Source organism: Lonchura striata, chromosome 22 (assembly GCF_046129695.1).
Source record: "Lonchura striata isolate bLonStr1 chromosome 22, bLonStr1.mat, whole genome shotgun sequence".
In the NCBI taxonomy this organism is placed as follows: domain Eukaryota; kingdom Metazoa; phylum Chordata; class Aves; order Passeriformes; family Estrildidae; genus Lonchura; species Lonchura striata.
The window spans coordinates 6,194,342-6,264,926 of NC_134624.1; positions in this window are offsets into that span (position 1 = coordinate 6,194,342).

The window sequence follows — 70,585 nt, forward strand, 5'->3', positions numbered from 1 at the left end:
TTCACTTCGGACAGCTCCGGAGAGCCGTAGTGTGCGTCTGCACTAGACTGCATCATAGCGAAAAGATTTAGCAGTGTGTCTCGCAGGGAGATAGCTTAGGAGCGCAGCGCACTTATGCCTTCCTTGTCCAGAAACACGATTTTACTGCACACTCCAAAAACACTGCTCTTTCCAGGGCAATATATAAACTGCTTTCTGACGGCCGTGATCTTTCGATAACTGCTCTTGCCCAGCTCGTTGTTTTAACGTGCACATGCCGTCCTGGCATTCAGTGCACAGTGAAAGCAATCGCAAAAGTCCAGCAGCTGCTGACTCCCAAACACAAGGCGCTGGCTATGTTCTTGCTTCTCGACTACTCAACGCAGCCCTTCTTTTCTGCAGTTGCCATCGAGGTCTCTGCACTCGGAGACTCAGAGGACGAGCAGGAGTTTCCCAGGAGATGCTGCATCAGGACGAATTCAAAACTCAGGAAAATTGTCCTGGAACACCTTCCCTAAGGATGCTAGAAGGGAATTGAAGGGGCAGGTGATCGGCCACCACGGTCCTCTAGCAGTCCTTAGGGTGCGCGCAGAAGCCCGGTGCTCTGCGGCTTCGTTCTTCGCCCTCGTACAAGCTACCGCTCTGTCCGGCTCGCGGAGCAGGAGAAGCGGCTGCCTCGCGCACACAACAGCCGTACGCTCCGAAGCGCTGCTTCAGCCGAAAGACGCCGGCCACCGGCGCTTGGCTTCGGACAGCTGCGGAGAGCCGGAGTGTGCGTCTGCACTAGACTGCATCATAGCGAAAAGCTTTAGCAGTGTGTCTCGCAGGGAGATAGCTTAGGAGCGCAGCGCACTTATGCCTCCCTAGTCCAGAAACACGATTTTACTGCACACTCCAAAAACACTGCCCTTTCCAGGGCAAGATGCCAGATGCTCTCTGATGCCCGTGCTCCCTTCCTGCTCTTGCCCAGCTCGTTGTTTTAACGTGCACATGCCGTCCTGGCATTCAGTGCACAGTGAAGGCAATTGCAAAAGTCCAGCAGCTGCTGACTCCCAAACACAAGGCGCTGGCTATGTTCTTGCTTCTCGACAACTCAACGCAGCCCTTCATTTCTGCAGTTGCCATCGAGGTCTCTGCATGTCGGAGACTCAGAGGACGAGCACGAGTTTCCCAGGAGGGGCTGCATCAGGACGAATTCAAAACTCAGGAAAATTGTCCTGGAACACCTTCCCTAAGGATGCTAGAAGGGAATTGAAGGGGCAGGTGATCGGCCACCACGGTCCTCTCGCAGTCCTTAGGGTGCGCGCAGAAGCCCGGTGCTCTGCGGCTTCGTTCTTCGCCCTCGTACAAGCTACCGCTCTGTCCGGCTCGCGGAGCAGGAGAAGCGGCTGCCTCGCGCACACAATAGCCGTACGCTCCGAAGCGCTGCTTCAGCCGAAAGACGCCGGCCACCGGCGCTTGGCTTCGGACAGCTCCGGAGAGCCGTAGTGTGCGTCTGCACTAGACTGCATCATAGCGAAAAGCTTTAGCAGTGTGTCTCGCAGGGAGATAGCTTAGGAGCGCAGCGCACTTATGCCTTCCTTGTCCAGAAACACGATTTTACTGCACACTCCAAAAACACTGCTCTTTCCAGGGCAATATATAAACTGCTTTCTGACGGCCGTGCTCCCTTCCTGCTCTTGCCCAGCTCGTTGTTTTAACGTGCACATGCCGTCCTGGCATTCAGTGCACAGTGAAGGCAATCGCAAAAGTCCAACAGCTGCTGACTCCCAAACACAAGGCGCTGGCTATGTTCTTGCTTCTCGACAACTCAACGCAGCCCTTCATTTCTGCAGTTGCCATCGAGGTCTCTGCACTCGGAGACTCAGACGACGAGCACGAGTTTCCCAGGAGATGCTGCATCAGGACGAATTCAAAACTCAGGAAAATTGTCCTGGAACACCTTCCCTAAGGATGCTAGAATGGAATTGAAGGGGCAGGCGAGCGGCCACCAGGGTCCTCTAGCAGTCCTTAGGGTGCGCGCAGAAGCCCGGTGCTCTGCGGCTTCGTTCTTCGCCCTCGTACAAGCTACCGCTCTGTCCGGCTCGCAGAGCAGGAGAAGCGGCTGCTTCGCGCACACAACAGCCGTACGCTCCGAAGCGCTGCTTCAGCCGAAAGACGCCGGCCACCGGCGCTTGGCTTCGGACAGCTCCGGAGAGCCGTAGTGTGCGTCTGCACTAGACTGCATGATAACGAAAAGCTTTGGCAGTGTGTCTCGCAGGGAGATAGCTTAGGAGCGCAGCGCACTCATGCCTCCCTAGTCCAGAAACACGATTTTACTGCACACTCCAAAAACACTGCTCTTTCCAGGGCAATATATAAGCTGCTTTCTGACGGCCGTGATCTTTCGATAACTGCTCTTGCCCAGCTCGTTGATTTAACGTGCACATGCCGTCCTGGCATTCAGTGCACAGTGAAAGCAATCGCAAAAGTCCAGCAGCTGCTGACTCCCAAACACAAGGCGCTGGCTATGTTCTTGCTTCTCGACTACTCAACGCAGCCCTTCTTTTCTGCAGTTGCCATCGAGGTCTCTGCACTCGGAGACTCAGAGGACGAGCAGGAGTTTCCCAGGAGATGCTGCATCAGGACGAATTCAAAACTCAGGAAAATTGTCCTGGAACACCTTCCCTAAGGATGCTAGAATGGAATTGAAGGGGCAGGTGATCGGCCACCACGGTCCTCTAGCAGTCCTTAGGGTGCGCGCAGAAGGCCGGTGCTCTGCGGCTTCGTTCTTCGCCCTCGTACAAGCTACCGCTCTGTCCGGCTCGCGGAGCAGGAGAAGCGGCTGCTTCGCGCACACAACAGCCGTACGCTCCGAAGCGCTGCTTCAGCCGAAAGACGCCGGCCACCGGCGCTTGGCTTCGGACAGCTCCGGAGAGCCGGAGTGTGCGTCTGCACTAGACTGCATGATAACGAAAAGCTTTGGCAGTGTGTCTCGCAGGGAGATAGCTTAGGAGCGCAGCGCACTTATGCCTCCCTAGTCCAGAAACACGATTTTACTGCACACTCCAAAAACACTGCTCTTTCCAGGGCAAGATGCCAGATGCTCTCTGATGCCCGTGCTCCCTTCCTGCTCTTGCCCAGCTCGTTGTTTTAACGTGCACATGCCGTCCTGGCATTCAGTGCACAGTGGAAGCAATCGCAAAAGTCCAGCAGCTGCTGACTCCCAAACACAAGGCGCTGGCTATGTTCTTGCTTCTCGACAACTCAACGCAGCCCTTCTTTTCTGCAGTTGCCATCGAGGTCTCTGCATGTCGGAGCCTCAGAGGACGAGCACGAGTTTCCCAGGAGGGGCTGCATCAGGACGAATTCAAAACTCAGGAAAATTGTCCTGGAACACCTTCCATAAGGATGCTAGAATGGAATTGAAGGGGCAGGTGATCGGCCACCACGGTCCTCTAGCAGTCCTTAGGGTGCGCGCAGAAGCCCGGTGCTCTGCGGCTTCGTTCTTCGCCCTCGTACAAGCTACCGCTCTGTCCGGCTCCCGGAGCAGGAGAAGCGGCTGCTTCGCGCACACAACAGCCGTACGCTCCGAAGCGCTGCTTCAGCCGAAAGACGCCGGCCACCGGCGCTTGGCTTCGGACACCTCCGGAGAGCCGTAGTGTGCGTCTGCACTAGACTGCATCATAGCGAAAAGCTTTAGCAGTGTGTCTTAGCAGGGACATAGCTTAGGAGCGCAGCGCACTCATGCCTTCCTTGTCCAGAAACACGATTTTACTGCACACTCCAAAAACACTGCTCTTTCCAGGGCAATATATAAACTGCTTTCTGACGGCCGTGATCTTTCGATAACTGCTCTTGCCCAGCTCGTTGTTTTAACGTGCACATGCCGTCCTGGCATTCAGTGCACAGTGAAAGCAATCGCAAAAGTCCAGCAGCTGCTGACTCCCAAACACAAGGCGCTGGCTATGTTCTTGCTTCTCGACTACTCAACGCAGCCCTTCTTTTCTGCAGTTGCCATCGAGGTCTCTGCACTCGGAGACTCAGAGGACGAGCAGGAGTTTCCCAGGAGATGCTGCATCAGGACGAATTCAAAACTCAGGAAAATTGTCCTGGAACACCTTCCCTAAGGATGCTAGAATGGAATTGAAGGGGCAGGTGATCGGCCACCACGGTCCTCTAGCAGTCCTTAGGGTGCGCGCAGAAGCCCGGTGCTCTGCGGCTTCGTTCTTCGCCCTCGTACAAGCTACCGCTCTGTCCGGCTCGCGGAGCAGGAGAAGCGGCTGCTTCGCGCACACAACAGCCGTACGCTCCGAAGCGCTGCTTCAGCCGAAAGACGCCGGCCACCGGCGCTTGGCTTCGGACAGCTGCGGAGAGCCGTAGTGTGCGTCTGCACTAGACTGCATCATAGCGAAAAGCTTTAGCAGTGTGTCTCGCAGGGAGATAGCTTAGGAGCGCAGCGCACTTATGCCTCCCTAGTCCAGAAACACGATTTTACTGCACACTCCAAAAACACTGCCCTTTCCAGGGCAAGATGCCAGATGCTCTCTGATGCCCGTGCTCCCTTCCTGCTCTTGCCCAGCTCGTTGTTTTAACGTGCACATGCCGTCCTGGCATTCAGTGCACAGTGAAGGCAATCGCAAAAGTCCAGCAGCTGCTGACTCCCAAACACAAGGCGCTGGCTATGTTCTTGCTTCTCGACAACTCAACGCAGCCCTTCATTTCTGCAGTTGCCATCGAGGTCTCTGCACTCGGAGCCTCAGAGGACGAGCACGAGTTTCCCAGGAGGGGCTGCATCAGGACGAATTCAAAACTCAGGAAAATTGTCCTGGAACACCTTCCCTAAGGATGCTAGAATGGAATTGAAGGGGCAGGTGATCGGCCACCACGGTCCTCTCGCAGTCCTTAGGGTGCGCGCAGAAGCCCGGTGCTCTGCGGCTTCGTTCTTCGCCCTCGTACAAGCTACCGCTCTGTCCGGCTCGCGGAGCAGGAGAAGCGGCTGCCTCGCGCACACAACAGCCGTACGCTCCGAAGCGCTGCTTCAGCCGAAAGACGCCGGCGACCGGCGCTTGGCTTCGGACAGCTCCGGAGAGCCGTAGTGTGCGTCTGCACTAGACTGCATCATAGCGAAAAGCTTTAGCAGTGTGTCTCGCAGGGAGATAGCTTAGGAGCGCAGCGCACTTATGCCTTCCTTGTCCAGAAACACGATTTTACTGCACACTCCAAAAACACTGCTCTTTCCAGGGCAATATATAAACTGCTTTCTGACGGCCGTGCTCCCTTCCTGCTCTTGCCCAGCTCGTTGTTTTAACGTGCACATGCCGTCCTGGCATTCAGTGCACAGTGAAGGCAATCGCAAAAGTCCAGCAGCTGCTGACTCCCAAACACAAGGCGCTGGCTATGTTCTTGCTTCTCGACAACTCAACGCAGCCCTTCATTTCTGCAGTTGCCATCGAGGTCTCTGCACTCGGAGACTCAGACGACGAGCACGAGTTTCCCAGGAGATGCTGCATCAGGACGAATTCAAAACTCAGGAAAATTGTCCTGGAACACCTTCCCTAAGGATGCTAGAATGGAATTGAAGGGGCAGGCGAGCGGCCACCAGGGTCCTCTAGCAGTCCTTAGGGTGCGCGCAGAAGGCCGGTGCTCTGCGGCTTCGTTCTTCGCCCTCGTACAAGCTACCGCTCTGTCCGGCTCCCGGAGCAGGAGAAGCGGCTGCTTCGCGCACACAACAGCCGTACGCTCCGAAGCGCTGCTTTAGCCGAAAGACCCCGGCCACCGGCGCTTGGCTTCGGACAGCTCCGGAGAGCCGGAGTGTGCGTCTGCACTAGACTGCATGATAACGAAAAGCTTTGGCAGTGTGTCTCGCAGGGAGATAGCTTAGGAGCGCAGCGCACTTATGCCTCCCTAGTCCAGAAACACGATTTTACTGCACACTCCAAAAACACTGCTCTTTCCAGGGCAATATATAAACTGCTTTCTGACGGCCGTGATCTTTCGATAACTGCTCTTGCCCAGCTCGTTGTTTTAACGTGCACATGCCGTCCTGGCATTCAGTGCACAGTGAAAGCAATCGCAAAAGTCCAGCAGCTGCTGACTCCTAAACACAAGGCGCTGGCTATGTTCTTGCTTCTCGACTACTCAACGCAGCCCTTCTTTTCTGCAGTTGCCATCGAGGTCTCTGCACTCGGAGACTCAGAGGACGAGCAGGAGTTTCCCAGGAGATGCTGCATCAGGACGAATTCAAAACTCAGGAAAATTGTCCTGGAACACCTTCCCTAAGGATGCTAGAATGGAATTGAAGGGGCAGGTGATCGGCCACCACGGTCCTCTAGCAGTCCTTAGGGTGCGCGCAGAAGCCCGGTGCTCTGCGGCTTCGTTCTTCGCCCTCGTACAAGCTACCGCTCTGTCCGGCTCCCGGAGCAGGAGAAGCGGCTGCTTCGCGCACACAACAGCCGTACGCTCCGAAGCGCTGCTTCAGCCGAAAGACGCCGGCGACCGGCGCTTCGCTTCGGACAGCTCCGGAGAGCCGTAGTGTGCGTCTGCACTAGACTGCATGATAACGAAAAGCTTTGGCAGTGTGTCTCTCAGGGAGATAGCTTAGGAGCGCAGCGCACTTATGCCTTCCTTGTCCAGAAACACGATTTTACTGCACACTCCAAAAACACTGCTCTTTCCAGGGCAATATATAAACTGCTTTCTGACGGCCGTGATCTTTCGATAACTGCTCTTGCCCAGCTCGTTGATTTAACGTGCACATGCCGTCCTGGCATTCAGTGCACAGTGAAAGCAATCGCAAAAGTCCAGGTGCTGCTGACTCCCAAACACAAGGCGCTGGCTATGTTCTTGCTTCTCGACAACTCAACGCAGCCCTTCATTTCTGCAGTTGCCATCGAGGTCTCTGCACTCGGAGACTCAGAGGACGAGCAGTTGTTTCCCAGGAGGGGCTGCATCAGGACGAATTCAAAACTCAGGAAAATTGTCCTGGAACACCTTCCCTAAGGATGCTAGAATGGAATTGAAGGGGCAGGCGAGCGGCCACCACGGTCCTCTCGCAGTCCTTAGGGTGCGCGCAGAAGCCCGGTGCTCTGCGGCTTCGTTCTTCGCCCTCGTACAAGCTACCGCTCTGTCCGGCTCCCGGAGCAGGAGAAGCGGCTGCTTCGCGCACAAAACAGCCGTACGCTCCGAAGCGCTGCTTAAGCCGAAAGACGCCGGCGACCGGCGCTTCGCTTCGGACAGCTCCGGAGAGCCGTAGTGTGCGTCTGCACTAGACTGCATCATAGCGAAAAGCTTTAGCAGTGTGTCTTAGCAGGGACATAGCTTAGGAGCGCAGCGCACTCATGCCTTCCTTGTCCAGAAACACGATTTTACTGCACACTCCAAAAACACTGCTCTTTCCAGGGCAATATATAAGCTGCTTTCTGACGGCCGTGATCTTTCGATAACTGCTCTTGCCCAGCTCGTTGTTTTAACGTGCACATGCCGTCCTGGCATTCAGTGCACAGTGAAAGCAATCGCAAAAGTCCAGGTGCTGCTGACTCCCAAACACAAGGCGCTGGCTATGTTCTTGCTTCTCGACAACTCAACGCAGCCCTTCATTTCTGCAGTTGCCATCGAGGTCTCTGCACTCGGAGACTCAGAGGACGAGCAGTTGTTTCCCAGGAGGGGCTGCATCAGGACGAATTCAAAACTCAGGAAAATTGTCCTGGAACACCTTCCCTAAGGATGCTAGAAGGGAATTGAAGGGGCAGGTGATCGGCCACCACGGTCCTCTCGCAGTCCTTAGGGTGCGCGCAGAAGCCCGGTGCTCTGCGGCTTCGTTCTTCGCCCTCGTACAAGCTACCGCTCTGTCCGGCTCGCGGAGCAGGAGAAGCGGCTGCCTCGCGCACACAACAGCCGTACGCTCCGAAGCGCTGCTTCAGCCGAAAGACGCCGGCGACCGGCGCTTGGCTTCGGACAGCTCCGGAGAGCCGTAGTGTGCGTCTGCACTAGACTGCATCATAGCGAAAAGCTTTGGCAGTGTGTCTTAGCAGGGAGATAGCTTAGGAGCGCAGCGCACTTATGCCTCCCTAGTCCAGAAACACGATTTTACTGCACACTCCAAAAACACTGCTCTTTCCAGGGCAATATATAAACTGCTTTCTGACGGCCGTGATCTTTCGATAACTGCTCTTGCCCAGCTCGTTGTTTTAACGTGCACATGCCGTCCTGGCATTCAGTGCACAGTGAAAGCAATCGCAAAAGTCCAGCAGCTGCTGACTCCCAAACACAAGGCGCTGGCTATGTTCTTGCTTCTCGACTACTCAACGCAGCCCTTCTTTTCTGCAGTTGCCATCGAGGTCTCTGCACTCGGAGACTCAGAGGACGAGCAGGAGTTTCCCAGGAGATGCTGCATCAGGACGAATTCAAAACTCAGGAAAATTGTCCTGGAACACCTTCCCTAAGGATGCTAGAATGGAATTGAAGGGGCAGGTGATCGGCCACCACGGTCCTCTAGCAGTCCTTAGGGTGCGCGCAGAAGGCCGGTGCTCTGCGGCTTCGTTCTTCGCCCTCGTACAAGCTACCGCTCTGTCCGGCTCCCGGAGCAGGAGAAGCGGCTGCTTCGCGCACACAACAGCCGTACGCTCCGAAGCGCTGCTTCAGCCGAAAGACGCCGGCGACCGGCGCTTCGCTTCGGACAGCTGCGGAGAGCCGGAGTGTGCGTCTGCACTAAACTGCATCATAGCGAAAAGCTTTAGCAGTGTGTCTCGCAGGGAGATAGCTTAGGAGCGCAGCGCACTTATGCCTCCCTAGTCCAGAAACACGATTTTACTGCACACTCCAAAAACACTGCCCTTTCCAGGGCAAGATGCCAGATGCTCTCTGATGCCCGTGCTCCCTTCCTGCTCTTGCCCAGCTCGTTGTTTTAACGTGCACATGCCGTCCTGGCATTCAGTGCACAGTGAAGGCAATCGCAAAAGTCCAGCAGCTGCTGACTCCCAAACACAAGGCGCTGGCTATGTTCTTGCTTCTCGACAACTCAACGCAGCCCTTCATTTCTGCAGTTGCCATCGAGGTCTCTGCATGTCGGAGACTCAGAGGACGAGCACGAGTTTCCCAGGAGGGGCTGCATCAGGACGAATTCAAAACTCAGGAAAATTGTCCTGGAACACCTTCCCTAAGGATGCTAGAAGGGAATTGAAGGGGCAGGTGATCGGCCACCACGGTCCTCTCGCAGTCCTTAGGGTGCGCGCAGAAGCCCGGTGCTCTGCGGCTTCGTTCTTCGCCCTCGTACAAGCTACCGCTCTGTCCGGCTCGCGGAGCAGGAGAAGCGGCTGCCTCGCGCACACAACAGCCGTACGCTCCGAAGCGCTGCTTCAGCCGAAAGACGCCGGCCACCGGCGCTTCGCTTCGGACAGCTCCGGAGAGCCGTAGTGTGCGTCTGCACTAGACTGCATCATAGCGAAAAGCTTTAGCAGTGTGTCTCGCAGGGAGATAGCTTAGGAGCGCAGCGCACTTATGCCTTCCTTGTCCAGAAACACGATTTTACTGCACACTCCAAAAACACTGCTCTTTCCAGGGCAATATATAAACTGCTTTCTGACGGCCGTGATCTTTCGATAACTGCTCTTGCCCAGCTCGTTGTTTTAACGTGCACATGCCGTCCTGGCATTCAGTGCACAGTGAAAGCAATCGCAAAAGTCCAGCAGCTGCTGACTCCCAAACACAAGGCGCTGGCTATGTTCTTGCTTCTCGACTACTCAACGCAGCCCTTCTTTTCTGCAGTTGCCATCGAGGTCTCTGCACTCGGAGACTCAGAGGACGAGCAGGAGTTTCCCAGGAGATGCTGCATCAGGACGAATTCAAAACTCAGGAAAATTGTCCTGGAACACCTTCCCTAAGGATGCTAGAATGGAATTGAAGGGGCAGGTGATCGGCCACCACGGTCCTCTCGCAGTCCTTAGGGTGCGCGCAGAAGCCCGGTGCTCTGCGGCTTCGTTCTTCGCCCTCGTACAAGCTACCGCTCTGTCCGGCTCGCGGAGCAGGAGAAGCGGCTGCTTCGCGCACACAACAGCCGTACGCTCCGAAGCGCTGCTTCAGCCGAAAGACGCCGGCCACCGGCGCTTGGCTTCGGACAGCTGCGGAGAGCCGGAGTGTGCGTCTGCACTAGACTGCATGATAGCGAAAAGCTTTAGCAGTGTGTCTCGCAGGGAGATAGCTTAGGAGCGCAGCGCACTTATGCCTCCCTAGTCCAGAAACACGATTTTACTGCACACTCCAAAAACACTGCCCTTTCCAGGGCAAGATGCCAGATGCTCTCTGATGCCCGTGCTCCCTTCCTGCTCTTGCCCAGCTCGTTGTTTTAACGTGCACATGCCGTCCTGGCATTCAGTGCACAGTGAAGGCAATCGCAAAAGTCCAGCAGCTGCTGACTCCCAAACACAAGGCGCTGGCTATGTTCTTGCTTCTCGACAACTCAACGCAGCCCTTCATTTCTGCAGTTGCCATCGAGGTCTCTGCATGTCGGAGACTCAGAGGACGAGCACGAGTTTCCCAGGAGGGGCTGCATCAGGACGAATTCAAAACTCAGGAAAATTGTCCTGGAACACCTTCCCTAAGGATGCTAGAAGGGAATTGAAGGGGCAGGTGATCGGCCACCACGGTCCTCTCGCAGTCCTTAGGGTGCGCGCAGAAGCCCGGTGCTCTGCGGCTTCGTTCTTCGCCCTCGTACAAGCTACCGCTCTGTCCGGCTCGCGGAGCAGGAGAAGCGGCTGCCTCGCGCACACAACAGCCGTACGCTCCGAAGCGCTGCTTCAGCCGAAAGACGCCGGCCACCGGCGCTTGGCTTCGGACAGCTCCGGAGAGCCGTAGTGTGCGTCTGCACTAGATTGCATCATAGCGAAAAGCTTTAGCAGTGTGTCTCGCAGGGAGATAGCTTAGGAGCGCAGTGCACTTATGCCTTCCTTGTCCAGAAACACGATTTTACTGCACACTCCAAAAACACTGCTCTTTCCAGGGCAATATATAAACTGCTTTCTGACGGCCGTGCTCCCTTCCTGCTCTTGCCCAGCTCGTTGTTTTAACGTGCACATGCCGTCCTGGCATTCAGTGCACAGTGAAAGCAATCGCAAAAGTCCAGCAGCTGCTGACTCCCAAACACAAGGCGCTGGCTATGTTCTTGCTTCTCGACTACTCAACGCAGCCCTTCATTTCTGCAGTTGCCATCGAGGTCTCTGCACTCGGAGACTCAGAGGACGAGCAGGAGTTTCCCAGGAGATGCTGCATCAGGACGAATTCAAAACTCAGGAAAATTGTCCTGGAACACCTTCCCTAAGGATGCTAGAATGGAATTGAAGGGGCAGGTGATCGGCCACCACGGTCCTCTAGCAGTCCTTAGGGTGCGCGCAGAAGGCCGGTGCTCTGCGGCTTCGTTCTTCGCCCTCGTACAAGCTACCGCTCTGTCCGGCTCGCGGAGCAGGAGAAGCGGCTGCTTCGCGCACACAACAGCCGTACGCTCCGAAGCGCTGCTTCAGCCGAAAGACGCCGGCCACCGGCGCTTCGCTTCGGACAGCTCCGGAGAGCCGTAGTGTGCGTCTGCACTAGACTGCATCATAGCGAAAAGCTTTGGCAGTGTGTCTTAGCAGGGAGATAGCTTAGGAGCGCAGCGCACTTATGCCTCCCTAGTCCAGAAACACGATTTTACTGCACACTCCAAAAACACTGCTCTTTCCAGGGCAAGATGCCAGATGCTCTCTGATGCCCGTGCTCCCTTCCTGCTCTTGCCCAGCTCGTTGTTTTAACGTGCACATGCCGTCCTGGCATTCAGTGCACAGTGAAAGCAATCGCAAAAGTCCAGCAGCTGCTGACTCCTAAACACAAGGCGCTGGCTATGTTCTTGCTTCTCGACTACTCAACGCAGCCCTTCTTTTCTGCAGTTGCCATCGAGGTCTCTGCACTCGGAGACTCAGAGGACGAGCAGGAGTTTCCCAGGAGATGCTGCATCAGGACGAATTCAAAACTCAGGAAAATTGTCCTGGAACACCTTCCCTAAGGATGCTAGAATGGAATTGAAGGGGCAGGTGATCGGCCACCACGGTCCTCTAGCAGTCCTTAGGGTGCGCGCAGAAGCCCGGTGCTCTGCGGCTTCGTTCTTCGCCCTCGTACAAGCTACCGCTCTGTCCGGCTCCCGGAGCAGGAGAAGCGGCTGCTTCGCGCACACAACAGCCGTACGCTCCGAAGCGCTGCTTCAGCCGAAAGACGCCGGCGACCGGCGCTTCGCTTCGGACAGCTCCGGAGAGCCGTAGTGTGCGTCTGCACTAGACTGCATGATAACGAAAAGCTTTGGCATTGTGTCTCGCAGGGAGATAGCTTAGGAGCGCAGCGCACTTATGCCTCCCTAGTCCAGAAACACGATTTTACTGCACACTCCAAAAACACTGCTCTTTCCAGGGCAATATATAAACTGCTTTCTGACGGCCGTGATCTTTCGATAACTGCTCTTGCCCAGCTCGTTGTTTTAACGTGCACATGCCGTCCTGGCATTCAGTGCACAGTGAAAGCAATCGCAAAAGTCCAGCAGCTGCTGACTCCCAAACACAAGGCCCTGGCTATGTTCTTGCTTCTCGACAACTCAACGCAGCCCTTCTTTTCTGCAGTTGCCATCGAGGTCTCTGCACTCGGAGACGCAGAGGACGAGCACGAGTTTCCCAGGAGGGGCTGCATCAGGACGAATTCAAAACTCAGGAAAATTGTCCTGGAACACCTTCCATAAGGATGCTAGAATGGAATTGAAGGGGCAGGTGATCGGCCACCACGGTCCTCTAGCAGTCCTTAGGGTGCGCGCAGAAGCCCGGTGCTCTGCGGCTTCGTTCTTCGCCCTCGTACAAGCTACCGCTCTGTCCGGCTCGCAGAGCAGGAGAAGCGGCTGCTTCGCGCACACAACAGCCGTACGCTCCGAAGCGCTGCTTCAGCCGAAAGACGCCGGCGACCGGCGCTTCGCTTCGGACAGCTCCGGAGAGCCGTATTGTGCGTCTGCACTAGACTGCATGATAACGAAAAGCTTTGGCAGTGTGTCTCGCAGGGAGATAGCTTAGGAGCGCAGCGCACTTATGCCTCCCTAGTCCAGAAACACGATTTTACTGCACACTCCAAAAACACTGCTCTTTCCAGGGCAATATATAAACTGCTTTCTGACGGCCGTGATCTTTCGATAACTGCTCTTGCCCAGCTCGTTGTTTTAACGTGCACATGCCGTCCTGGCATTCAGTGCACAGTGAAAGCAATCGCAAAAGTCCAGCAGCTGCTGACTCCCAAACACAAGGCGCTGGCTATGTTCTTGCTTCTCGACTACTCAACGCAGCCCTTCTTTTCTGCAGTTGCCATCGAGGTCTCTGCACTCGGAGACTCAGAGGACGAGCAGGAGTTTCCCAGGAGATGCTGCATCAGGACGAATTCAAAACTCAGGAAAATTGTCCTGGAACACCTTCCCTAAGGATGCTAGAATGGAATTGAAGGGGCAGGCGAGCGGCCACCACGGTCCTCTAGCAGTCCTTAGGGTGCGCGCAGAAGGCCGGTGCTCTGCGGCTTCGTTCTTCGCCCTCGTACAAGCTACCGCTCTGTCCGGCTCGCGGAGCAGGAGAAGCGGCTGCTTCGCGCACACAACAGCCGTACGCTCCGAAGCGCTGCTTCAGCCGAAAGACGCCGGCCACCGGCGCTTGGCTTCGGACAGCTGCGGAGAGCCGTAGTGTGCGTCTGCACTAGACTGCATCATAGCGAAAAGCTTTAGCAGTGTGTCTCGCAGGGAGATAGCTTAGGAGCGCAGCGCACTTATGCCTCCCTAGTCCAGAAACACGATTTTACTGCACACTCCAAAAACACTGCTCTTTCCAGGGCAAGATGCCAGATGCTCTCTGATGCCCGTGCTCCCTTCCTGCTCTTGCCCAGCTCATTGTTTTAACGTGCACATGCCGTCCTGGCATTCAGTGCACAGTGAAGGCAATCGCAAAAGTCCAGCAGCTGCTGACTCCCAAACACAAGGCGCTGGCTATGTTCTTGCTTCTCGACAACTCAACGCAGCCCTTCATTTCTGCAGTTGCCATCGAGGTCTCTGCATGTCGGAGCCTCAGAGGACGAGCACGAGTTTCCCAGGAGGGGCTGCATCAGGACGAATTCAAAACTCAGGAAAATTGTCCTGGAACACCTTCCCTAAGGATGCTAGAAGGGAATTGAAGGGGCAGGTGATCGGCCACCACGGTCCTCTCGCAGTCCTTAGGGTGCGCGCAGAAGCCCGGTGCTCTGCGGCTTCGTTCTTCGCCCTCGTACAAGCTACCGCTCTGTCCGGCTCGCGGAGCAGGAGAAGCGGCTGCCTCGCGCACACAACAGCCGTACGCTCCGAAGCGCTGCTTCAGCCGAAAGACGCCGGCCACCGGCGCTTGGCTTCGGACAGCTGCGGAGAGCCGTAGTGTGCGTCTGCACTAGACTGCATCATAGCGAAAAGATTTAGCAGTGTGTCTCGCAGGGAGATAGCTTAGGAGCGCAGCGCACTTATGCCTTCCTTGTCCAGAAACACGATTTTACTGCACACTCCAAAAACACTGCTCTTTCCAGGGCAATATATAAACTGCTTTCTGACGGCCGTGCTCCCTTCCTGCTCTTGCCCAGCTCGTTGTTTTAACGTGCACATGCCGTCCTGGCATTCAGTGCACAGTGAAGGCAATCGCAAAAGTCCAACAGCTGCTGACTCCCAAACACAAGGCGCTGGCTATGTTCTTGCTTCTCGACAACTCAACGCAGCCCTTCATTTCTGCAGTTGCCATCGAGGTCTCTGCACTCGGAGACTCAGACGACGAGCACGAGTTTCCCAGGAGATGCTGCATCAGGACGAATTCAAAACTCAGGAAAATTGTCCTGGAACACCTTCCCTAAGGATGCTAGAATGGAATTGAAGGGGCAGGCGAGCGGCCACCAGGGTCCTCTAGCAGTCCTTAGGGTGCGCGCAGAAGCCCGGTGCTCGGCGGCTTCGTTCTTCGCCCTCGTACAAGCTACCGCTCTGTCCGGCTCCCGGAGCAGGAGAAGCGGCTGCTTCGCGCACACAACAGCCGTACGCTCCGAAGCGCTGCTTCAGCCGAAAGACGCCGGCCACCGGCGCTTGGCTTCGGACAGCTCCGGAGAGCCGTAGTGTGCGTCTGCACTAGACTGCATGATAACGAAAAGCTTTGGCAGTGTGTCTCTCAGGGAGATAGCTTAGGAGCGCAGCGCACTTATGCCTCCCTAGTCCAGAAACACGATTTTACTGCACACTCCAAAAACACTGCTCTTTCCAGGGCAATATATAAACTGCTTTCTGACGGCCGTGATCTTTCGATAACTGCTCTTGCCCAGCTCGTTGTTTTAACGTGCACATGCCGTCCTGGCATTCAGTGCACAGTGAAAGCAATCGCAAAAGTCCAGCAGCTGCTGACTCCCAAACACAAGGCCCTGGCTATGTTCTTGCTTCTCGACTACTCAACGCAGCCCTTCTTTTCTGCAGTTGCCATCGAGGTCTCTGCACTCGGAGACTCAGAGGACGAGCAGGAGTTTCCCAGGAGATGCTGCATCAGGACGAATTCAAAACTCAGGAAAATTGTCCTGGAACACCTTCCCTAAGGATGCTAGAATGGAATTGAAGGGGCAGGTGATCGGCCACCACGGTCCTCTAGCAGTCCTTAGGATGCGCGCAGAAGGCCGGTGCTCTGCGGCTTCGTTCTTCGCCCTCCTACAAGCTACCGCTCTGTCCGGCTCGCGGAGCAGGAGAAGCGGCTGCTTCGCGCACACAACAGCCGTACGCTCCGAAGCGCTGCTTCAGCCGAAAGACGCCGGCCACCGGCGCTTGGCTTCGGACAGCTCCGGAGAGCCGGAGTGTGCGTCTGCACTAGACTGCATGATAACGAAAAGCTTTGGCAGTGTGTCTCGCAGGGAGATAGCTTAGGAGCGCAGCGCACTTATGCCTCCCTAGTCCAGAAACACGATTTTACTGCACACTCCAAAAACACTGCTCTTTCCAGGGCAAGATGCCAGATGCTCTCTGATGCCCGTGCTCCCTTCCTGCTCTTGCCCAGCTCGTTGTTTTAACGTGCACATGCCGTCCTGGCATTCAGTGCACAGTGAAAGCAATCGCAAAAGTCCAGCAGCTGCTGACTCCCAAACACAAGGCGCTGGCTATGTTCTTGCTTCTCGACAACTCAACGCAGCCCTTCTTTTCTGCAGTTGCCATCGAGGTCTCTGCACTCGGAGCCTCAGAGGACGAGCACGAGTTTCCCAGGAGGGGCTGCATCAGGACGAATTCAAAACTCAGGAAAATTGTCCTGGAACACCTTCCATAAGGATGCTAGAATGGAATTGAAGGGGCAGGTGATCGGCCACCACGGTCCTCTAGCAGTCCTTAGGGTGCGCGCAGAAGCCCGGTGCTCTGCGGCTTCGTTCTTCGCCCTCGTACAAGCTACCGCTCTGTCCGGCTCCCGGAGCAGGAGAAGCGGCTGCTTCGCGCACACAACAGCCGTACGCTCCGAAGCGCTGCTTCAGCCGAAAGACGCCGGCCACCGGCGCTTGGCTTCGGACACCTCCGGAGAGCCGTAGTGTGCGTCTGCACTAGACTGCATCATAGCGAAAAGCTTTAGCAGTGTGTCTTAGCAGGGACATAGCTTAGGAGCGCAGCGCACTCATGCCTTCCTTGTCCAGAAACACGATTTTACTGCACACTCCAAAAACACTGCTCTTTCCAGGGCAATATATAAACTGCTTTCTGACGGCCGTGATCTTTCGATAACTGCTCTTGCCCAGCTCGTTGATTTAACGTGCACATGCCGTCCTGGCATTCAGTGCACAGTGAAAGCAATCGCAAAAGTCCAGCAGCTGCTGACTCCCAAACACAAGGCGCTGGCTATGTTCTTGCTTCTCGACTACTCAACGCAGCCCTTCTTTTCTGCAGTTGCCATCGAGGTCTCTGCACTCGGAGACTCAGAGGACGAGCACGAGTTTCCCAGGAGATGCTGCATCAGGACGAATTCAAAACTCAGGAAAATTGTCCTGGAACACCTTCCCTAAGGATGCTAGAATGGAATTGAAGGGGCAGGTGATCGGCCACCACGGTCCTCTAGCAGTCCTTAGGGTGCGCGCAGAAGCCCGGTGCTCTGCGGCTTCGTTCTTCGCCCTCGTACAAGCTACCGCTCTGTCCGGCTCGCGGAGCAGGAGAAGCGGCTGCTTCGCGCACACAACAGCCGTACGCTCCGAAGCGCTGCTTCAGCCGAAAGACGCCGGCCACCGGCGCTTGGCTTCGGACAGCTGCGGAGAGCCGGAGTGTGCGTCTGCACTAGACTGCATCATAGCGAAAAGCTTTAGCAGTGTGTCTCGCAGGGAGATAGCTTAGGAGCGCAGCGCACTTATGCCTCCCTAGTCCAGAAACACGATTTTTCTGCACACTCCAAAAACACTGCCCTTTCCAGGGCAAGATGCCAGATGCTCTCTGATGCCCGTGCTCCCTTCCTGCTCTTGCCCAGCTCGTTGTTTTAACGTGCACATGCCGTCCTGGCATTCAGTGCACAGTGAAGGCAATCGCAAAAGTCCAGCAGCTGCTGACTCCCAAACACAAGGCGCTGGCTATGTTCTTGCTTCTCGACAACTCAACGCAGCCCTTCATTTCTGCAGTTGCCATCGAGGTCTCTGCACTCGGAGCCTCAGAGGACGAGCACGAGTTTCCCAGGAGGGGCTGCATCAGGACGAATTCAAAACTCAGGAAAATTGTCCTGGAACACCTTCCCTAAGGATGCTAGAATGGAATTGAAGGGGCAGGTGATCGGCCACCACGGTCCTCTCGCAGTCCTTAGGGTGCGCGCAGAAGCCCGGTGCTCTGCGGCTTCGTTCTTCGCCCTCGTACAAGCTACCGCTCTGTCCGGCTCGCGGAGCAGGAGAAGCGGCTGCCTCGAGCACACAACAGCCGTACGCTCCGAAGCGCTGCTTCAGCCGAAAGACGCCGGCGACCGGCGCTTGGCTTCGGACAGCTCCGGAGAGCCGTAGTGTGCGTCTGCACTAGACTGCATCATAGCGAAAAGCTTTAGCAGTGTGTCTCGCAGGGAGATAGCTTAGGAGCGCAGCGCACTCATGCCTTCCTTGTCCAGAAACACGATTTTACTGCACACTCCAAAAACACTGCTCTTTCCAGGGCAATATATAAACTGCTTTCTGACGGCCGTGCTCCCTTCCTGCTCTTGCCCAGCTCGTTGTTTTAACGTGCACATGCCGTCCTGGCATTCAGTGCACAGTGAAGGCAATCGCAAAAGTCCAGCAGCTGCTGACTCCCAAACACAAGGCGCTGGCTATGTTCTTGCTTCTCGACTACTCAACGCAGCCCTTCATTTCTGCAGTTGCCATCGAGGTCTCTGCACTCGGAGACTCAGACGACGAGCACGAGTTTCCCAGGAGATGCTGCATCAGGACGAATTCAAAACTCAGGAAAATTGTCCTGGAACACCTTCCCTAAGGATGCTAGAATGGAATTGAAGGGGCAGGCGAGCGGCCACCACGGTCCTCTAGCAGTCCTTAGGGTGCGCGCAGAAGCCCGGTGCTCTGCGGCTTCGTTCTTCGCCCTCGTACAAGCTACCGCTCTGTCCGGCTCCCGGAGCAGGAGAAGCGGCTGCTTCGCGCACACAACAGCCGTACGCTCCGAAGCGCTGCTTCAGCCGAAAGACCCCGGCCACCGGCGCTTCGCTTCGGACAGCTCCGGAGAGCCGGAGTGTGCGTCTGCACTAGACTGCATGATAACGAAAAGCTTTGGCAGTGTGTCTCGCAGGGAGATAGCTTAGGAGCGCAGCGCACTTATGCCTCCCTAGTCCAGAAACACGATTTTACTGCACACTCCAAAAACACTGCTCTTTCCAGGGCAATATATAAACTGCTTTCTGACGGCCGTGATCTTTCGATAACTGCTCTTGCCCAGCTCGTTGTTTTAACGTGCACATGCCGTCCTGGCATTCAGTGCACAGTGAAAGCAATCGCAAAAGTCCAGCAGCTGCTGACTCCCAAACACAAGGCGCTGGCTATGTTCTTGCTTCTCGACTACTCAACGCAGCCCTTCTTTTCTGCAGTTGCCATCGAGGTCTCTGCACTCGGAGACTCAGAGGACGAGCAGGAGTTTCCCAGGAGATGCTGCATCAGGACGAATTCAAAACTCAGGAAAATTGTCCTGGAACACCTTCCCTAAGGATGCTAGAATGGAATTGAAGGGGCAGGTGATCGGCCACCACGGTCCTCTCGCAGTCCTTAGGGTGCGCGCAGAAGCCCGGTGCTCTGCGGCTTCGTTCTTCGCCCTCGTACAAGCTACCGCTCTGTCCGGCTCGCGGAGCAGGAGAAGCGGCTGCTTCGCGCACACAACAGCCGTACGCTCCGAAGCGCTGCTTCAGCCGAAAGACGCCGGCGACCGGCGCTTCGCTTCGGACAGCTCCGGAGAGCCGTAGTGTGCGTCTGCACTAGACTGCATCATAGCGAAAAGCTTTGGCAGTGTGTCTTAGCAGGGAGATAGCTTAGGAGCGCAGCGCACTTATGCCTCCCTAGTCCAGAAACACGATTTTACTGCACACTCCAAAAACACTGCTCTTTCCAGGGCAAGATGCCAGATGCTCTCTGATGCCCGTGCTCCCTTCCTGCTCTTGCCCAGCTCGTTGTTTTAACGTGCACATGCCGTCCTGGCATTCAGTGCACAGTGAAAGCAATCGCAAAAGTCCAGCAGCTGCTGACTCCCAAACACAAGGCGCTGGCTATGTTCTTGCTTCTCGACTACTCAACGCAGCCCTTCTTTTCTGCAGTTGCCATCGAGGTCTCTGCACTCGGAGACTCAGAGGACGAGCAGGAGTTTCCCAGGAGATGCTGCATCAGGACGAATTCAAAACTCAGGAAAATTGTCCTGGAACACCTTCCCTAAGGATGCTAGAATGGAATTGAAGGGGCAGGTGATCGGCCACCACGGTCCTCTAGCAGTCCTTAGGGTGCGCGCAGAAGCCCGGTGCTCTGCGGCTTCGTTCTTCGCCCTCGTACAAGCTACCGCTCTGTCCGGCTCCCGGAGCAGGAGAAGCGGCTGCTTCGCGCACACAACAGCCGTACGCTCCGAAGCGCTGCTTCAGCCGAAAGACGCCGGCGACCGGCGCTTCGCTTCGGACAGCTCCGGAGAGCCGTAGTGTGCGTCTGCACTAGACTGCATCATAGCGAAAAGATTTAGCAGTGTGTCTTAGCAGGGACATAGCTTAGGAGCGCAGCGCACTCATGCCTTCCTTGTCCAGAAACACGATTTTACTGCACACTCCAAAAACACTGCTCTTTCCAGGGCAATATATAAGCTGCTTTCTGACGGCCGTGATCTTACGATAACTGCTCTTGCACAGCTCGTTGTTTTAACGTGCACATGCCGTCCTGGCATTCAGTGCACAGTGAAAGCAATCGCAAAAGTCCAGCAGCTGCTGACTCCCAAACACAAGGCGCTGGCTATGTTCTTGCTTCTCGACTACTCAACGCAGCCCTTCATTTCTGCAGTTGCCATCGAGGTCTCTGCACTCGGAGACTCAGAGGACGAGCAGGAGTTTCCCAGGAGATGCTGCATCAGGACGAATTCAAAACTCAGGAAAATTGTCCTGGAACACCTTCCCTAAGGATGCTAGAAGGGAATTGAAGGGGCAGGTGATCGGCCACCAGGGTCCTCTCGCAGTCCTTAGGGTGCGCGCAGAAGCCCGGTGCTCTGCGGCTTCGTTCTTCGCCCTCGTACAAGCTACCGCTCTGTCCGGCTCGCGGAGCAGGAGAAGCGGCTGCCTCGCGCACACAACAGCCGTACGCTCCGAAGCGCTGCTTCAGCCGAAAGACGCCGGCCACCGGCGCTTGGCTTCGGACAGCTCCGGAGAGCCGGAGTGTGCGTCTGCACTAGACTGCATGATAACGAAAAGCTTTGGCAGTGTGTCTCGCAGGGAGATAGCTTAGGAGCGCAGCGCACTTATGCCTCCCTAGTCCAGAAACACGATTTTACTGCACACTCCAAAAACACTGCTCTTTCCAGGGCAAGATGCCAGATGCTCTCTGATGCCCGTGCTCCCTTCCTGCTCTTGCCCAGCTCGTTGTTTTAACGTGCACATGCCGTCCTGGCATTCAGTGCACAGTGGAAGCAATCGCAAAAGTCCAGGTGCTGCTGACTCCCAAACACAAGGCGCTGGCTATGTTCTTGCTTCTCGACAACTCAACGCAGCCCTTCTTTTCTGCAGTTGCCATCGAGGTCTCTGCACTCGGAGCCTCAGAGGACGAGCACGAGTTTCCCAGGAGGGGCTGCATCAGGACGAATTCAAAACTCAGGAAAATTGTCCTGGAACACCTTCCCTAAGGATGCTAGAATGGAATTGAAGGGGCAGGTGATCGGCCACCACGGTCCTCTAGCAGTCCTTAGGGTGCGCGCAGAAGCCCGGTGCTCTGCGGCTTCGTTCTTCGCCCTCGTACAAGCTACCGCTCTGTCCGGCTCCCGGAGCAGGAGAAGCGGCTGCTTCGCGCACACAACAGCCGTACGCTCCGAAGCGCTGCTTCAGCCGAAAGACGCCGGCCACCGGCGCTTGGCTTCGGACACCTCCGGAGAGCCGTAGTGTGCGTCTGCACTAGACTGCATCATAGCGAAAAGCTTTAGCAGTGTGTCTTAGCAGGGACATAGCTTAGGAGCGCAGCGCACTCATGCCTTCCTTGTCCAGAAACACGATTTTACTGCACACTCCAAAAACACTGCTCTTTCCAGGGCAATATATAAACTGCTTTCTGACGGCCGTGATCTTTCGATAACTGCTCTTGCCCAGCTCGTTGTTTTAACGTGCACATGCCGTCCTGGCATTCAGTGCACAGTGAAAGCAATCGCAAAAGTCCAGCAGCTGCTGACTCCCAAACACAAGGCGCTGGCTATGTTCTTGCTTCTCGACTACTCAACGCAGCCCTTCATTTCTGCAGTTGCCATCGAGGTCTCTGCACTCGGAGACTCAGAGGACGAGCAGGAGTTTCCCAGGAGATGCTGCATCAGGACGAATTCAAAACTCAGGAAAATTGTCCTGGAACACCTTCCCTAAGGATGCTAGAATGGAATTGAAGGGGCAGGTGATCGGCCACCACGGTCCTCTAGCAGTCCTTAGGGTGCGCGCAGAAGCCCGGTGCTCTGCGGCTTCGTTCTTCGCCCTCGTACAAGCTACCGCTCTGTCCGGCTCGCGGAGCAGGAGAAGCGGCTGCTTCGCGCACACAACAGCCGTACGCTCCGAAGCGCTGCTTCAGCCGAAAGACGCCGGCCACCGGCGCTTGGCTTCGGACAGCTGCGGAGAGCCGGAGTGTGCGTCTGCACTAGACTGCATCATAGCGAAAAGCTTTAGCAGTGTGTCTCGCAGGGAGATAGCTTAGGAGCGCAGCGCACTTATGCCTCCCTAGTCCAGAAACACGATTTTACTGCACACTCCAAAAACACTGCCCTTTCCAGGGCAAGATGCCAGATGCTCTCTGATGCCCGTGCTCCCTTCCTGCTCTTGCCCAGCTCGTTGTTTTAACGTGCACATGCCGTCCTGGCATTCAGTGCACAGTGAAGGCAATCGCAAAAGTCCAGGTGCTGCTGACTCCCAAACACAAGGCGCTGGCTATGTTCTTGCTTCTCGACAACTCAACGCAGCCCTTCATTTCTGCAGTTGCCATCGAGGTCTCTGCACTCGGAGCCTCAGAGGACGAGCACGAGTTTCCCAGGAGGGGCTGCATCAGGACGAATTCAAAACTCAGGAAAATTGTCCTGGAACACCTTCCCTAAGGATGCTAGAATGGAATTGAAGGGGCAGGTGATCGGCCACCACGGTCCTCTCGCAGTCCTTAGGGTGCGCGCAGAAGCCCGGTGCTCTGCGGCTTCGTTCTTCGCCCTCGTACAAGCTACCGCTCTGTCCGGCTCCCGGAGCAGGAGAAGCGGCTGCCTCGCGCACACAACAGCCGTACGCTCCGAAGCGCTGCTTCAGCCGAAAGACGCCGGCCACCGGCGCTTGGCTTCGGACAGCTCCGGAGAGCCGTAGTGTGCGTCTGCACTAGACTGCATCATAGCGAAAAGCTTTAGCAGTGTGTCTCGCAGGGAGATAGCTTAGGAGCGCAGCGCACTTATGCCTTCCTTGTCCAGAAACACGATTTTACTGCACACTCCAAAAACACTGCTCTTTCCAGGGCAATATATAAACTGCTTTCTGACGGCCGTGCTCCCTTCCTGCTCTTGCCCAGCTCGTTGTTTTAACGTGCACATGCCGTCCTGGCATTCAGTGCACAGTGAAGGCAATCGCAAAAGTCCAGCAGCTGCTGACTCCCAAACACAAGGCGCTGGCTATGTTCTTGCTTCTCGACAACTCAACGCAGCCCTTCATTTCTGCAGTTGCCATCGAGGTCTCTGCACTCGGAGACTCAGACGACGAGCACGAGTTTCCCAGGAGATGCTGCATCAGGACGAATTCAAAACTCAGGAAAATTGTCCTGGAACACCTTCCCTAAGGATGCTAGAATGGAATTGAAGGGGCAGGTGATCGGCCACCACGGTCCTCTCGCAGTCCTTAGGGTGCGCGCAGAAGCCCGGTGCTCTGCGGCTTCGTTCTTCGCCCTCGTACAAGCTACCGCTCTGTCCGGCTCCCGGAGCAGGAGAAGCGGCTGCCTCGCGCACACAACAGCCGTACGCTCCGAAGCGCTGCTTCAGCCGAAAGACGCCGGCCACCGGCGCTTGGCTTCGGACAGCTCCGGAGAGCCGTAGTGTGCGTCTGCACTAGACTGCATCATAGCGAAAAGCTTTAGCAGTGTGTCTCGCAGGGAGATAGCTTAGGAGCGCAGCGCACTTATGCCTTCCTTGTCCAGAAACACGATTTTACTGCACACTCCAAAAACACTGCTCTTTCCAGGGCAATATATAAACTGCTTTCTGACGGCCGTGCTCCCTTCCTGCTCTTGCCCAGCTCGTTGTTTTAACGTGCACATGCCGTCCTGGCATTCAGTGCACAGTGAAGGCAATCGCAAAAGTCCAGCAGCTGCTGACTCCCAAACACAAGGCGCTGGCTATGTTCTTGCTTCTCGACAACTCAACGCAGCCCTTCATTTCTGCAGTTGCCATCGAGGTCTCTGCACTCGGAGACTCAGACGACGAGCACGAGTTTCCCAGGAGATGCTGCATCAGGACGAATTCAAAACTCAGGAAAATTGTCCTGGAACACCTTCCCTAAGGATGCTAGAATGGAATTGAAGGGGCAGGCGAGCGGCCACCACGGTCCTCTAGCAGTCCTTAGGGTGCGCGCAGAAGCCCGGTGCTCTGCGGCTTCGTTCTTCGCCCTCGTACAAGCTACCGCTCTGTCCGGCTCCCGGAGCAGGAGAAGCGGCTGCTTCGCGCACACAACAGCCGTACGCTCCGAAGCGCTGCTTCAGCCGAAAGACCCCGGCCACCGGCGCTTGGCTTCGGACAGCTCCGGAGAGCCGGAGTGTGCGTCTGCACTAGACTGCATGATAACGAAAAGCTTTGGCAGTGTGTCTCGCAGGGAGATAGCTTAGGAGCGCAGCGCACTTATGCCTCCCTAGTCCAGAAACACGATTTTACTGCACACTCCAAAAACACTGCTCTTTCCAGGGCAATATATAAACTGCTTTCTGACGGCCGTGATCTTTCGATAACTGCTCTTGCCCAGCTCGTTGTTTTAACGTGCACATGCCGTCCTGGCATTCAGTGCACAGTGAAAGCAATCGCAAAAGTCCAGCAGCTGCTGACTCCCAAACACAAGGCGCTGGCTATGTTCTTGCTTCTCGACTACTCAACGCAGCCCTTCTTTTCTGCAGTTGCCATCGAGGTCTCTGCACTCGGAGACTCAGAGGACGAGCAGGAGTTTCCCAGGAGATGCTGCATCAGGACGAATTCAAAACTCAGGAAAATTGTCCTGGAACACCTTCCCTAAGGATGCTAGAATGGAATTGAAGGGGCAGGTGATCGGCCACCACGGTCCTCTCGCAGTCCTTAGGGTGCGCGCAGAAGCCCGGTGCTCTGCGGCTTCGTTCTTCGCCCTCGTACAAGCTACCGCTCTGTCCGGCTCGCGGAGCAGGAGAAGCGGCTGCTTCGCGCACACAACAGCCGTACGCTCCGAAGCGCTGCTTCAGCCGAAAGACGCCGGCGACCGGCGCTTCGCTTCGGACAGCTCCGGAGAGCCGTAGTGTGCGTCTGCACTAGACTGCATCATAGCGAAAAGCTTTGGCAGTGTGTCTCTCAGGGAGATAGCTTAGGAGCGCAGCGCACTTATGCCTTCCTTGTCCAGAAACACGATTTTACTGCACACTCCAAAAACACTGCTCTTTCCAGGGCAATATATAAACTGCTTTCTGACGGCCGTGATCTTTCGATAACTGCTCTTGCCCAGCTCGTTGATTTAACGTGCACATGCCGTCCTGGCATTCAGTGCACAGTGAAAGCAATCGCAAAAGTCCAGGTGCTGCTGACTCCCAAACACAAGGCGCTGGCTATGTTCTTGCTTCTCGACTACTCAACGCAGCCCTTCATTTCTGCAGTTGCCATCGAGGTCTCTGCACTCGGAGACTCAGAGGACGAGCAGTTGTTTCCCAGGAGGGGCTGCATCAGGACGAATTCAAAACTCAGGAAAATTGTCCTGGAACACCTTCCCTAAGGATGCTAGAATGGAATTGAAGGGGCAGGCGAGCGGCCACCACGGTCCTCTCGCAGTCCTTAGGGTGCGCGCAGAAGCCCGGTGCTCTGCGGCTTCGTTCTTCGCCCTCGTACAAGCTACCGCTCTGTCCGGCTCCCGGAGCAGGAGAAGCGGCTGCTTCGCGCACACAACAGCCGTACGCTCCGAAGCGCTGCTTAAGCCGAAAGACGCCGGCGACCGGCGCTTCGCTTCGGACAGCTCCGGAGAGCCGTAGTGTGCGTCTGCACTAGACTGCATCATAGCGAAAAGATTTAGCAGTGGGTCTTAGCAGGGACATAGCTTAGGAGCGCAGCGCACTCATGCCTTCCTTGTCCAGAAACACGATTTTACTGCACACTCCAAAAACACTGCTCTTTCCAGGGCAATATATAAGCTGCTTTCTGACGGCCGTGATCTTTCGATAACTGCTCTTGCCCAGCTCGTTGTTTTAACGTGCACATGCCGTCCTGGCATTCAGTGCACAGTGAAAGCAATCGCAAAAGTCCAGCAGCTGCTGACTCCCAAACACAAGGCGCTGGCTATGTTCTTGCTTCTCGACTACTCAACGCAGCCCTTCATTTCTGCAGTTGCCATCGAGGTCTCTGCACTCGGAGACTCAGAGGACGAGCAGGAGTTTCCCAGGAGATGCTGCATCAGGACGAATTCAAAACTCAGGAAAATTGTCCTGGAACACCTTCCCTAAGGATGCTAGAAGGGAATTGAAGGGGCAGGTGATCGGCCACCAGGGTCCTCTCGCAGTCCTTAGGGTGCGCGCAGAAGCCCGGTGCTCTGCGGCTTCGTTCTTCGCCCTCGTACAAGCTACCGCTCTGTCCGGCTCGCGGAGCAGGAGAAGCGGCTGCCTCGCGCACACAACAGCCGTACGCTCCGAAGCGCTGCTTCAGCCGAAAGACGCCGGCCACCGGCGCTTGGCTTCGGACAGCTCCGGAGAGCCGGAGTGTGCGTCTGCACTAGACTGCATGATAACGAAAAGCTTTGGCAGTGTGTCTCGCAGGGAGATAGCTTAGGAGCGCAGCGCACTTATGCCTCCCTAGTCCAGAAACACGATTTTACTGCACACTCCAAAAACACTGCTCTTTCCAGGGCAAGATGCCAGATGCTCTCTGATGCCCGTGCTCCCTTCCTGCTCTTGCCCAGCTCGTTGTTTTAACGTGCACATGCCGTCCTGGCATTCAGTGCACAGTGGAAGCAATCGCAAAAGTCCAGGTGCTGCTGACTCCCAAACACAAGGCGCTGGCTATGTTCTTGCTTCTCGACAACTCAACGCAGCCCTTCTTTTCTGCAGTTGCCATCGAGGTCTCTGCACTCGGAGCCTCAGAGGACGAGCACGAGTTTCCCAGGAGGGGCTGCATCAGGACGAATTCAAAACTCAGGAAAATTGTCCTGGAACACCTTCCCTAAGGATGCTAGAATGGAATTGAAGGGGCAGGTGATCGGCCACCACGGTCCTCTAGCAGTCCTTAGGGTGCGCGCAGAAGCCCGGTGCTCTGCGGCTTCGTTCTTCGCCCTCGTACAAGCTACCGCTCTGTCCGGCTCCCGGAGCAGGAGAAGCGGCTGCTTCGCGCACACAACAGCCGTACGCTCCGAAGCGCTGCTTCAGCCGAAAGACGCCGGCCACCGGCGCTTGGCTTCGGACACCTCCGGAGAGCCGTAGTGTGCGTCTGCACTAGACTGCATCATAGCGAAAAGCTTTAGCAGTGTGTCTTAGCAGGGACATAGCTTAGGAGCGCAGCGCACTCATGCCTTCCTTGTCCAGAAACACGATTTTACTGCACACTCCAAAAACACTGCTCTTTCCAGGGCAATATATAAACTGCTTTCTGACGGCCGTGATCTTTCGATAACTGCTCTTGCCCAGCTCGTTGTTTTAACGTGCACATGCCGTCCTGGCATTCAGTGCACAGTGAAAGCAATCGCAAAAGTCCAGCAGCTGCTGACTCCCAAACACAAGGCGCTGGCTATGTTCTTGCTTCTCGACTACTCAACGCAGCCCTTCATTTCTGCAGTTGCCATCGAGGTCTCTGCACTCGGAGACTCAGAGGACGAGCAGGAGTTTCCCAGGAGATGCTGCATCAGGACGAATTCAAAACTCAGGAAAATTGTCCTGGAACACCTTCCCTAAGGATGCTAGAATGGAATTGAAGGGGCAGGTGATCGGCCACCACGGTCCTCTAGCAGTCCTTAGGGTGCGCGCAGAAGCCCGGTGCTCTGCGGCTTCGTTCTTCGCCCTCGTACAAGCTACCGCTCTGTCCGGCTCGCGGAGCAGGAGAAGCGGCTGCTTCGCGCACACAGCAGCGGAGCGGCAGCCGTACGCTCCGAAGCGCTGCTTCAGCCGAAAGACCCCGGCCACCGGCGCTTGGCTTCGGACAGCTGCGGAGAGCCGGAGTGTGCGTCTGCACTAGACTGCATCATAGCGAAAAGCTTTAGCAGTGTGTCTCGCAGGGAGATAGCTTAGGAGCGCAGCGCACTTATGCCTCCCTAGTCCAGAAACACGATTTTACTGCACACTCCAAAAACACTGCCCTTTCCAGGGCAAGATGCCAGATGCTCTCTGATGCCCGTGCTCCCTTCCTGCTCTTGCCCAGCTCGTTGTTTTAACGTGCACATGCCGTCCTGGCATTCAGTGCACAGTGAAGGCAATCGCAAAAGTCCAGGTGCTGCTGACTCCCAAACACAAGGCGCTGGCTATGTTCTTGCTTCTCGACAACTCAACGCAGCCCTTCATTTCTGCAGTTGCCATCGAGGTCTCTGCACTCGGAGCCTCAGAGGACGAGCACGAGTTTCCCAGGAGGGGCTGCATCAGGACGAATTCAAAACTCAGGAAAATTGTCCTGGAACACCTTCCCTAAGGATGCTAGAATGGAATTGAAGGGGCAGGTGATCGGCCACCACGGTCCTCTCGCAGTCCTTAGGGTGCGCGCAGAAGCCCGGTGCTCTGCGGCTTCGTTCTTCGCCCTCGTACAAGCTACCGCTCTGTCCGGCTCCCGGAGCAGGAGAAGCGGCTGCCTCGCGCACACAACAGCCGTACGCTCCGAAGCGCTGCTTCAGCCGAAAGACGCCGGCCACCGGCGCTTGGCTTCGGACAGCTCCGGAGAGCCGTAGTGTGCGTCTGCACTAGACTGCATCATAGCGAAAAGCTTTAGCAGTGTGTCTCGCAGGGAGATAGCTTAGGAGCGCAGCGCACTTATGCCTTCCTTGTCCAGAAACACGATTTTACTGCACACTCCAAAAACACTGCTCTTTCCAGGGCAATATATAAACTGCTTTCTGACGGCCGTGCTCCCTTCCTGCTCTTGCCCAGCTCGTTGTTTTAACGTGCACATGCCGTCCTGGCATTCAGTGCACAGTGAAGGCAATCGCAAAAGTCCAGCAGCTGCTGACTCCCAAACACAAGGCGCTGGCTATGTTCTTGCTTCTCGACAACTCAACGCAGCCCTTCATTTCTGCAGTTGCCATCGAGGTCTCTGCACTCGGAGACTCAGACGACGAGCACGAGTTTCCCAGGAGATGCTGCATCAGGACGAATTCAAAACTCAGGAAAATTGTCCTGGAACACCTTCCCTAAGGATGCTAGAATGGAATTGAAGGGGCAGGCGAGCGGCCACCACGGTCCTCTAGCAGTCCTTAGGGTGCGCGCAGAAGCCCGGTGCTCTGCGGCTTCGTTCTTCGCCCTCGTACAAGCTACCGCTCTGTCCGGCTCCCGGAGCAGGAGAAGCGGCTGCTTCGCGCACACAACAGCCGTACGCTCCGAAGCGCTGCTTCAGCCGAAAGACCCCGGCCACCGGCGCTTGGCTTCGGACAGCTCCGGAGAGCCGGAGTGTGCGTCTGCACTAGACTGCATGATAACGAAAAGCTTTGGCAGTGTGTCTCGCAGGGAGATAGCTTAGGAGCGCAGCGCACTTATGCCTCCCTAGTCCAGAAACACGATTTTACTGCACACTCCAAAAACACTGCTCTTTCCAGGGCAATATATAAACTGCTTTCTGACGGCCGTGATCTTTCGATAACTGCTCTTGCCCAGCTCGTTGTTTTAACGTGCACATGCCGTCCTGGCATTCAGTGCACAGTGAAAGCAATCGCAAAAGTCCAGCAGCTGCTGACTCCAAAACACAAGGCGCTGGCTATGTTCTTGCTTCTCGACTACTCAACGCAGCCCTTCTTTTCTGCAGTTGCCATCGAGGTCTCTGCACTCGGAGACTCAGAGGACGAGCAGGAGTTTCCCAGGAGATGCTGCATCAGGACGAATTCAAAACTCAGGAAAATTGTCCTGGAACACCTTCCCTAAGGATGCTAGAATGGAATTGAAGGGGCAGGTGATCGGCCACCACGGTCCTCTCGCAGTCCTTAGGGTGCGCGCAGAAGCCCGGTGCTCTGCGGCTTCGTTCTTCGCCCTCGTACAAGCTACCGCTCTGTCCGGCTCGCGGAGCAGGAGAAGCGGCTGCTTCGCGCACACAACAGCCGTACGCTCCGAAGCGCTGCTTCAGCCGAAAGACGCCGGCGACCGGCGCTTCGCTTCGGACAGCTTCGGAGAGCCGTAGTGTGCGTCTGCACTAGACTGCATCATAGCGAAAAGCTTTGGCAGTGTGTCTCTCAGGGAGATAGCTTAGGAGCGCAGCGCACTTATGCCTTCCTTGTCCAGAAACACGATTTTACTGCACACTCCAAAAACACTGCTCTTTCCAGGGCAATATATAAACTGCTTTCTGACGGCCGTGATCTTTCGATAACTGCTCTTGCCCAGCTCGTTGATTTAACGTGCACATGCCGTCCTGGCATTCAGTGCACAGTGAAAGCAATCGCAAAAGTCCAGGTGCTGCTGACTCCCAAACACAAGGCGCTGGCTATGTTCTTGCTTCTCGACTACTCAACGCAGCCCTTCATTTCTGCAGTTGCCATCGAGGTCTCTGCACTCGGAGACTCAGAGGACGAGCAGTTGTTTCCCAGGAGGGGCTGCATCAGGACGAATTCAAAACTCAGGAAAATTGTCCTGGAACACCTTCCCTAAGGATGCTAGAATGGAATTGAAGGGGCAGGCGAGCGGCCACCACGGTCCTCTCGCAGTCCTTAGGGTGCGCGCAGAAGCCCGGTGCTCTGCGGCTTCGTTCTTCGCCCTCGTACAAGCTACCGCTCTGTCCGGCTCCCGGAGCAGGAGAAGCGGCTGCTTCGCGCACACAACAGCCGTACGCTCCGAAGCGCTGCTTAAGCCGAAAGACGCCGGCGACCGGCGCTTCGCTTCGGACAGCTCCGGAGAGCCGTAGTGTGCGTCTGCACTAGACTGCATCATAGCGAAAAGATTTAGCAGTGTGTCTTAGCAGGGACATAGCTTAGGAGCGCAGCGCACTCATGCCTTCCTTGTCCAGAAACACGATTTTACTGCACACTCCAAAAACACTGCTCTTTCCAGGGCAATATATAAGCTGCTTTCTGACGGCCGTGATCTTTCGATAACTGCTCTTGCCCAGCTCGTTGTTTTAACGTGCACATGCCGTCCTGGCATTCAGTGCACAGTGAAAGCAATCGCAAAAGTCCAGCAGCTGCTGACTCCCAAACACAAGGCGCTGGCTATGTTCTTGCTTCTCGACTACTCAACGCAGCCCTTCATTTCTGCAGTTGCCATCGAGGTCTCTGCACTCGGAGACTCAGAGGACGAGCAGGAGTTTCCCAGGAGATGCTGCATCAGGACGAATTCAAAACTCAGGAAAATTGTCCTGGAACACCTTCCCTAAGGATGCTAGAAGGGAATTGAAGGGGCAGGTGATCGGCCACCACGGTCCTCTCGCAGTCCTTAGGGTGCGCGCAGAAGCCCGGTGCTCTGCGGCTTCGTTCTTCGCCCTCGTACAAGCTACCGCTCTGTCCGGCTCGCGGAGCAGGAGAAGCGGCTGCCTCGCGCACACAACAGCCGTACGCTCCGAAGCGCTGCTTCAGCCGAAAGACGCCGGCGACCGGCGCTTGGCTTCGGACAGCTCCGGAGAGCCGGAGTGTGCGTCTGCACTAGACTGCATGATAACGAAAAGCTTTGGCAGTGTGTCTCGCAGGGAGATAGCTTAGGAGCGCAGCGCACTTATGCCTCCCTAGTCCAGAAACACGATTTTACTGCACACTCCAAAAACACTGCTCTTTCCAGGGCAAGATGCCAGATGCTCTCTGATGCCCGTGCTCCCTTCCTGCTCTTGCCCAGCTCGTTGTTTTAACGTGCACATGCCGTCCTGGCATTCAGTGCACAGTGGAAGCAATCGCAAAAGTCCAGGTGCTGCTGACTCCCAAACACAAGGCGCTGGCTATGTTCTTGCTTCTCGACAACTCAACGCAGCCCTTCTTTTCTGCAGTTGCCATCGAGGTCTCTGCACTCGGAGACGCAGAGGACGAGCACGAGTTTCCCAGGAGGGGCTGCATCAGGACGAATTCAAAACTCAGGAAAATTGTCCTGGAACACCTTCCCTAAGGATGCTAGAATGGAATTGAAGGGGCAGGTGATCGGCCACCACGGTCCTCTAGCAGTCCTTAGGGTGCGCGCAGAAGCCCGGTGCTCTGCGGCTTCGTTCTTCGCCCTCGTACAAGCTACCGCTCTGTCCGGCTCCCGGAGCAGGAGAAGCGGCTGCTTCGCGCACACAACAGCCGTACGCTCCGAAGCGCTGCTTCAGCCGAAAGACGCCGGCCACCGGCGCTTGGCTTCGGACAGCTCCGGAGAGCCGTAGTGTGCGTCTGCACTAGACTGCATGATAACGAAAAGCTTTGGCAGTGTGTCTCTCAGGGAGATAGCTTAGGAGCGCAGCGCACTTATGCCTCCCTAGTCCAGAAACACGATTTTACTGCACACTCCAAAAACACTGCTCTTTCCAGGGCAATATATAAACTGCTTTCTGACGGCCGTGATCTTTCGATAACTGCTCTTGCCCAGCTCGTTGTTTTAACGTGCACATGCCGTCCTGGCATTCAGTGCACAGTGAAAGCAATCGCAAAAGTCCAGCAGCTGCTGACTCCCAAACACAAGGCGCTGGCTATGTTCTTGCTTCTCGACTACTCAACGCAGCCCTTCTTTTCTGCAGTTGCCATCGAGGTCTCTGCACTCGGAGACTCAGAGGACGAGCAGGAGTTTCCCAGGAGATGCTGCATCAGGACGAATTCAAAACTCAGGAAAATTGTCCTGGAACACCTTCCCTAAGGATGCTAGAATGGAATTGAAGGGGCAGGTGATCGGCCACCACGGTCCTCTAGCAGTCCTTAGGGTGCGCGCAGAAGCCCGGTGCTCTGCGGCTTCGTTCTTCGCCCTCGTACAAGCTACCGCTCTGTCCGGCTCGCGGAGCAGGAGAAGCGGCTGCTTCGCGCACACAACAGCCGTACGCTCCGAAGCGCTGCTTCAGCCGAAAGACGCCGGCCACCGGCGCTTGGCTTCGGACAGCTCCGGAGAGCCGGAGTGTGCGTCTGCACTAGACTGCATGATAACGAAAAGCTTTGGCAGTGTGTCTCGCAGGGAGATAGCTTAGGAGCGCAGCGCACTTATGCCTCCCTAGTCCAGAAACACGATTTTACTGCACACTCCAAAAACACTGCTCTTTCCAGGGCAAGATGCCAGATGCTCTCTGATGCCCGTGCTCCCTTCCTGCTCTTGCCCAGCTCGTTGTTTTAACGTGCACATGCCGTCCTGGCATTCAGTGCACAGTGAAAGCAATCGCAAAAGTCCAGCAGCTGCTGACTCCCAAACACAAGGCGCTGGCTATGTTCTTGCTTCTCGACTACTCAACGCAGCCCTTCTTTTCTGCAGTTGCCATCGAGGTCTCTGCACTCGGAGCCTCAGAGGACGAGCACGAGTTTCCCAGGAGGGGCTGCATCAGGACGAATTCAAAACTCAGGAAAATTGTCCTGGAACACCTTCCATAAGGATGCTAGAATGGAATTGAAGGGGCAGGTGATCGGCCACCACGGTCCTCTAGCAGTCCTTAGGGTGCGCGCAGAAGCCCGGTGCTCTGCGGCTTCGTTCTTCGCCCTCGTACAAGCTACCGCTCTGTCCGGCTCCCGGAGCAGGAGAAGCGGCTGCTTCGCGCACACAACAGCCGTACGCTCCGAAGCGCTGCTTCAGCCGAAAGACGCCGGCCACCGGCGCTTGGCTTCGGACACCTCCGGAGAGCCGTAGTGTGCGTCTGCACTAGACTGCATCATAGCGAAAAGCTTTAGCAGTGTGTCTTAGCAGGGACATAGCTTAGGAGCGCAGCGCACTCATGCCTTCCTTGTCCAGAAACACGATTTTACTGCACACTCCAAAAACACTGCTCTTTCCAGGGCAATATGTAAACTGCTTTCTGACGGCCGTGATCTTTCGATAACTGCTCTTGCCCAGCTCGTTGTTTTAACGTGCACATGCCGTCCTGGCATTCAGTGCACAGTGAAAGCAATCGCAAAAGTCCAGCAGCTGCTGACTCCCAAACACAAGGCGCTGGCTATGTTCTTGCTTCTCGACTACTCAACGCAGCCCTTCTTTTCTGCAGTTGCCATCGAGGTCTCTGCACTCGGAGACTCAGAGGACGAGCACGAGTTTCCCAGGAGATGCTGCATCAGGACGAATTCAAAACTCAGGAAAATTGTCCTGGAACACCTTCCCTAAGGATGCTAGAATGGAATTGAAGGGGCAGGTGATCGGCCACCACGGTCCTCTAGCAGTCCTTAGGGTGCGCGCAGAAGCCCGGTGCTCTGCGGCTTCGTTCTTCGCCCTCGTACAAGCTACCGCTCTGTCCGGCTCGCGGAGCAGGAGAAGCGGCTGCTTCGCGCACACAACAGCCGTACGCTCCGAAGCGCTGCTTCAGCCGAAAGACGCCGGCGACCGGCGCTTGGCTTCGGACAGCTGCGGAGAGCCGGAGTGTGCGTCTGCACTAGACTGCATCATAGCGAAAAGCTTTAGCAGTGTGTCTCGCAGGGAGATAGCTTAGGAGCGCAGCGCACTTATGCCTCCCTAGTCCAGAAACACGATTTTACTGCACACTCCAAAAACACTGCCCTTTCCAGGGCAAGATGCCAGATGCTCTCTGATGCCCGTGCTCCCTTCCTGCTCTTGCCCAGCTCGTTGTTTTAACGTGCACATGCCGTCCTGGCATTCAGTGCACAGTGAAGGCAATCGCAAAAGTCCAGCAGCTGCTGACTCCCAAACACAAGGCGCTGGCTATGTTCTTGCTTCTCGACAACTCAACGCAGCCCTTCATTTCTGCAGTTGCCATCGAGGTCTCTGCACTCGGAGCCTCAGAGGACGAGCACGAGTTTCCCAGGAGGGGCTGCATCAGGACGAATTCAAAACTCAGGAAAATTGTCCTGGAACACCTTCCCTAAGGATGCTAGAATGGAATTGAAGGGGCAGGTGATCGGCCACCACGGTCCTCTCGCAGTCCTTAGGGTGCGCGCAGAAGCCCGGTGCTCTGCGGCTTCGTTCTTCGCCCTCGTACAAGCTACCGCTCTGTCCGGCTCGCGGAGCAGGAGAAGCGGCTGCTTCGCGCACACAACAGCCGTACGCTCCGAAGCGCTGCTTCAGCCGAAAGACGCCGGCCACCGGCGCTTGGCTTCGGACACCTCCGGAGAGCCGTAGTGTGCGTCTGCACTAGACTGCATCATAGCGAAAAGCTTTAGCAGTGTGTCTTAGCAGGGACATAGCTTAGGAGCGCAGCGCACTCATGCCTTCCTTGTCCAGAAACACGATTTTACTGCACACTCCAAAAACACTGCTCTTTCCAGGGCAATATATAAACTGCTTTCTGACGGCCGTGATCTTTCGATAACTGCTCTTGCCCAGCTCGTTGTTTTAACGTGCACATGCCGTCCTGGCATTCAGTGCACAGTGAAAGCAATCGCAAAAGTCCAGCAGCTGCTGACTCCCAAACACAAGGCCCTGGCTATGTTCTTGCTTCTCGACTACTCAACGCAGCCCTTCTTTTCTGCAGTTGCCATCGAGGTCTCTGCACTCGGAGACTCAGAGGACGAGCAGGAGTTTCCCAGGAGATGCTGCATCAGGACGAATTCAAAACTCAGGAAAATTGTCCTGGAACACCTTCCCTAAGGATGCTAGAATGGAATTGAAGGGGCAGGTGATCGGCCACCACGGTCCTCTAGCAGTCCTTAGGGTGCGCGCAGAAGCCCGGTGCTCTGCGGCTTCGTTCTTCGCCCTCGTACAAGCTACCGCTCTGTCCGGCTCGCGGAGCAGGAGAAGCGGCTGCTTCGCGCACACAACAGCCGTACGCTCCGAAGCGCTGCTTCAGCCGAAAGACGCCGGCCACCGGCGCTTGGCTTCGGACAGCTGCGGAGAGCCGGAGTGTGCGTCTGCACTAGACTGCATCATAGCGAAAAGCTTTAGCAGTGTGTCTCGCAGGGAGATAGCTTAGGAGCGCAGCGCACTTATGCCTCCCTAGTCCAGAAACACGATTTTACTGCACACTCCAAAAACACTGCCCTTTCCAGGGCAAGATGCCAGATGCTCTCTGATGCCCGTGCTCCCTTCCTGCTCTTGCCCAGCTCGTTGTTTTAACGTGCACATGCCGTCCTGGCATTCAGTGCACAGTGAAGGCAATCGCAAAAGTCCAGCAGCTGCTGACTCCCAAACACAAGGCGCTGGCTATGTTCTTGCTTCTCGACAACTCAACGCAGCCCTTCATTTCTGCAGTTGCCATCGAGGTCTCTGCACTCGGAGCCTCAGAGGACGAGCACGAGTTTCCCAGGAGGGGCTGCATCAGGACGAATTCAAAACTCAGGAAAATTGTCCTGGAACACCTTCCCTAAGGATGCTAGAATGGAATTGAAGGGGCAGGTGATCGGCCACCACGGTCCTCTCGCAGTCCTTAGGGTGCGCGCAGAAGCCCGGTGCTCTGCGGCTTCGTTCTTCGCCCTCGTACAAGCTACCGCTCTGTCCGGCTCCCGGAGCAGGAGAAGCGGCTGCCTCGCGCACACAACAGCCGTACGCTCCGAAGCGCTGCTTCAGCCGAAAGACGCCGGCCACCGGCGCTTGGCTTCGGACAGCTCCGGAGAGCCGTAGTGTGCGTCTGCACTAGACTGCATCATAGCGAAAAGCTTTAGCAGTGTGTCTCGCAGGGAGATAGCTTAGGAGCGCAGCGCACTTATGCCTTCCTTGTCCAGAAACACGATTTTACTGCACACTCCAAAAACACTGCTCTTTCCAGGGCAATATATAAACTGCTTTCTGACGGCCGTGCTCCCTTCCTGCTCTTGCCCAGCTCGTTGTTTTAACGTGCACATGCCGTCCTGGCATTCAGTGCACAGTGAAGGCAATCGCAAAAGTCCAGCAGCTGCTGACTCCCAAACACAAGGCGCTGGCTATGTTCTTGCTTCTCGACAACTCAACGCAGCCCTTCATTTCTGCAGTTGCCATCGAGGTCTCTGCACTCGGAGACTCAGACGACGAGCACGAGTTTCCCAGGAGATGCTGCATCAGGACGAATTCAAAACTCAGGAAAATTGTCCTGGAACACCTTCCCTAAGGATGCTAGAATGGAATTGAAGGGGCTGGCGAGCGGCCACCAGGGTCCTCTAGCAGTCCTTAGGGTGCGCGCAGAAGCCCGGTGCTCTGCGGCTTCGTTCTTCGCCCTCGTACAAGCTACCGCTCTGTCCGGCTCCCGGAGCAGGAGAAGCGGCTGCTTCGCGCACACAAGATCGGAGCGGCAGCCGTACGCTCCGAAGCGCTGCTTCAGCCGAAAGACCCCGGCCACCGGCGCTTGGCTTCGGACAGCTCCGGAGAGCCGGAGTGTGCGTCTGCACTAGACTGCATGATAACGAAAAGCTTTGGCAGTGTGTCTCGCAGGGAGATAGCTTAGGAGCGCAGCGCACTTATGCCTCCCTAGTCCAGAAACACGATTTTACTGCACACTCCAAAAACACTGCTCTTTCCAGGGCAATATATAAACTGCTTTCTGACGGCCGTGATCTTTCGATAACTGCTCTTGCCCAGCTCGTTGTTTTAACGTGCACATGCCGTCCTGGCATTCAGTGCACAGTGAAAGCAATCGCAAAAGTCCAGCAGCTGCTGACTCCCAAACACAAGGCGCTGGCTATGTTCTTGCTTCTCGACTACTCAACGCAGCCCTTCTTTTCTGCAGTTGCCATCGAGGTCTCTGCACTCGGAGACTCAGAGGACGAGCAGGAGTTTCCCAGGAGATGCTGCATCAGGACGAATTCAAAACTCAGGAAAATTGTCCTGGAACACCTTCCCTAAGGATGCTAGAATGGAATTGAAGGGGCAGGCGAGCGGCCACCACGGTCCTCTAGCAGTCCTTAGGGTGCGCGCAGAAGGCCGGTGCTCTGCGGCTTCGTTCTTCGCCCTCGTACAAGCTACCGCTCTGTCCGGCTCGCGGAGCAGGAGAAGCGGCTGCTTCGCGCACACAACAGCCGTACGCTCCGAAGCGCTGCTTCAGCCGAAAGACGCCGGCCACCGGCGCTTGGCTTCGGACAGCTGCGGAGAGCCGTAGTGTGCGTCTGCACTAGACTGCATCATAGCGAAAAGCTTTAGCAGTGTGTCTCGCAGGGAGATAGCTTAGGAGCGCAGCGCACTTATGCCTCCCTAGTCCAGAAACACGATTTTACTGCACACTCCAAAAACACTGCTCTTTCCAGGGCAAGATGCCAGATGCTCTCTGATGCCCGTGCTCCCTTCCTGCTCTTGCCCAGCTCATTGTTTTAACGTGCACATGCCGTCCTGGCATTCAGTGCACAGTGAAGGCAATCGCAAAAGTCCAGCAGCTGCTGACTCCCAAACACAAGGCGCTGGCTATGTTCTTGCTTCTCGACAACTCAACGCAGCCCTTCATTTCTGCAGTTGCCATCGAGGTCTCTGCATGTCGGAGCCTCAGAGGACGAGCACGAGTTTCCCAGGAGGGGCTGCATCAGGACGAATTCAAAACTCAGGAAAATTGTCCTGGAACACCTTCCCTAAGGATGCTAGAAGGGAATTGAAGGGGCAGGTGATCGGCCACCACGGTCCTCTCGCAGTCCTTAGGGTGCGCGCAGAAGCCCGGTGCTCTGCGGCTTCGTTCTTCGCCCTCGTACAAGCTACCGCTCTGTCCGGCTCCCGGAGCAGGAGAAGCGGCTGCTTCGCGCACACAACAGCCGTACGCTCCGAAGCGCTGCTTCAGCCGAAAGACGCCGGCGACCGGCGCTTCGCTTCGGACAGCTCCGGAGAGCCGTAGTGTGCGTCTGCACTAGACTGCATGATAACGAAAAGCTTTGGCAGTGTGTCTCTCAGGGAGATAGCTTAGGAGCGCAGCGCACTTATGCCTTCCTTGTCCAGAAACACGATTTTACTGCACACTCCAAAAACACTGCTCTTTCCAGGGCAATATATAAGCTGCTTTCTGACGGCCGTGATCTTTCGATAACTGCTCTTGCCCAGCTCGTTGTTTTAACGTGCACATGCCGTCCTGGCATTCAGTGCACAGTGAAAGCAATCGCAAAAGTCCAGCAGCTGCTGACTCCCAAACACAAGGCGCTGGCTATGTTCTTGCTTCTCGACTACTCAACGCAGCCCTTCATTTCTGCAGTTGCCATCGAGGTCTCTGCACTCGGAGACTCAGAGGACGAGCAGGAGTTTCCCAGGAGATGCTGCATCAGGACGAATTCAAAACTCAGGAAAATTGTCCTGGAACACCTTCCCTAAGGATGCTAGAAGGGAATTGAAGGGGCAGGTGATCGGCCACCAGGGTCCTCTCGCAGTCCTTAGGGTGCGCGCAGAAGCCCGGTGCTCTGCGGCTTCGTTCTTCGCCCTCGTACAAGCTACCGCTCTGTCCGGCTCGCGGAGCAGGAGAAGCGGCTGCCTCGCGCACACAACAGCCGTACGCTCCGAAGCGCTGCTTCAGCCGAAAGACGCCGGCCACCGGCGCTTGGCTTCGGACAGCTCCGGAGAGCCGGAGTGTGCGTCTGCACTAGACTGCATGATAACGAAAAGCTTTGGCAGTGTGTCTCGCAGGGAGATAGCTTAGGAGCGCAGCGCACTTATGCCTCCCTAGTCCAGAAACACGATTTTACTGCACACTCCAAAAACACTGCTCTTTCCAGGGCAAGATGCCAGATGCTCTCTGATGCCCGTGCTCCCTTCCTGCTCTTGCCCAGCTCATTGTTTTAACGTGCACATGCCGTCCTGGCATTCAGTGCACAGTGAAGGCAATCGCAAAAGTCCAGCAGCTGCTGACTCCCAAACACAAGGCGCTGGCTATGTTCTTGCTTCTCGACAACTCAACGCAGCCCTTCTTTTCTGCAGTTGCCATCGAGGTCTCTGCACTCGGAGCCTCAGAGGACGAGCACGAGTTTCCCAGGAGGGGCTGCATCAGGACGAATTCAAAACTCAGGAAAATTGTCCTGGAACACCTTCCCTAAGGATGCTAGAATGGAATTGAAGGGGCAGGTGATCGGCCACCACGGTCCTCTAGCAGTCCTTAGGGTGCGCGCAGAAGCCCGGTGCTCTGCGGCTTCGTTCTTCGCCCTCGTACAAGCTACCGCTCTGTCCGGCTCCCGGAGCAGGAGAAGCGGCTGCTTCGCGCACACAACAGCCGTACGCTCCGAAGCGCTGCTTCAGCCGAAAGACGCCGGCCACCGGCGCTTGGCTTCGGACACCTCCGGAGAGCCGTAGTGTGCGTCTGCACTAGACTGCATCATAGCGAAAAGCTTTAGCAGTGTGTCTTAGCAGGGACATAGCTTAGGAGCGCAGCGCACTCATGCCTTCCTTGTCCAGAAACACGATTTTACTGCACACTCCAAAAACACTGCTCTTTCCAGGGCAATATATAAACTGCTTTCTGACGGCCGTGATCTTTCGATAACTGCTCTTGCCCAGCTCGTTGTTTTAACGTGCACATGCCGTCCTGGCATTCAGTGCACAGTGAAAGCAATCGCAAAAGTCCAGCAGCTGCTGACTCCCAAACACAAGGCGCTGGCTATGTTCTTGCTTCTCGACTACTCAACGCAGCCCTTCATTTCTGCAGTTGCCATCGAGGTCTCTGCACTCGGAGACTCAGAGGACGAGCAGGAGTTTCCCAGGAGATGCTGCATCAGGACGAATTCAAAACTCAGGAAAATTGTCCTGGAACACCTTCCCTAAGGATGCTAGAATGGAATTGAAGGGGCAGGTGATCGGCCACCACGGTCCTCTAGCAGTCCTTAGGGTGCGCGCAGAAGCCCGGTGCTCTGCGGCTTCGTTCTTCGCCCTCGTACAAGCTACCGCTCTGTCCGGCTCGCGGAGCAGGAGAAGCGGCTGCTTCGCGCACACAACAGCCGTACGCTCCGAAGCGCTGCTTCAGCCGAAAGACGCCGGCCACCGGCGCTTGGCTTCGGACAGCTGCGGAGAGCCGGAGTGTGCGTCTGCACTAGACTGCATCATAGCGAAAAGCTTTAGCAGTGTGTCTCGCAGGGAGATAGCTTAGGAGCGCAGCGCACTTATGCCTCCCTAGTCCAGAAACACGATTTTACTGCACACTCCAAAAACACTGCCCTTTCCAGGGCAAGATGCCAGATGCTCTCTGATGCCCGTGCTCCCTTCCTGCTCTTGCCCAGCTCGTTGTTTTAACGTGCACATGCCGTCCTGGCATTCAGTGCACAGTGAAGGCAATCGCAAAAGTCCAGGTGCTGCTGACTCCCAAACACAAGGCGCTGGCTATGTTCTTGCTTCTCGACAACTCAACGCAGCCCTTCATTTCTGCAGTTGCCATCGAGGTCTCTGCACTCGGAGCCTCAGAGGACGAGCACGAGTTTCCCAGGAGGGGCTGCATCAGGACGAATTCAAAACTCAGGAAAATTGTCCTGGAACACCTTCCCTAAGGATGCTAGAATGGAATTGAAGGGGCAGGTGATCGGCCACCACGGTCCTCTCGCAGTCCTTAGGGTGCGCGCAGAAGCCCGGTGCTCTGCGGCTTCGTTCTTCGCCCTCGTACAAGCTACCGCTCTGTCCGGCTCCCGGAGCAGGAGAAGCGGCTGCCTCGCGCACACAACAGCCGTACGCTCCGAAGCGCTGCTTCAGCCGAAAGACGCCGGCCACCGGCGCTTGGCTTCGGACAGCTCCGGAGAGCCGGAGTGTGCGTCTGCACTAGACTGCATCATAGCGAAAAGCTTTAGCAGTGTGTCTCGCAGGGAGATAGCTTAGGAGCGCAGCGCACTTATGCCTTCCTTGTCCAGAAACACGATTTTACTGCACACTCCAAAAACACTGCTCTTTCCAGGGCAATATATAAACTGCTTTCTGACGGCCGTGCTCCCTTCCTGCTCTTGCCCAGCTCGTTGTTTTAACGTGCACATGCCGTCCTGGCATTCAGTGCACAGTGAAGGCAATCGCAAAAGTCCAGCAGCTGCTGACTCCCAAACACAAGGCGCTGGCTATGTTCTTGCTTCTCGACAACTCAACGCAGCCCTTCATTTCTGCAGTTGCCATCGAGGTCTCTGCACTCGGAGACTCAGACGACGAGCACGAGTTTCCCAGGAGATGCTGCATCAGGACGAATTCAAAACTCAGGAAAATTGTCCTGGAACACCTTCCCTAAGGATGCTAGAATGGAATTGAAGGGGCAGGCGAGCGGCCACCACGGTCCTCTAGCAGTCCTTAGGGTGCGCGCAGAAGCCCGGTGCTCTGCGGCTTCGTTCTTCGCCCTCGTACAAGCTACCGCTCTGTCCGGCTCCCGGAGCAGGAGAAGCGGCTGCTTCGCGCACACAACAGCCGTACGCTCCGAAGCGCTGCTTCAGCCGAAAGACCCCGGCCACCGGCGCTTGGCTTCGGACAGCTCCGGAGAGCCGGAGTGTGCGTCTGCACTAGACTGCATGATAACGAAAAGCTTTGGCAGTGTGTCTCGCAGGGAGATAGCTTAGGAGCGCAGCGCACTTATGCCTCCCTAGTCCAGAAACACGATTTTACTGCACACTCCAAAAACACTGCTCTTTCCAGGGCAATATATAAACTGCTTTCTGACGGCCGTGATCTTTCGATAACTGCTCTTGCCCAGCTCGTTGTTTTAACGTGCACATGCCGTCCTGGCATTCAGTGCACAGTGAAAGCAATCGCAAAAGTCCAGCAGCTGCTGACTCCCAAACACAAGGCGCTGGCTATGTTCTTGCTTCTCGACTACTCAACGCAGCCCTTCTTTTCTGCAGTTGCCATCGAGGTCTCTGCACTCGGAGACTCAGAGGACGAGCAGGAGTTTCCCAGGAGATGCTGCATCAGGACGAATTCAAAACTCAGGAAAATTGTCCTGGAACACCTTCCCTAAGGATGCTAGAATGGAATTGAAGGGGCAGGTGATCGGCCACCACGGTCCTCTCGCAGTCCTTAGGGTGCGCGCAGAAGCCCGGTGCTCTGCGGCTTCGTTCTTCGCCCTCGTACAAGCTACCGCTCTGTCCGGCTCGCGGAGCAGGAGAAGCGGCTGCTTCGCGCACACAACAGCCGTACGCTCCGAAGCGCTGCTTCAGCCGAAAGACGCCGGCGACCGGCGCTTCGCTTCGGACAGCTCCGGAGAGCCGTAGTGTGCGTCTGCACTAGACTGCATCATAGCGAAAAGCTTTGGCAGTGTGTCTCTCAGGGAGATAGCTTAGGAGCGCAGCGCACTTATGCCTTCCTTGTCCAGAAACACGATTTTACTGCACACTCCAAAAACACTGCTCTTTCCAGGGCAATATATAAACTGCTTTCTGACGGCCGTGATCTTTCGATAACTGCTCTTGCCCAGCTCGTTGATTTAACGTGCACATGCCGTCCTGGCATTCAGTGCACAGTGAAAGCAATCGCAAAAGTCCAGGTGCTGCTGACTCCCAAACACAAGGCGCTGGCTATGTTCTTGCTTCTCGACTACTCAACGCAGCCCTTCATTTCTGCAGTTGCCATCGAGGTCTCTGCACTCGGAGACTCAGAGGACGAGCAGTTGTTTCCCAGGAGGGGCTGCATCAGGACGAATTCAAAACTCAGGAAAATTGTCCTGGAACACCTTCCCTAAGGATGCTAGAATGGAATTGAAGGGGCAGGCGAGCGGCCACCACGGTCCTCTCGCAGTCCTTAGGGTGCGCGCAGAAGCCCGGTGCTCTGCGGCTTCGTTCTTCGCCCTCGTACAAGCTACCGCTCTGTCCGGCTCCCGGAGCAGGAGAAGCGGCTGCTTCGCGCACACAACAGCCGTACGCTCCGAAGCGCTGCTTAAGCCGAAAGACGCCGGCGACCGGCGCTTCGCTTCGGACAGCTCCGGAGAGCCGTAGTGTGCGTCTGCACTAGACTGCATCATAGCGAAAAGATTTAGCAGTGTGTCTTAGCAGGGACATAGCTTAGGAGCGCAGCGCACTCATGCCTTCCTTGTCCAGAAACACGATTTTACTGCACACTCCAAAAACACTGCTCTTTCCAGGGCAATATATAAGCTGCTTTCTGACGGCCGTGATCTTTCGATAACTGCTCTTGCCCAGCTCGTTGTTTTAACGTGCACATGCCGTCCTGGCATTCAGTGCACAGTGAAAGCAATCGCAAAAGTCCAGCAGCTGCTGACTCCCAAACACAAGGCGCTGGCTATGTTCTTGCTTCTCGACTACTCAACGCAGCCCTTCATTTCTGCAGTTGCCATCGAGGTCTCTGCACTCGGAGACTCAGAGGACGAGCAGGAGTTTCCCAGGAGATGCTGCATCAGGACGAATTCAAAACTCAGGAAAATTGTCCTGGAACACCTTCCCTAAGGATGCTAGAAGGGAATTGAAGGGGCAGGTGATCGGCCACCACGGTCCTCTCGCAGTCCTTAGGGTGCGCGCAGAAGCCCGGTGCTCTGCGGCTTCGTTCTTCGCCCTCGTACAAGCTACCGCTCTGTCCGGCTCGCGGAGCAGGAGAAGCGGCTGCCTCGCGCACACAACAGCCGTACGCTCCGAAGCGCTGCTTCAGCCGAAAGACGCCGGCGACCGGCGCTTGGCTTCGGACAGCTCCGGAGAGCCGGAGTGTGCGTCTGCACTAGACTGCATGATAACGAAAAGCTTTGGCAGTGTGTCTCGCAGGGAGATAGCTTAGGAGCGCAGCGCACTTATGCCTCCCTAGTCCAGAAACACGATTTTACTGCACACTCCAAAAACACTGCTCTTTCCAGGGCAAGATGCCAGATGCTCTCTGATGCCCGTGCTCCCTTCCTGCTCTTGCCCAGCTCGTTGTTTTAACGTGCACATGCCGTCCTGGCATTCAGTGCACAGTGGAAGCAATCGCAAAAGTCCAGGTGCTGCTGACTCCCAAACACAAGGCGCTGGCTATGTTCTTGCTTCTCGACAACTCAACGCAGCCCTTCTTTTCTGCAGTTGCCATCGAGGTCTCTGCACTCGGAGCCTCAGAGGACGAGCACGAGTTTCCCAGGAGGGGCTGCATCAGGACGAATTCAAAACTCAGGAAAATTGTCCTGGAACACCTTCCATAAGGATGCTAGAATGGAATTGAAGGGGCAGGTGATCGGCCACCACGGTCCTCTAGCAGTCCTTAGGGTGCGCGCAGAAGCCCGGTGCTCTGCGGCTTCGTTCTTCGCCCTCGTACAAGCTACCGCTCTGTCCGGCTCCCGGAGCAGGAGAAGCGGCTGCTTCGCGCACACAACAGCCGTACGCTCCGAAGCGCTGCTTCAGCCGAAAGACGCCGGCCACCGGCGCTTGGCTTCGGACAGCTCCGGAGAGCCGTAGTGTGCGTCTGCACTAGACTGCATGATAACGAAAAGCTTTGGCAGTGTGTCTCTCAGGGAGATAGCTTAGGAGCGCAGCGCACTTATGCCTCCCTAGTCCAGAAACACGATTTTACTGCACACTCCAAAAACACTGCTCTTTCCAGGGCAATATATAAACTGCTTTCTGACGGCCGTGATCTTTCGATAACTGCTCTTGCCCAGCTCGTTGTTTTAACGTGCACATGCCGTCCTGGCATTCAGTGCACAGTGAAAGCAATCGCAAAAGTCCAGCAGCTGCTGACTCCCAAACACAAGGCGCTGGCTATGTTCTTGCTTCTCGACTACTCAACGCAGCCCTTCTTTTCTGCAGTTGCCATCGAGGTCTCTGCACTCGGAGACTCAGAGGACGAGCAGGAGTTTCCCAGGAGATGCTGCATCAGGACGAATTCAAAACTCAGGAAAATTGTCCTGGAACACCTTCCCTAAGGATGCTAGAATGGAATTGAAGGGGCAGGTGATCGGCCACCACGGTCCTCTAGCAGTCCTTAGGGTGCGCGCAGAAGCCCGGTGCTCTGCGGCTTCGTTCTTCGCCCTCGTACAAGCTACCGCTCTGTCCGGCTCGCGGAGCAGGAGAAGCGGCTGCTTCGCGCACACAACAGCCGTACGCTCCGAAGCGCTGCTTCAGCCGAAAGACGCCGGCCACCGGCGCTTGGCTTCGGACAGCTCCGGAGAGCCGGAGTGTGCGTCTGCACTAGACTGCATGATAACGAAAAGCTTTGGCAGTGTGTCTCGCAGGGAGATAGCTTAGGAGCGCAGCGCACTTATGCCTCCCTAGTCCAGAAACACGATTTTACTGCACACTCCAAAAACACTGCTCTTTCCAGGGCAAGATGCCAGATGCTCTCTGATGCCCGTGCTCCCTTCCTGCTCTTGCCCAGCTCGTTGTTTTAACGTGCACATGCCGTCCTGGCATTCAGTGCACAGTGAAAGCAATCGCAAAAGTCCAGCAGCTGCTGACTCCCAAACACAAGGCGCTGGCTATGTTCTTGCTTCTCGACTACTCAACGCAGCCCTTCTTTTCTGCAGTTGCCATCGAGGTCTCTGCACTCGGAGCCTCAGAGGACGAGCACGAGTTTCCCAGGAGGGGCTGCATCAGGACGAATTCAAAACTCAGGAAAATTGTCCTGGAACACCTTCCATAAGGATGCTAGAATGGAATTGAAGGGGCAGGTGATCGGCCACCACGGTCCTCTAGCAGTCCTTAGGGTGCGCGCAGAAGCCCGGTGCTCTGCGGCTTCGTTCTTCGCCCTCGTACAAGCTACCGCTCTGTCCGGCTCCCGGAGCAGGAGAAGCGGCTGCTTCGCGCACACAACAGCCGTACGCTCCGAAGCGCTGCTTCAGCCGAAAGACGCCGGCCACCGGCGCTTGGCTTCGGACACCTCCGGAGAGCCGTAGTGTGCGTCTGCACTAGACTGCATCATAGCGAAAAGCTTTAGCAGTGTGTCTTAGCAGGGACATAGCTTAGGAGCGCAGCGCACTCATGCCTTCCTTGTCCAGAAACACGATTTTACTGCACACTCCAAAACCACTGCTCTTTCCAGGGCAATATGTAAACTGCTTTCTGACGGCCGTGATCTTTCGATAACTGCTCTTGCCCAGCTCGTTGTTTTAACGTGCACATGCCGTCCTGGCATTCAGTGCACAGTGAAAGCAATCGCAAAAGTCCAGCAGCTGCTGACTCCCAAACACAAGGCGCTGGCTATGTTCTTGCTTCTCGACTACTCAACGCAGCCCTTCTTTTCTGCAGTTGCCATCGAGGTCTCTGCACTCGGAGACTCAGAGGACGAGCAGGAGTTTCCCAGGAGATGCTGCATCAGGACGAATTCAAAACTCAGGAAAATTGTCCTGGAACACCTTCCCTAAGGATGCTAGAATGGAATTGAAGGGGCAGGTGATCGGCCACCACGGTCCTCTAGCAGTCCTTAGGGTGCGCGCAGAAGCCCGGTGCTCTGCGGCTTCGTTCTTCGCCCTCGTACAAGCTACCGCTCTGTCCGGCTCGCGGAGCAGGAGAAGCGGCTGCTTCGCGCACACAACAGCCGTACGCTCCGAAGCGCTGCTTCAGCCGAAAGACGCCGGCGACCGGCGCTTGGCTTCGGACAGCTGCGGAGAGCCGGAGTGTGCGTCTGCACTAGACTGCATCATAGCGAAAAGCTTTAGCAGTGTGTCTCGCAGGGAGATAGCTTAGGAGCGCAGCGCACTTATGCCTCCCTAGTCCAGAAACACGATTTTACTGCACACTCCAAAAACACTGCCCTTTCCAGGGCAAGATGCCAGATGCTCTCTGATGCCCGTGCTCCCTTCCTGCTCTTGCCCAGCTCGTTGTTTTAACGTGCACATGCCGTCCTGGCATTCAGTGCACAGTGAAGGCAATCGCAAAAGTCCAGCAGCTGCTGACTCCCAAACACAAGGCGCTGGCTATGTTCTTGCTTCTCGACAACTCAACGCAGCCCTTCATTTCTGCAGTTGCCATCGAGGTCTCTGCACTCGGAGCCTCAGAGGACGAGCACGAGTTTCCCAGGAGGGGCTGCATCAGGACGAATTCAAAACTCAGGAAAATTGTCCTGGAACACCTTCCCTAAGGATGCTAGAATGGAATTGAAGGGGCAGGTGATCGGCCACCACGGTCCTCTCGCAGTCCTTAGGGTGCGCGCAGAAGCCCGGTGCTCTGCGGCTTCGTTCTTCGCCCTCGTACAAGCTACCGCTCTGTCCGGCTCGCGGAGCAGGAGAAGCGGCTGCTTCGCGCACACAACAGCCGTACGCTCCGAAGCGCTGCTTCAGCCGAAAGACGCCGGCCACCGGCGCTTGGCTTCGGACACCTCCGGAGAGCCGTAGTGTGCGTCTGCACTAGACTGCATCATAGCGAAAAGCTTTAGCAGTGTGTCTTAGCAGGGACATAGCTTAGGAGCGCAGCGCACTCATGCCTTCCTTGTCCAGAAACACGATTTTACTGCACACTCCAAAAACACTGCTCTTTCCAGGGCAATATATAAACTGCTTTCTGACGGCCGTGATCTTTCGATAACTGCTCTTGCCCAGCTCGTTGTTTTAACGTGCACATGCCGTCCTGGCATTCAGTGCACAGTGAAAGCAATCGCAAAAGTCCAGCAGCTGCTGACTCCCAAACACAAGGCCCTGGCTATGTTCTTGCTTCTCGACTACTCAACGCAGCCCTTCTTTTCTGCAGTTGCCATCGAGGTCTCTGCACTCGGAGACTCAGAGGACGAGCAGGAGTTTCCCAGGAGATGCTGCATCAGGACGAATTCAAAACTCAGGAAAATTGTCCTGGAACACCTTCCCTAAGGATGCTAGAATGGAATTGAAGGGGCAGGTGATCGGCCACCACGGTCCTCTAGCAGTCCTTAGGGTGCGCGCAGAAGCCCGGTGCTCTGCGGCTTCGTTCTTCGCCCTCGTACAAGCTACCGCTCTGTCCGGCTCGCGGAGCAGGAGAAGCGGCTGCTTCGCGCACACAACAGCCGTACGCTCCGAAGCGCTGCTTCAGCCGAAAGACGCCGGCCACCGGCGCTTGGCTTCGGACAGCTCCGGAGAGCCGGAGTGTGCGTCTGCACTAGACTGCATCATAGCGAAAAGCTTTAGCAGTGTGTCTCGCAGGGAGATAGCTTAGGAGCGCAGCGCACTTATGCCTCCCTAGTCCAGAAACACGATTTTACTGCACACTCCAAAAACACTGCCCTTTCCAGGGCAAGATGCCAGATGCTCTCTGATGCCCGTGCTCCCTTCCTGCTCTTGCCCAGCTCGTTGTTTTAACGTGCACATGCCGTCCTGGCATTCAGTGCACAGTGAAGGCAATCGCAAAAGTCCAGCAGCTGCTGACTCCCAAACACAAGGCGCTGGCTATGTTCTTGCTTCTCGACAACTCAACGCAGCCCTTCATTTCTGCAGTTGCCATCGAGGTCTCTGCACTCGGAGCCTCAGAGGACGAGCACGAGTTTCCCAGGAGGGGCTGCATCAGGACGAATTCAAAACTCAGGAAAATTGTCCTGGAACACCTTCCCTAAGGATGCTAGAATGGAATTGAAGGGGCAGGTGATCGGCCACCACGGTCCTCTCGCAGTCCTTAGGGTGCGCGCAGAAGCCCGGTGCTCTGCGGCTTCGTTCTTCGCCCTCGTACAAGCTACCGCTCTGTCCGGCTCCCGGAGCAGGAGAAGCGGCTGCCTCGCGCACACAACAGCCGTACGCTCCGAAGCGCTGCTTCAGCCGAAAGACGCCGGCCACCGGCGCTTGGCTTCGGACAGCTCCGGAGAGCCGTAGTGTGCGTCTGCACTAGACTGCATCATAGCGAAAAGCTTTAGCAGTGTGTCTCGCAGGGAGATAGCTTAGGAGCGCAGCGCACTTATGCCTTCCTTGTCCAGAAACACGATTTTACTGCACACTCCAAAAACACTGCTCTTTCCAGGGCAATATATAAACTGCTTTCTGACGGCCGTGCTCCCTTCCTGCTCTTGCCCAGCTCGTTGTTTTAACGTGCACATGCCGTCCTGGCATTCAGTGCACAGTGAAGGCAATCGCAAAAGTCCAGCAGCTGCTGACTCCCAAACACAAGGCGCTGGCTATGTTCTTGCTTCTCGACAACTCAACGCAGCCCTTCATTTCTGCAGTTGCCATCGAGGTCTCTGCACTCGGAGACTCAGACGACGAGCACGAGTTTCCCAGGAGATGCTGCATCAGGACGAATTCAAAACTCAGGAAAATTGTCCTGGAACACCTTCCCTAAGGATGCTAGAATGGAATTGAAGGGGCAGGCGAGCGGCCACCAGGGTCCTCTAGCAGTCCTTAGGGTGCGCGCAGAAGCCCGGTGCTCTGCGGCTTCGTTCTTCGCCCTCGTACAAGCTACCGCTCTGTCCGGCTCCCGGAGCAGGAGAAGCGGCTGCTTCGCGCACACAAGAGCGGAGCGGCAGCCGTACGCTCCGAAGCGCTGCTTCAGCCGAAAGACCCCGGCCACCGGCGCTTGGCTTCGGACAGCTCCGGAGAGCCGGAGTGTGCGTCTGCACTAGACTGCATGATAACGAAAAGCTTTGGCAGTGTGTCTCGCAGGGAGATAGCTTAGGAGCGCAGCGCACTTATGCCTCCCTAGTCCAGAAACACGATTTTACTGCACACTCCAAAAACACTGCTCTTTCCAGGGCAATATATAAACTGCTTTCTGACGGCCGTGATCTTTCGATAACTGCTCTTGCCCAGCTCGTTGTTTTAACGTGCACATGCCGTCCTGGCATTCAGTGCACAGTGAAAGCAATCGCAAAAGTCCAGCAGCTGCTGACTCCCAAACACAAGGCGCTGGCTATGTTCTTGCTTCTCGACTACTCAACGCAGCCCTTCTTTTCTGCAGTTGCCATCGAGGTCTCTGCATGTCGGAGACTCAGAGGACGAGCAGGAGTTTTCCAGGAGATGCTGCATCAGGACGAATTCAAAACTCAGGAAAATTGTCCTGGAACACCTTCCCTAAGGATGCTAGAATGGAATTGAAGGGGCAGGTGATCGGCCACCACGGTCCTCTAGCAGTCCTTAGGGTGCGCGCAGAAGCCCGGTGCTCTGCGGCTTCGTTCTTCGCCCTCGTACAAGCTACCGCTCTGTCCGGCTCCCGGAGCAGGAGAAGCGGCTGCCTCGCGCACACAACAGCCGTACGCTCCGAAGCGCTGCTTCAGCCGAAAGACGCCGGCCACCGGCGCTTGGCTTCGGACAGCTGCGGAGAGCCGGAGTGTGCGTCTGCACTAGACTGCATCATAGCGAAAAGCTTTAGCAGTGTGTCTCGCAGGGAGATAGCTTAGGAGCGCAGCGCACTTATGCCTCCCTAGTCCAGAAACACGATTTTACTGCACACTCCAAAAACACTGCCCTTTCGAGGGCAAGATGCCAGATGCTCTCTGATGCCCGTGCTCCCTTCCTGCTCTTGCCCAGCTCATTGTTTTAACGTGCACATGCCGTCCTGGCATTCAGTGCACAGTGAAGGCAATCGCAAAAGTCCAGCAGCTGCTGACTCCCAAACACAAGGCGCTGGCTATGTTCTTGCTTCTCGACAACTCAACGCAGCCCTTCATTTCTGCAGTTGCCATCGAGGTCTCTGCATGTCGGAGACTCAGAGGACGAGCAGGAGTTTCCCAGGAGATGCTGCATCAGGACGAATTCAAAACTCAGGAAAATTGTCCTGGAACACCTTCCCTAAGGATGCTAGAAGGGAATTGAAGGGGCAGGTGATCGGCCACCACGGTCCTCTCGCAGTCCTTAGGGTGCGCGCAGAAGCCCGGTGCTCTGCGGCTTCGTTCTTCGCCCTCGTACAAGCTACCGCTCTGTCCGGCTCCCGGAGCAGGAGAAGCGGCTGCCTCGCGCACACAACAGCCGTACGCTCCGAAGCGCTGCTTCAGCCGAAAGACGCCGGCCACCGGCGCTTGGCTTCGGACACCTCCGGAGAGCCGTAGTGTGCGTCTGCACTAGACTGCATCATAGCGAAAAGCTTTAGCAGTGTGTCTCGCAGGGAGATAGCTTAGGAGCGCAGCGCACTTATGCCTCCCTAGTCCAGAAACACGATTTTACTGCACACTCCAAAAACACTGCTCTTTCCAGGGCAATATATAAACTGCTTTCTGACGGCCGTGCTCCCTTCCTGCTCTTGCCCAGCTCGTTGTTTTAACGTGCACATGCCGTCCTGGCATTCAGTGCACAGTGAAGGCAATCGCAAAAGTCCAACAGCTGCTGACTCCCAAACACAAGGCGCTGGCTATGTTCTTGCTTCTCGACAACTCAACGCAGCCCTTCATTTCTGCAGTTGCCATCGAGGTCTCTGCACTCGGAGACTCAGACGACGAGCACGAGTTTCCCAGGAGATGCTGCATCAGGACGAATTCAAAACTCAGGAAAATTGTCCTGGAACACCTTCCCTAAGGATGCTAGAATGGAATTGAAGGGGCAGGCGAGCGGCCACCAGGGTCCTCTAGCAGTCCTTAGGGTGCGCGCAGAAGCCCGGTGCTCTGCGGCTTCGTTCTTCGCCCTCGTACAAGCTACCGCTCTGTCCGGCTCCCGGAGCAGGAGAAGCGGCTGCTTCGCGCACACAACAGCCGTACGCTCCGAAGCGCTGCTTCAGCCGAAAGACGCCGGCCACCGGCGCTTGGCTTCGGACAGCTCCGGAGAGCCGTAGTGTGCGTCTGCACTAGACTGCATGATAACGAAAAGCTTTGGCAGTGTGTCTCTCAGGGAGATAGCTTAGGAGCGCAGCGCACTTATGCCTCCCTAGTCCAGAAACACGATTTTACTGCACACTCCAAAAACACTGCTCTTTCCAGGGCAATATATAAACTGCTTTCTGACGGCCGTGATCTTTCGATAACTGCTCTTGCCCAGCTCGTTGTTTTAACGTGCACATGCCGTCCTGGCATTCAGTGCACAGTGAAAGCAATCGCAAAAGTCCAGCAGCTGCTGACTCCCAAACACAAGGCGCTGGCTATGTTCTTGCTTCTCGACTACTCAACGCAGCCCTTCTTTTCTGCAGTTGCCATCGAGGTCTCTGCACTCGGAGACTCAGAGGACGAGCAGGAGTTTCCCAGGAGATGCTGCATCAGGACGAATTCAAAACTCAGGAAAATTGTCCTGGAACACCTTCCCTAAGGATGCTAGAATGGAATTGAAGGGGCAGGTGATCGGCCACCACGGTCCTCTAGCAGTCCTTAGGATGCGCGCAGAAGGCCGGTGCTCTGCGGCTTCGTTCTTCGCCCTCGTACAAGCTACCGCTCTGTCCGGCTCGCGGAGCAGGAGAAGCGGCTGCTTCGCGCACACAACAGCCGTACGCTCCGAAGCGCTGCTTCAGCCGAAAGACGCCGGCGACCGGCGCTTGGCTTCGGACAGCTCCGGAGAGCCGTAGTGTGCGTCTGCACTAGACTGCATGATAACGAAAAGCTTTGGCAGTGTGTCTCGCAGGGAGATAGCTTAGGAGCGCAGCGCACTTATGCCTCCCTAGTCCAGAAACACGATTTTACTGCACACTCCAAAAACACTGCTCTTTCCAGGGCAAGATGCCAGATGCTCTCTGATGCCCGTGCTCCCTTCCTGCTCTTGCCCAGCTCGTTGTTTTAACGTGCACATGCCGTCCTGGCATTCAGTGCACAGTGAAAGCAATCGCAAAAGTCCAGCAGCTGCTGACTCCCAAACACAAGGCGCTGGCTATGTTCTTGCTTCTCGACAACTCAACGCAGCCCTTCATTTCTGCAGTTGCCATCGAGGTCTCTGCACTCGGAGCCTCAGAGGACGAGCACGAGTTTCCCAGGAGGGGCTGCATCAGGACGAATTCAAAACTCAGGAAAATTGTCCTGGAACACCTTCCATAAGGATGCTAGAATGGAATTGAAGGGGCAGGTGATCGGCCACCAGGGTCCTCTAGCAGTCCTTAGGGTGCGCGCAGAAGCCCGGTGCTCTGCGGCTTCGTTCTTCGCCCTCGTACAAGCTACCGCTCTGTCCGGCTCCCGGAGCAGGAGAAGCGGCTGCTTCGCGCACACAACAGCCGTACGCTCCGAAGCGCTGCTTCAGCCGAAAGACGCCGGCCACCGGCGCTTGGCTTCGGACACCTCCGGAGAGCCGTAGTGTGCGTCTGCACTAGACTGCATCATAGCGAAAAGCTTTAGCAGTGTGTCTTAGCAGGGACATAGCTTAGGAGCGCAGCGCACTCATGCCTTCCTTGTCCAGAAACACGATTTTACTGCACACTCCAAAAACACTGCTCTTTCCTGGGCAATATATAAACTACTTTCTGACGGCCGTGATCTTTCGATAACTGCTCTTGCCCAGCTCGTTGTTTTAACGTGCACATGCCGTCCTGGCATTCAGTGCACAGTGAAAGCAATCGCAAAAGTCCAGCAGCTGCTGACTCCCAAACACAAGGCGCTGGCTATGTTCTTGCTTCTCGACTACTCAACGCAGCCCTTCTTTTCTGCAGTTGCCATCGAGGTCTCTGCACTCGGAGACTCAGAGGACGAGCACGAGTTTCCCAGGAGATGCTGCATCAGGACGAATTCAAAACTCAGGAAAATTGTCCTGGAACACCTTCCCTAAGGATGCTAGAATGGAATTGAAGGGGCAGGTGATCGGCCACCACGGTCCTCTAGCAGTCCTTAGGGTGCGCGCAGAAGCCCGGTGCTCTGCGGCTTCGTTCTTCGCCCTCGTACAAGCTACCGCTCTGTCCGGCTCGCGGAGCAGGAGAAGCGGCTGCTTCGCGCACACAACAGCCGTACGCTCCGAAGCGCTGCTTCAGCCGAAAGACGCCGGCCACCGGCGCTTGGCTTCGGACAGCTGCGGAGAGCCGGAGTGTGCGTCTGCACTAGACTGCATCATAGCGAAAAGCTTTAGCAGTGTGTCTCGCAGGGAGATAGCTTAGGAGCGCAGCGCACTTATGCCTCCCTAGTCCAGAAACACGATTTTACTGCACACTCCAAAAACACTGCCCTTTCCAGGGCAAGATGCCAGATGCTCTCTGATGCCCGTGCTCCCTTCCTGCTCTTGCCCAGCTCGTTGTTTTAACGTGCACATGCCGTCCTGGCATTCAGTGCACAGTGAAGGCAATCGCAAAAGTCCAGCAGCTGCTGACTCCCAAACACAAGGCGCTGGCTATGTTCTTGCTTCTCGACTACTCAACGCAGCCCTTCTTTTCTGCAGTTGCCATCGAGGTCTCTGCACTCGGAGCCTCAGAGGACGAGCACGAGTTTCCCAGGAGGGGCTGCATCAGGACGAATTCAAAACTCAGGAAAATTGTCCTGGAACACCTTCCATAAGGATGCTAGAATGGAATTGAAGGGGCAGGTGATCGGCCACCACGGTCCTCTAGCAGTCCTTAGGGTGCGCGCAGAAGCCCGGTGCTCTGCGGCTTCGTTCTTCGCCCTCGTACAAGCTACCGCTCTGTCCGGCTCCCGGAGCAGGAGAAGCGGCTGCTTCGCGCACACAACAGCCGTACGCTCCGAAGCGCTGCTTCAGCCGAAAGACGCCGGCCACCGGCGCTTGGCTTCGGACACCTCCGGAGAGCCGTAGTGTGCGTCTGCACTAGACTGCATCATAGCGAAAAGCTTTAGCAGTGTGTCTTAGCAGGGACATAGCTTAGGAGCGCAGCGCACTCATGCCTTCCTTGTCCAGAAACACGATTTTACTGCACACTCCAAAACCACTGCTCTTTCCAGGGCAATATGTAAACTGCTTTCTGACGGCCGTGATCTTTCGATAACTGCTCTTGCCCAGCTCGTTGTTTTAACGTGCACATGCCGTCCTGGCATTCAGTGCACAGTGAAAGCAATCGCAAAAGTCCAGCAGCTGCTGACTCCCAAACACAAGGCGCTGGCTATGTTCTTGCTTCTCGACTACTCAACGCAGCCCTTCTTTTCTGCAGTTGCCATCGAGGTCTCTGCACTCGGAGACTCAGAGGACGAGCAGGAGTTTCCCAGGAGATGCTGCATCAGGACGAATTCAAAACTCAGGAAAATTGTCCTGGAACACCTTCCCTAAGGATGCTAGAATGGAATTGAAGGGGCAGGTGATCGGCCACCACGGTCCTCTAGCAGTCCTTAGGGTGCGCGCAGAAGCCCGGTGCTCTGCGGCTTCGTTCTTCGCCCTCGTACAAGCTACCGCTCTGTCCGGCTCGCGGAGCAGGAGAAGCGGCTGCTTCGCGCACACAACAGCCGTACGCTCCGAAGCGCTGCTTCAGCCGAAAGACGCCGGCGACCGGCGCTTGGCTTCGGACAGCTGCGGAGAGCCGGAGTGTGCGTCTGCACTAGACTGCATCATAGCGAAAAGCTTTAGCAGTGTGTCTCGCAGGGAGATAGCTTAGGAGCGCAGCGCACTTATGCCTCCCTAGTCCAGAAACACGATTTTACTGCACACTCCAAAAACACTGCCCTTTCCAGGTCAAGATGCCAGATGCTCTCTGATGCCCGTGCTCCCTTCCTGCTCTTGCCCAGCTCGTTGTTTTAACGTGCACATGCCGTCCTGGCATTCAGTGCACAGTGAAGGCAATCGCAAAAGTCCAGCAGCTGCTGACTCCCAAACACAAGGCGCTGGCTATGTTCTTGCTTCTCGACAACTCAACGCAGCCCTTCATTTCTGCAGTTGCCATCGAGGTCTCTGCACTCGGAGCCTCAGAGGACGAGCACGAGTTTCCCAGGAGGGGCTGCATCAGGACGAATTCAAAACTCAGGAAAATTGTCCTGGAACACCTTCCCTAAGGATGCTAGAATGGAATTGAAGGGGCAGGTGATCGGCCACCACGGTCCTCTCGCAGTCCTTAGGGTGCGCGCAGAAGCCCGGTGCTCTGCGGCTTCGTTCTTCGCCCTCGTACAAGCTACCGCTCTGTCCGGCTCGCGGAGCAGGAGAAGCGGCTGCTTCGCGCACACAACAGCCGTACGCTCCGAAGCGCTGCTTCAGCCGAAAGACGCCGGCCACCGGCGCTTGGCTTCGGACACCTCCGGAGAGCCGTAGTGTGCGTCTGCACTAGACTGCATCATAGCGAAAAGCTTTAGCAGTGTGTCTTAGCAGGGACATAGCTTAGGAGCGCAGCGCACTCATGCCTTCCTTGTCCAGAAACACGATTTTACTGCACACTCCAAAAACACTGCTCTTTCCAGGGCAATATATAAACTGCTTTCTGACGGCCGTGATCTTTCGATAACTGCTCTTGCCCAGCTCGTTGTTTTAACGTGCACATGCCGTCCTGGCATTCAGTGCACAGTGAAAGCAATCGCAAAAGTCCAGCAGCTGCTGACTCCCAAACACAAGGCCCTGGCTATGTTCTTGCTTCTCGACTACTCAACGCAGCCCTTCTTTTCTGCAGTTGCCATCGAGGTCTCTGCACTCGGAGACTCAGAGGACGAGCAGGAGTTTCCCAGGAGATGCTGCATCAGGACGAATTCAAAACTCAGGAAAATTGTCCTGGAACACCTTCCCTAAGGATGCTAGAATGGAATTGAAGGGGCAGGTGATCGGCCACCACGGTCCTCTAGCAGTCCTTAGGGTGCGCGCAGAAGCCCGGTGCTCTGCGGCTTCGTTCTTCGCCCTCGTACAAGCTACCGCTCTGTCCGGCTCGCGGAGCAGGAGAAGCGGCTGCTTCGCGCACACAACAGCCGTACGCTCCGAAGCGCTGCTTCAGCCGAAAGACGCCGGCCACCGGCGCTTGGCTTCGGACAGCTCCGGAGAGCCGGAGTGTGCGTCTGCACTAGACTGCATCATAGCGAAAAGCTTTAGCAGTGTGTCTCGCAGGGAGATAGCTTAGGAGCGCAGCGCACTTATGCCTCCCTAGTCCAGAAACACGATTTTACTGCACACTCCAAAAACACTGCCCTTTCCAGGGCAAGATGCCAGATGCTCTCTGATGCCCGTGCTCCCTTCCTGCTCTTGCCCAGCTCGTTGTTTTAACGTGCACATGCCGTCCTGGCATTCAGTGCACAGTGAAGGCAATCGCAAAAGTCCAGCAGCTGCTGACTCCCAAACACAAGGCGCTGGCTATGTTCTTGCTTCTCGACAACTCAACGCAGCCCTTCATTTCTGCAGTTGCCATCGAGGTCTCTGCACTCGGAGCCTCAGAGGACGAGCACGAGTTTCCCAGGAGGGGCTGCATCAGGACGAATTCAAAACTCAGGAAAATTGTCCTGGAACACCTTCCCTAAGGATGCTAGAATGGAATTGAAGGGGCAGGTGATCGGCCACCACGGTCCTCTCGCAGTCCTTAGGGTGCGCGCAGAAGCCCGGTGCTCTGCGGCTTCGTTCTTCGCCCTCGTACAAGCTACCGCTCTGTCCGGCTCCCGGAGCAGGAGAAGCGGCTGCCTCGCGCACACAACAGCCGTACGCTCCGAAGCGCTGCTTCAGCCGAAAGACGCCGGCCACCGGCGCTTGGCTTCGGACAGCTCCGGAGAGCCGTAGTGTGCGTCTGCACTAGACTGCATCATAGCGAAAAGCTTTAGCAGTGTGTCTCGCAGGGAGATAGCTTAGGAGCGCAGCGCACTTATGCCTTCCTTGTCCAGAAACACGATTTTACTGCACACTCCAAAAACACTGCTCTTTCCAGGGCAATATATAAACTGCTTTCTGACGGCCGTGCTCCCTTCCTGCTCTTGCCCAGCTCGTTGTTTTAACGTGCACATGCCGTCCTGGCATTCAGTGCACAGTGAAGGCAATCGCAAAAGTCCAGCAGCTGCTGACTCCCAAACACAAGGCGCTGGCTATGTTCTTGCTTCTCGACAACTCAACGCAGCCCTTCATTTCTGCAGTTGCCATCGAGGTCTCTGCACTCGGAGACTCAGACGACGAGCACGAGTTTCCCAGGAGATGCTGCATCAGGACGAATTCAAAACTCAGGAAAATTGTCCTGGAACACCTTCCCTAAGGATGCTAGAATGGAATTGAAGGGGCAGGCGAGCGGCCACCAGGGTCCTCTAGCAGTCCTTAGGGTGCGCGCAGAAGCCCGGTGCTCTGCGGCTTCGTTCTTCGCCCTCGTACAAGCTACCGCTCTGTCCGGCTCCCGGAGCAGGAGAAGCGGCTGCTTCGCGCACACAAGAGCGGAGCGGCAGCCGTACGCTCCGAAGCGCTGCTTCAGCCGAAAGACCCCGGCCACCGGCGCTTGGCTTCGGACAGCTCCGGAGAGCCGGAGTGTGCGTCTGCACTAGACTGCATGATAACGAAAAGCTTTGGCAGTGTGTCTCGCAGGGAGATAGCTTAGGAGCGCAGCGCACTTATGCCTCCCTAGTCCAGAAACACGATTTTACTGCACACTCCAAAAACACTGCTCTTTCCAGGGCAATATATAAACTGCTTTCTGACGGCCGTGATCTTTCGATAACTGCTCTTGCCCAGCTCGTTGTTTTAACGTGCACATGCCGTCCTGGCATTCAGTGCACAGTGAAAGCAATCGCAAAAGTCCAGCAGCTGCTGACTCCCAAACACAAGGCGCTGGCTATGTTCTTGCTTCTCGACTACTCAACGCAGCCCTTCTTTTCTGCAGTTGCCATCGAGGTCTCTGCATGTCGGAGACTCAGAGGACGAGCAGGAGTTTCCCAGGAGATGCTGCATCAGGACGAATTCAAAACTCAGGAAAATTGTCCTGGAACACCTTCCCTAAGGATGCTAGAATGGAATTGAAGGGGCAGGTGATCGGCCACCACGGTCCTCTAGCAGTCCTTAGGGTGCGCGCAGAAGCCCGGTGCTCTGCGGCTTCGTTCTTCGCCCTCGTACAAGCTACCGCTCTGTCCGGCTCCCGGAGCAGGAGAAGCGGCTGCCTCGCGCACACAACAGCCGTACGCTCCGAAGCGCTGCTTCAGCCGAAAGACGCCGGCCACCGGCGCTTGGCTTCGGACAGCTGCGGAGCACCGGAGTGTGCGTCTGCACTAGACTGCATCATAGCGAAAAGCTTTAGCAGTGTGTCTCGCAGGGAGATAGCTTAGGAGCGCAGCGCACTTATGCCTCCCTAGTCCAGAAACACGATTTTACTGCACACTCCAAAAACACTGCCCTTTCGAGGGCAAGATGCCAGATGCTCTCTGATGCCCGTGCTCCCTTCCTGCTCTTGCCCAGCTCATTGTTTTAACGTGCACATGCCGTCCTGGCATTCAGTGCACAGTGAAGGCAATCGCAAAAGTCCAGCAGCTGCTGACTCCCAAACACAAGGCGCTGGCTATGTTCTTGCTTCTCGACAACTCAACGCAGCCCTTCTTTTCTGCAGTTGCCATCGAGGTCTCTGCATGTCGGAGACTCAGAGGACGAGCAGGAGTTTCCCAGGAGATGCTGCATCAGGACGAATTCAAAACTCAGGAAAATTGTCCTGGAACACCTTCCCTAAGGATGCTAGAAGGGAATTGAAGGGGCAGGTGATCGGCCACCACGGTCCTCTCGCAGTCCTTAGGGTGCGCGCAGAAGCCCGGTGCTCTGCGGCTTCGTTCTTCGCCCTCGTACAAGCTACCGCTCTGTCCGGCTCCCGGAGCAGGAGAAGCGGCTGCCTCGCGCACACAACAGCCGTACGCTCCGAAGCGCTGCTTCAGCCGAAAGACGCCGGCCACCGGCGCTTGGCTTCGGACACCTCCGGAGAGCCGTAGTGTGCGTCTGCACTAGACTGCATCATAGCGAAAAGCTTTAGCAGTGTGTCTCGCAGGGAGATAGCTTAGGAGCGCAGCGCACTTATGCCTCCCTAGTCCAGAAACACGATTTTACTGCACACTCCAAAAACACTGCTCTTTCCAGGGCAATATATAAACTGCTTTCTGACGGCCGTGCTCCCTTCCTGCTCTTGCCCAGCTCGTTGTTTTAACGTGCACATGCCGTCCTGGCATTCAGTGCACAGTGAAGGCAATCGCAAAAGTCCAACAGCTGCTGACTCCCAAACACAAGGCGCTGGCTATGTTCTTGCTTCTCGACAACTCAACGCAGCCCTTCATTTCTGCAGTTGCCATCGAGGTCTCTGCACTCGGAGACTCAGACGACGAGCACGAGTTTCCCAGGAGATGCTGCATCAGGACGAATTCAAAACTCAGGAAAATTGTCCTGGAACACCTTCCCTAAGGATGCTAGAATGGAATTGAAGGGGCAGGCGAGCGGCCACCAGGGTCCTCTAGCAGTCCTTAGGGTGCGCGCAGAAGCCCGGTGCTCTGCGGCTTCGTTCTTCGCCCTCGTACAAGCTACCGCTCTGTCCGGCTCCCGGAGCAGGAGAAGCGGCTGCTTCGCGCACACAACAGCCGTACGCTCCGAAGCGCTGCTTCAGCCGAAAGACGCCGGCCACCGGCGCTTGGCTTCGGACAGCTCCGGAGAGCCGTAGTGTGCGTCTGCACTAGACTGCATGATAACGAAAAGCTTTGGCAGTGTGTCTCTCAGGGAGATAGCTTAGGAGCGCAGCGCACTTATGCCTCCCTAGTCCAGAAACACGATTTTACTGCACACTCCAAAAACACTGCTCTTTCCAGGGCAATATATAAACTGCTTTCTGACGGCCGTGATCTTTCGATAACTGCTCTTGCCCAGCTCGTTGTTTTAACGTGCACATGCCGTCCTGGCATTCAGTGCACAGTGAAAGCAATCGCAAAAGTCCAGCAGCTGCTGACTCCCAAACACAAGGCGCTGGCTATGTTCTTGCTTCTCGACTACTCAACGCAGCCCTTCTTTTCTGCAGTTGCCATCGAGGTCTCTGCACTCGGAGACTCAGAGGACGAGCAGGAGTTTCCCAGGAGATGCTGCATCAGGACGAATTCAAAACTCAGGAAAATTGTCCTGGAACACCTTCCCTAAGGATGCTAGAATGGAATTGAAGGGGCAGGTGATCGGCCACCACGGTCCTCTAGCAGTCCTTAGGATGCGCGCAGAAGGCCGGTGCTCTGCGGCTTCGTTCTTCGCCCTCGTACAAGCTACCGCTCTGTCCGGCTCGCGGAGCAGGAGAAGCGGCTGCTTCGCGCACACAACAGCCGTACGCTCCGAAGCGCTGCTTCAGCCGAAAGACGCCGGCGACCGGCGCTTGGCTTCGGACAGCTCCGGAGAGCCGTAGTGTGCGTCTGCACTAGACTGCATGATAACGAAAAGCTTTGGCAGTGTGTCTCGCAGGGAGATAGCTTAGGAGCGCAGCGCACTTATGCCTCCCTAGTCCAGAAACACGATTTTACTGCACACTCCAAAAACACTGCTCTTTCCAGGGCAAGATGCCAGATGCTCTCTGATGCCCGTGCTCCCTTCCTGCTCTTGCCCAGCTCGTTGTTTTAACGTGCACATGCCGTCCTGGCATTCAGTGCACAGTGAAAGCAATCGCAAAAGTCCAGCAGCTGCTGACTCCCAAACACAAGGCGCTGGCTATGTTCTTGCTTCTCGACAACTCAACGCAGCCCTTCATTTCTGCAGTTGCCATCGAGGTCTCTGCACTCGGAGCCTCAGAGGACGAGCACGAGTTTCCCAGGAGGGGCTGCATCAGGACGAATTCAAAACTCAGGAAAATTGTCCTGGAACACCTTCCATAAGGATGCTAGAATGGAATTGAAGGGGCAGGTGATCGGCCACCACGGTCCTCTAGCAGTCCTTAGGGTGCGCGCAGAAGCCCGGTGCTCTGCGGCTTCGTTCTTCGCCCTCGTACAAGCTACCGCTCTGTCCGGCTCCCGGAGCAGGAGAAGCGGCTGCTTCGCGCACACAACAGCCGTACGCTCCGAAGCGCTGCTTCAGCCGAAAGACGCCGGCCACCGGCGCTTGGCTTCGGACACCTCCGGAGAGCCGTAGTGTGCGTCTGCACTAGACTGCATCATAGCGAAAAGCTTTAGCAGTGTGTCTTAGCAGGGACATAGCTTAGGAGCGCAGCGCACTCATGCCTTCCTTGTCCAGAAACACGATTTTACTGCACACTCCAAAAACACTGCTCTTTCCAGGGCAATATATAAACTGCTTTCTGACGGCCGTGATCTTTCGATAACTGCTCTTGCCCAGCTCGTTGTTTTAACGTGCACATGCCGTCCTGGCATTCAGTGCACAGTGAAAGCAATCGCAAAAGTCCAGCAGCTGCTGACTCCCAAACACAAGGCGCTGGCTATGTTCTTGCTTCTCGACTACTCAACGCAGCCCTTCTTTTCTGCAGTTGCCATCGAGGTCTCTGCACTCGGAGACTCAGAGGACGAGCACGAGTTTCCCAGGAGATGCTGCATCAGGACGAATTCAAAACTCAGGAAAATTGTCCTGGAACACCTTCCCTAAGGATGCTAGAATGGAATTGAAGGGGCAGGTGATCGGCCACCACGGTCCTCTAGCAGTCCTTAGGGTGCGCGCAGAAGCCCGGTGCTCTGCGGCTTCGTTCTTCGCCCTCGTACAAGCTACCGCTCTGTCCGGCTCGCGGAGCAGGAGAAGCGGCTGCTTCGCGCACACAACAGCCGTACGCTCCGAAGCGCTGCTTCAGCCGAAAGACGCCGGCCACCGGCGCTTGGCTTCGGACAGCTGCGGAGAGCCGGAGTGTGCGTCTGCACTAGACTGCATCATAGCGAAAAGCTTTAGCAGTGTGTCTCGCAGGGAGATAGCTTAGGAGCGCAGCGCACTTATGCCTCCCTAGTCCAGAAACACGATTTTACTGCACACTCCAAAAACACTGCCCTTTCCAGGGCAAGATGCCAGATGCTCTCTGATGCCCGTGCTCCCTTCCTGCTCTTGCCCAGCTCGTTGTTTTAACGTGCACATGCCGTCCTGGCATTCAGTGCACAGTGAAGGCAATCGCAAAAGTCCAGCAGCTGCTGACTCCCAAACACAAGGCGCTGGCTATGTTCTTGCTTCTCGACAACTCAACGCAGCCCTTCATTTCTGCAGTTGCCATCGAGGTCTCTGCACTCGGAGCCTCAGAGGACGAGCACGAGTTTCCCAGGAGGGGCTGCATCAGGACGAATTCAAAACTCAGGAAAATTGTCCTGGAACACCTTCCCTAAGGATGCTAGAAGGGAATTGAAGGGGCAGGTGATCGGCCACCACGGTCCTCTCGCAGTCCTTAGGGTGCGCGCAGAAGGCCGGTGCTCTGCGGCTTCGTTCTTCGCCCTCGTACAAGCTACCGCTCTGTCCGGCTCGCGGAGCAGGAGAAGCGGCTGCCTCGCGCACACAACAGCCGTACGCTCCGAAGCGCTGCTTCAGCCGAAAGACGCCGGCCACCGGCGCTTGGCTTCGGACAGCTCCGGAGAGCCGTAGTGTGCGTCTGCACTAGACTGCATCATAGCGAAAAGCTTTGGCAGTGTGTCTTAGCAGGGAGATAGCTTAGGAGCGCAGCGCACTTATGCCTCCCTAGTCCAGAAACACGATTTTACTGCACACTCCAAAAACACTGCTCTTTCCAGGGCAAGATGCCAGATGCTCTCTGATGCCCGTGCTCCCTTCCTGCTCTTGCCCAGCTCGTTGTTTTAACGTGCACATGCCGTCCTGGCATTCAGTGCACAGTGAAAGCAATCGCAAAAGTCCAGCAGCTGCTGACTCCTAAACACAAGGCGCTGGCTATGTTCTTGCTTCTCGACTACTCAACGCAGCCCTTCTTTTCTGCAGTTGCCATCGAGGTCTCTGCACTCGGAGACTCAGAGGACGAGCAGGAGTTTCCCAGGAGATGCTGCATCAGGACGAATTCAAAACTCAGGAAAATTGTCCTGGAACACCTTCCCTAAGGATGCTAGAATGGAATTGAAGGGGCAGGTGATCGGCCACCACGGTCCTCTAGCAGTCCTTAGGGTGCGCGCAGAAGCCCGGTGCTCTGCGGCTTCGTTCTTCGCCCTCGTACAAGCTACCGCTCTGTCCGGCTCCCGGAGCAGGAGAAGCGGCTGCTTCGCGCACACAACAGCCGTACGCTCCGAAGCGCTGCTTCAGCCGAAAGACGCCGGCCACCGGCGCTTCGCTTCGGACAGCTCCGGAGAGCCGTAGTGTGCGTCTGCACTAGACTGCATGATAACGAAAAGCTTTGGCAGTGTGTCTCTCAGGGAGATAGCTTAGGAGCGCAGCGCACTTATGCCTTCCTTGTCCAGAAACACGATTTTACTGCACACTCCAAAAACACTGCTCTTTCCAGGGCAATATATAAACTGCTTTCTGACGGCCGTGATCTTTCGATAACTGCTCTTGCCCAGCTCGTTGATTTAACGTGCACATGCCGTCCTGGCATTCAGTGCACAGTGAAAGCAATCGCAAAAGTCCAGGTGCTGCTGACTCCCAAACACAAGGCGCTGGCTATGTTCTTGCTTCTCGACAACTCAACGCAGCCCTTCATTTCTGCAGTTGCCATCGAGGTCTCTGCACTCGGAGACTCAGAGGACGAGCAGTTGTTTCCCAGGAGGGGCTGCATCAGGACGAATTCAAAACTCAGGAAAATTGTCCTGGAACACCTTCCCTAAGGATGCTAGAATGGAATTGAAGGGGCAGGCGAGCGGCCACCACGGTCCTCTCGCAGTCCTTAGGGTGCGCGCAGAAGCCCGGTGCTCTGCGGCTTCGTTCTTCGCCCTCGTACAAGCTACCGCTCTGTCCGGCTCCCGGAGCAGGAGAAGCGGCTGCTTCGCGCACACAACAGCCGTACGCTCCGAAGCGCTGCTTAAGCCGAAAGACGCCGGCGACCGGCGCTTCGCTTCGGACAGCTCCGGAGAGCCGTAGTGTGCGTCTGCACTAGACTGCATCATAGCGAAAAGATTTAGCAGTGTGTCTTAGCAGGGACATAGCTTAGGAGCGCAGCGCACTCATGCCTTCCTTGTCCAGAAACACGATTTTACTGCACACTCCAAAAACACTGCTCTTTCCAGGGCAATATATAAACTGCTTTCTGACGGCCGTGATCTTTCGATAACTGCTCTTGCCCAGCTCGTTGTTTTAACGTGCACATGCCGTCCTGGCATTCAGTGCACAGTGAAGGCAATCGCAAAAGTCCAGCAGCTGCTGACTCCCAAACACAAGGCGCTGGCTATGTTCTTGCTTCTCGACAACTCAACGCAGCCCTTCATTTCTGCAGTTGCCATCGAGGTCTCTGCACTCGGAGACTCAGAGGACGAGCAGTTGTTTCCCAGGAGGGGCTGCATCAGGACGAATTCAAAACTCAGGAAAATTGTCCTGGAACACCTTCCCTAAGGATGCTAGAAGGGAATTGAAGGGGCAGGTGATCGGCCACCACGGTCCTCTCGCAGTCCTTAGGGTGCGCGCAGAAGCCCGGTGCTCTGCGGCTTCGTTCTTCGCCCTCGTACAAGCTACCGCTCTGTCCGGCTCGCGGAGCAGGAGAAGCGGCTGCCTCGCGCACACAACAGCCGTACGCTCCGAAGCGCTGCTTCAGCCGAAAGACGCCGGCGACCGGCGCTTGGCTTCGGACAGCTCCGGAGAGCCGTAGTGTGCGTCTGCACTAGACTGCATCATAGCGAAAAGCTTTGGCAGTGTGTCTTAGCAGGGAGATAGCTTAGGAGCGCAGCGCACTTATGCCTCCCTAGTCCAGAAACACGATTTTACTGCACACTCCAAAAACACTGCTCTTTCCAGGGCAAGATGCCAGATGCTCTCTGATGCCCGTGCTCCCTTCCTGCTCTTGCCCAGCTCGTTGTTTTAACGTGCACATGCCGTCCTGGCATTCAGTGCACAGTGGAAGCAATCGCAAAACTCCAGCAGCTGCTGACTCCCAAACACAAGGCGCTGGCTATGTTCTTGCTTCTCGACAACTCAACGCAGCCCTTCATTTCTGCAGTTGCCATCGAGGTCTCTGCACTCGGAGCCTCAGAGGACGAGCAGGAGTTTCCCAGGAGGGGCTGCATCAGGACGAATTCAAAACTCAGGAAAATTGTCCTGGAACACCTTCCCTAAGGATGCTAGAATGGAATTGAAGGGGCAGGTGATCGGCCACCACGGTCCTCTAGCAGTCCTTAGGGTGCGCGCAGAAGCCCGGTGCTCTGCGGCTTCGTTCTTCGCCCTCGTACAAGCTACCGCTCTGTCCGGCTCCCGGAGCAGGAGAAGCGGCTGCTTCGCGCACACAACAGCCGTACGCTCCGAAGCGCTGCTTCAGCCGAAAGACGCCGGCGACCGGCGCTTGGCTTCGGACAGCTCCGGAGAGCCGTAGTGTGCGTCTGCACTAGACTGCATCATAGCGAAAAGCTTTAGCAGTGTGTCTCGCAGGGAGATAGCTTAGGAGCGCAGCGCACTCATGCCTTCCTTGTCCAGAAACACGATTTTACTGCACACTCCAAAAACACTGCTCTTTCCAGGGCAATATATAAACTGCTTTCTGACGGCCGTGATCTTTCGATAACTGCTCTTGCCCAGCTCGTTGTTTTAACGTGCACATGCCGTCCTGGCATTCAGTGCACAGTGAAAGCAATCGCAAAAGTCCAGCAGCTGCTGACTCCCAAACACAAGGCGCTGGCTATGTTCTTGCTTCTCGACTACTCAACGCAGCCCTTCTTTTCTGCAGTTGCCATCGAGGTCATGCACTCGGAGACTCAGAGGACGAGCAGGAGTTTCCCAGGAGATGCTGCATCAGGACGAATTCAAAACTCAGGAAAATTGTCCTGGAACACCTTCCCTAAGGATGCTAGAATGGAATTGAAGGGGCAGGTGATCGGCCACCACGGTCCTCTAGCAGTCCTTAGGGTGCGCGCAGAAGCCCGGTGCTCTGCGGCTTCGTTCTTCGCCCTCGTACAAGCTACCGCTCTGTCCGGCTCGCGGAGCAGGAGAAGCGGCTGCTTCGCGCACACAACAGCCGTACGCTCCGAAGCGCTGCTTCAGCCGAAAGACGCCGGCGACCGGCGCTTGGCTTCGGACAGCTCCGGAGAGCCGGAGTGTGCGTCTGCACTAGACTGCATGATAACGAAAAGCTTTGGCAGTGTGTCTCGCAGGGAGATAGCTTAGGAGCGCAGCGCACTTATGCCTCCCTAGTCCAGAAACACGATTTTACTGCACACTCCAAAAACACTGCTCTTTCCAGGGCAAGATGCCAGATGCTCTCTGATGCCCGTGCTCCCTTCCTGCTCTTGCCCAGCTCGTTGTTTTAACGTGCACATGCCGTCCTGGCATTCAGTGCACAGTGGAAGCAATCGCAAAAGTCCAGCAGCTGCTGACTCCCAAACACAAGGCGCTGGCTATGTTCTTGCTTCTCGAAAACTCAACGCAGCCCTTCTTTTCTGCAGTTGCCATCGAGGTCTCTGCACTCGGAGCCTCAGAGGACGAGCAGGAGTTTCCCAGGAGATGCTGCATCAGGACGAATTCAAAACTCAGGAAAATTGTCCTGGAACACCTTCCATAAGGATGCTAGAATGGAATTGAAGGGGCAGGTGATCGGCCACCACGGTCCTCTAGCAGTCCTTAGGGTGCGCGCAGAAGCCCGGTGCTCTGCGGCTTCGTTCTTCGCCCTCGTACAAGCTACCGCTCTGTCCGGCTCGCGGAGCAGGAGAAGCGGCTGCTTCGCGCACACAACAGCCGTACGCTCCGAAGCGCTGCTTCAGCCGAAAGACGCCGGCCACCGGCGCTTGGCTTCGGACAGCTGCGGAGAGCCGGAGTGTGCGTCTGCACTAGACTGCATCATAGCGAAAAGCTTTAGCAGTGTGTCTCGCAGGGAGATAGCTTAGGAGCGCAGCGCACTTATGCCTCCCTAGTCCAGAAACACGATTTTACTGCACACTCCAAAAACACTGCCCTTTCCAGGGCAAGATGCCAGATGCTCTCTGATGCCCGTGCTCCCTTCCTGCTCTTGCCCAGCTCGTTGTTTTAACGTGCACATGCCGTCCTGGCATTCAGTGCACAGTGAAGGCAATCGCAAAAGTCCAGCACCTGCTGACTCCCAAACACAAGGCGCTGGCTATGTTCTTGCTTCTCGACAACTCAACGCAGCCCTTCATTTCTGCAGTTGCCATCGAGGTCTCTGCACTCGGAGCCTCAGAGGACGAGCACGAGTTTCCCAGGAGGGGCTGCATCAGGACGAATTCAAAACTCAGGAAAATTGTCCTGGAACACCTTCCCTAAGGATGCTAGAATGGAATTGAAGGGGCAGGTGATCGGCCACCACGGTCCTCTCGCAGTCCTTAGGGTGCGCGCAGAAGCCCGGTGCTCTGCGGCTTCGTTCTTCGCCCTCGTACAAGCTACCGCTCTGTCCGGCTCGCGGAGCAGGAGAAGCGGCTGCCTCGCGCACACAACAGCCGTACGCTCCGAAGCGCTGCTTCAGCCGAAAGACGCCGGCCACCGGCGCTTGGCTTCGGACAGCTCCGGAGAGCCGTAGTGTGCGTCTGCACTAGACTGCATCATAGCGAAAAGCTTTAGCAGTGTGTCTCGCAGGGAGATAGCTTAGGAGCGCAGCGCACTTATGCCTTCCTTGTCCAGAAACACGATTTTACTGCACACTCCAAAAACACTGCTCTTTCCAGGGCAATATATAAACTGCTTTCTGACGGCCGTGCTCCCTTCCTGCTCTTGCCCAGCTCGTTGTTTTAACGTGCACATGCCGTCCTGGCATTCAGTGCACAGTGAAGGCAATCGCAAAAGTCCAGCAGCTGCTGACTCCCAAACACAAGGCGCTGGCTATGTTCTTGCTTCTCGACGACTCAACGCAGCCCTTCATTTCTGCAGTTGCCATCGAGGTCTCTGCACTCGGAGACTCAGACGACGAGCACGAGTTTCCCAGGAGATGCTGCATCAGGACGAATTCAAAACTCAGGAAAATTGTCCTGGAACACCTTCCCTAAGGATGCTAGAATGGAATTGAAGGGGCAGGCGAGCGGCCACCAGGGTCCTCTAGCAGTCCTTAGGGTGCGCGCAGAAGCCCGGTGCTCTGCGGCTTCGTTCTTCGCCCTCGTACAAGCTACCGCTCTGTCCGGCTCCCGGAGCAGGAGAAGCGGCTGCTTCGCGCACACAACAGCCGTACGCTCCGAAGCGCTGCTTCAGCCGAAAGACCCCGGCCACCGGCGCTTGGCTTCGGACAGCTCCGGAGAGCCGGAGTGTGCGTCTGCACTAGACTGCATGATAACGAAAAGCTTTGGCAGTGTGTCTCGCAGGGAGATAGCTTAGGAGCGCAGCGCACTTATGCCTCCCTAGTCCAGAAACACGATTTTACTGCACACTCCAAAAACACTGCTCTTTCCAGGGCAATATATAAACTGCTTTCTGACGGCCGTGATCTTTCGATAACTGCTCTTGCCCAGCTCGTTGTTTTAACGTGCACATGCCGTCCTGGCATTCAGTGCACAGTGAAAGCAATCGCAAAAGTCCAGCAGCTGCTGACTCCCAAACACAAGGCGCTGGCTATGTTCTTGCTTCTCGACAACTCAACGCAGCCCTTCTTTTCTGCAGTTGCCATCGAGGTCTCTGCACTCGGAGACGCAGAGGACGAGCACGAGTTTCCCAGGAGGGGCTGCATCAGGACGAATTCAAAACTCAGGAAAATTGTCCTGGAACACCTTCCCTAAGGATGCTAGAATGGAATTGAAGGGGCAGGTGATCGGCCACCAGGGTCCTCTAGCAGTCCTTAGGGTGCGCGCAGAAGCCCGGTGCTCTGCGGCTTCGTTCTTCGCCCTCGTACAAGCTACCGCTCTGTCCGGCTCGCAGAGCAGGAGAAGCGGCTGCTTCGCGCACACAACAGCCGTACGCTCCGAAGCGCTGCTTCAGCCGAAAGACGCCGGCGACCGGCGCTTGGCTTCGGACAGCTCCGCAGAGCCGTAGTGTGCGTCTGCACTAGACTGCATCATAGCGAAAAGATTTAGCAGTGTGTCTCGCAGGGAGATAGCTTAGGAGCGCAGCGCACTTATGCCTTCCTTGTCCAGAAACACGATTTTACTGCACACTCCA